The sequence below is a fragment of the Cherax quadricarinatus genome, chromosome 41, assembly GCF_038502225.1.
Source record: "Cherax quadricarinatus isolate ZL_2023a chromosome 41, ASM3850222v1, whole genome shotgun sequence".
In the NCBI taxonomy this organism is placed as follows: domain Eukaryota; kingdom Metazoa; phylum Arthropoda; class Malacostraca; order Decapoda; family Parastacidae; genus Cherax; species Cherax quadricarinatus.
The window spans coordinates 16,872,471-16,933,828 of record NC_091332.1 but is presented as its reverse complement, the minus strand read 5'-3'; the positions used below and the strand labels follow the sequence as shown (position 1 = coordinate 16,933,828).

The 61,358-nt window shown below is 40.5% G+C and overlaps 2 protein-coding genes across 5 annotated transcripts; both read right to left on the bottom strand.

Moving 5' to 3' along the window:
- Window positions 1–3,606: 3,606 nt before the first annotated feature.
- On the bottom strand, window positions 3,607–23,167 carry LOC128695913 (UNC93-like protein). Of its 4 annotated transcripts, none has more exons than XM_070093034.1 (9): window positions 23,139–23,167; window positions 20,571–20,652; window positions 18,227–18,407; window positions 10,022–10,265; window positions 9,347–9,470; window positions 9,011–9,233; window positions 8,439–8,598; window positions 4,974–5,241; window positions 3,607–4,524 (listed from the first exon to the last, which is right to left on the bottom strand). In XM_070093034.1, the coding sequence occupies exons 2-9, from the start codon at window positions 20,650–20,652 to the stop codon at window positions 4,262–4,264; spliced, it is 1,545 nt and encodes a 514-aa protein (XP_069949135.1). In that variant the 5' UTR covers window positions 23,139–23,167; the 3' UTR covers window positions 3,607–4,261. The 4 variants fall into 4 exon arrangements, with proteins under 4 accessions (XP_069949135.1, XP_069949137.1, XP_053642842.2 ...); XM_070093036.1 differs by having other exon boundaries at window positions 23,081–23,148; XM_053786867.2 differs by lacking the exon at window positions 23,139–23,167 and adding an exon at window positions 22,495–22,626.
- Window positions 23,168–34,226: 11,059 nt separating this feature from the next.
- Window positions 34,227–45,376, bottom strand: LOC128695915 (UNC93-like protein). The gene is made up of 8 exons (XM_070093037.1): window positions 45,273–45,376; window positions 43,878–44,058; window positions 42,529–42,772; window positions 41,813–41,936; window positions 41,382–41,604; window positions 40,809–40,968; window positions 35,559–35,826; window positions 34,227–35,111 (listed from the first exon to the last, which is right to left on the bottom strand). Exons 1-8 carry the CDS (start codon window positions 45,352–45,354, stop codon window positions 34,849–34,851), a joined length of 1,545 nt encoding a protein of 514 aa, XP_069949138.1. The 5' UTR covers window positions 45,355–45,376; the 3' UTR covers window positions 34,227–34,848.
- Window positions 45,377–61,358: the final 15,982 nt, after the last annotated feature.

Below are 61,358 nucleotides of genomic sequence, written 5' to 3'. Positions count from 1 at the left end.
AATAGCATTAATTATAAAAAAAAAGTTTCTCAAGATATTAACTAATAAATTCATTCCGCGTAAAGAAAAATAGATATACATTCTCTTTAATTCGTAATTTATACAGTTATGTAAAGAAAACATCTTTACTTCTGCATTTAAAACTATTTTGTTAACATCTAAAACAACTATATAAATTCGAATATTTGAGAAACTTTTACACAAGGTACAAAATATATACACTTAAAGACGTATGTCTCTCACCGTACATACGCTGAGAGTTTATTTTAATAAATATTTTAAGGGATTAAAGTAATATTGGGTGATGGTAAACAGGTGACATACAGCCTTAAGTAGTCGACAGAATTTAACTTCAACCAACACAGAGGGGACCGATATGCACACCAGGAGGTGTGACTCTCTTAGTAACAGTGAGAGTTATTCAGTCTCAATAGCACTTGAGAGTTGAATATTAAAATAGTAAACAATACCTGTCGGTATTGTATACCATTTTAATATTCATTCTGTCAGACACTGCAACACAAGGGAATCTTGGTACAGAAGAGAAAACACCTTGGACAACTTTTTTAAGTGAGAATTGTTGGATCTGAGAGGGACGTGACGTCTCAGCGACTACATTCTCTCTACTACCACCCTGCACGTCTCCTTCCGACAGTATATAAGTCTCCACACTGTCGCTTGTTCCTTCAGATTGTTTCAGACTATGGAACAGAACTCTTCTTCAGGCTGAGGGATTGACAACCTCAAATCTCCGAATATAAGGGTGATGGACTAATTACATCGTCTTCACATCTCTACTGCTCCTGCCTACTTTTGTACTCGACTGAAGCCTACTGTGTAGGCTACACGTTTCGGAATAAAGTTGCCTAACTGTTGCCCATGTGTATTACCTACCAGCACTGAGAGTTATTGAGAGTCTTAATAATTAATAACAAAGGGTTGGGTGACCTTGACTGGTGGTGTGTATATAACACACAGCTTTTAAGACACTAGTAGAGCCGATAAATTTTAAACCTCATAAACCAAACAACCTCATACACCTTGACGGATCGACTAATTGATCCGTCAAGGTGTATGCAACAGAGGTTCACCATGTGACTTGTGATACCTGTGGTTACAGCAGCAGAACTACACTCACCAGGTTCAAACTTCATAATATTTTATCACAGTTATCTTATAAACCTTGTATATAATTGTTGCATATACAATTTCTTCATGGAGCTCATTGTACTTGTCATCACTTAACAGTTTTTCTCTATGCTAATTACACGAGATTTCCCTGTGTGTGTGTGTGTGTGTGTGTGTGTGTGTGTGTGTGTGTGTGTGTGTGTGTGTGTGTGTGTGTGTGTGTGTGTGTGTGTGTGTGTGTGTGTGTGTATGTGTGTGTAATTCTATGTAGCTACCGGAGCTGGGCTATGTACATGGTACTCCTTTTAATCTATACTCTCTAATCAATTAATTGTTTGATTTCGAATGGTTGTAGCACTTACCACCTGCCCTTAAAACTCATTACATTATTGTACTAATCTGTCTGTGAAAAAAGTTTCATTATCCTTTGCGAAGCTTTGTTTTCTCCGTTTACAACTGTGTTCTTTAGTTTTTCGCTTTCGTACAATTTTATGAAATGATGCAAGACTCTCCTGTCTCTTTTTTTTCTCCTCTTAGCCTTCCATCGTAACTCGTAGTTTCGAGTACTGACAGCAATATATATATATATATATATATATATATATATATATATATATATATATATATATATATATATATATATATATATATAATAAATATATATATATATATATATATATATATATATATATATATATATATATATATATATATATATATATATATATATATATATATATGCAATAAGATCACAGTAAACAGGTGATTTCAGAATATGCAAAACAACCACTCTGAAAGAATAGAGAAATTCCAAGCGCTTTCGTGACTACTCACATTATCAAGGAACTATGCAAGTAAAGCATCCACGGAAGGTATATAAGGGGGTCTGGCCAACACCTCACTATCAGATCCCACAACGGTTAAACACCTGACGCGCGCCGGCCCAACTGGACAGGTCCTTTGCACAACCACCAACAAACTATTCTACCCAAGAAAATTTTTAAAATTATTATTTGTCCAGTGTATTATTAAATTCTTCCCAAATTCTATTAATTATAAATGGATCTAATTTATATAAACCAAAGGAAATATTCATATTATTGTCAAAACTGCTTTTTATGAAACAAGATTCAATTATATTCCTGTCGACCATGGACTTGCTTGATACTACTTTCTCAGCTTTTTGAAAATCAATTGGATGGTTAAAATCTCTTACATGAATAAATAGAGCATTGGAATCTTGTCCAGTTCTAATGCTATATTTATGTTGTTTTAATCTTAGTTCGAGATTTTTACCAGATTGACCGTAATAAACTTTATCGCAAATTTTACAAGGAATCTTATAGACACATCCATCAGCATTTTGGGGGGAATTCTTTTTCAAAAGTTTTTTTACTGTATCAAGATTTTTGAATACAACTTTAATATTAAAAGTCTTAAGAAGAGAAGGCATATCAACCAAGTTTTCATGGTAAGGGAGAACCAACATATTTTTAGTTGAATAAGGCTGGTTGTCCCTTTTTGGATGGTAAAAAGTATTTCTAGCAACTTAAAAGATTTATCAATTACATTTCTTGGGTATTTTAAATCATTACCTATTTCATAAATTTTGGATATTTCCTCATCTATGAACTCACGACTACAAATTCGTAAAGCTCTCAAAAACATTGATGAGAAAACAGACAGTTTGACTCTATCTTGATGCGAAGAATAATAGTGGACATAGGAACAGTTATTTGTAGGTTTTCTGTAAATTTTAAATTTGAATTCATTATTACCCTTAATAATTAAAACATCTAGAAAAGGCAATGAGTTATTTTCTTCAAACTCAACAGTAAAGTTTATAGAATGGGCTAAGCTATTTAATTTTCCAAGGAAATGGTGTATATCTACATTTTTGGGCATAAGACACAAAATATCATCAACATATCTGAACCATTTAGCTCTATTAGGGAGGATTGTGTTAAGCAACCTTGTTTCAAAAAATTTCAGAGTGGTTGTTTTGCATATATATATATATATATATATATATATATATATATATATATATATATATATATATATATATATATATATATATATATATATATATATATATATATATATATATATATATATATATATATATATATATATATATATATATATATATATATATATATATATATATATATATATATATATATATATATATATATATATAGGGAAGTACCACCTCTATAGCTGGAATGGGGACCCTCATCCTCAGAGAAGACAATAAACGTATCTCAGGGAAAACTCAAGGTTCTCCCCGGAGCTGTTTGAATATTTTCTTCTCCTACCACCCCCTATATTTATATTCTATGTGAACATTTATTAATATAATATATATATAATATAATATATATATAATATATATAATATATATATATAATATATATATATATATATATATATATATATATATATATATATATATATATAATATATATATATATATTATTGTAACCACGAACGAGTGGTATTGATCAATAACAACACTGCGCTAGCCAAGGATTCAAACCCATGTTGTACTGGCCTGCCTCATGGTAAGGAAGAACCACATGACGCTTTAACCACAGGACTACCCAACCCTACAAGAATGGCGCAGCCAGCACACAGCTAGCTGTTGGGTCGCCATCCGAGAGCATACGGAGGTGTGGGAGCTTGTAAGCTAATTTCATTCTCATCCCTGTTTGGTGTACTAACCTCACGCGCATCATTTACATATTATTTTAACCACGAACGAGTGGTATTGATCAATAACAACACTGCGTTAGCCAAGAATTCGGACCCATGTTGTACTGGCCTGCCTCATGGTAAGCGAGAACCACATGACGCTTTAAACCACAGGACCACCCAACCCTGTGTTAATAATATTCTAACAATGTTGAGGAATGATCAGTATTCGTCAATTAAGATGAATAAGGCACAATTATACAAATGTGCGGGATGACCCACGGTGTTGAATGATCGATATATATTCAATAGGATGAGCAAACCACCCTCCAGTGAGAGTGAGGAATAATCGGTACATGCTAACTAGAGTCAGCAAGACGCAATTCCCTTATTTTTACTGCCACAACCGACACCAACAAAAGCCTATAAGAATCACTTATAACTCTCTGACGATGAGTTGATCAAGTGGTATGACACTACCGTCCTTATCCTTCTTCGGGCCTCCCATCCTTTGTATGATCTCAATGGTGTAGTATCCTGTCATGCCTACCACGAGGAAAATGATGAGGATGGTGATCTTGACATCGACGCAGATGGCGGTGCTGCAGGCGTAGGAGATGAAGAAACCGATGGACTCCCACAAGCGGTAGTTACTGAAAGCTGCCTCACACTGCCCGGGGAAGATCACACCGTACAGTGCTGTAGGATGAAAGTTTGAATGAGCTTGATGTAAAGCACTAAATTTGTGAGCCTTGAGCCTCAGTTCACTAACTACGGCCGGATTTTTGACTCTTCAGGCTGCAGAAAGAATAGAGATTGTAATGTGATCAGCTCCATATATTGTAAAAAGTCATTGTATTCTAATATAAAAGACGATCCAAGTATTATATATGAATTTAAACATCAATATAAACTGGAATTAAACAAGACTTTATTAACTAGACAGTATAATAATCAGAATGGTACGTCAAGGAATTTGATTGATTAAATTAAAATACCAGACTTTTTGCAAAGAATCTAAATATGAGTCTCTTAAGGCTGCTTCTACTTTTCCTAACCAATATTGCTTTCCAAACATATTATTTACTTATTCGTTGAGGGTAAAACAAAAAGCTAGGAAATTGAATCTCCTCTTGCAGCGATCTCACCATTGATCTGCGTCTGCCAGATTGCATCACTCACTCCCCAAAAGCCGACAATGACGAAGAACCAAGCGACGTCATCCGGGAGTGGCCGCCAGTACACGAGTGCCACGATGAGGGCCACGTTGATGAGGAAGCCCAGGGTAAAAACAGGCACCCGCCCCAGCACCTTCACCACAGAACTGAGCCCCATGGAGCACAGAGCGTCACACACACCATAACACACGATCACGTATCCCACCATGTGAACCCCGAGACCACACGACACGTAACCCTGAAACAGTAGAATAATTGGCTGGCAACCAAAGGAACTTGGATTTGATTCCCAGGTGGGGAGACACGAATGAGTATATCCCCTTGCACCGGATGCCTCTATTTACCTAACAGTTAATAGGTACCTGGATATTAGCCGACTGATGTGGGTGACATCCAGGGCGGTAGTAGAGAGTCTAACATAGGAAAGCTTTGCAGTAGGCTGAGATATAACAACTTTTGGATGGCTCAGTATGTAGAGCCATTTAGGATTAGATTTTTTTTGATTTTGCCACCGAAGTGGCTAGTTTATTGTGCACCCCATATCCATCCTGTGGACGGTAGCGCGAGAGCATATGGATACACAGAAGGCCTAGCCATTTAGGGAAAAAAGGAGACACTAACTATTATATATTAGCATTTCTATGTGAAATGCTAAACTCGTCCGGGTCACTCAGGACATGGAGAGGTGAAGGCTCGATTCGCCGTCCTCTAACTACGAGGGAGGAAAACAACGCTACTCCCGTAGCCAGGCTTCTCAAATGGCGCTCGTCAATAGCGCATACATAAACACGCGGGTTATATGTGTTGTTTTATCTGCCTCACCTTGGGCAGGAAACGTATTTGTCTGGCGAAAATGAATAAGATGATGACCCACACAAGCTTAACGCTTCAGAAAAAAAAAACTTCAACTAACGTATACTAGACATTTTTCAACCTCATTTACAGCATCACAGCCACGCTCTAGTGAGGAGATTTCATGTGTAAACTTACTCGCAGATACAAAATACGCAGTATCATGCACTTATTAAAATGGTAAAATAATACTCAAAAGAGAATAAAACAAAGAAAAATCATACACATAATGAATTAAAGTATAAACCCCCAATAAAAAAAAATTAGTTGAATCTAATAAATATTTATAAACGTAATAAGAAAGAAAAATACAACAAAAAAGATAACAGAACAAAAGAACACAGGATATATACACCATGAAGTGTATGTTTTTCATTGTGTATACACTGACACCTTTAATTTCTACTTTATGGATTAAACTATCTGGCTGGTAGTAAACAGGTTACCGCATGACCCTGGGGCAGTCAGAGGCTCATCAACCAACCCACCATCAAAGAAAAAAAGAGAATAAAACAAATATAAGACATAAGCATAAACGACAATAACAGGTAAGTTGCAAGGAATGTTACTTCCTGAATACCAGTGAGAGAGAGGCTGCTGTCTCACTGGTGGCTTCTGTCTCACTAGACAAGTGAGACAGAGGCTGCTGTCTCACTTGTCAACTGGAAAAAAAAGAGAAATAAATATACACATATATGAGTAAAGATATTAAAGGTAAAAAAATATTTACACTAGTCATGACGACAATAAAAATATATTAGTTGAATTGGAAGGGGGAGGGAGGGAAGGAGGATGTAAACAATCAGTCGACATGCGGGGAAGCCTAGCGAAAGTAGGACAAGCATCTGGAAGCTTTAATAGTATACCATGCCGACAAGTTTATGACTGAACCCATGTGCAACACCTAGGTGTCTTTATTCCGAAGACGTTTCGCCCACCAGTAGCTTCGTTAATTCAATACAGAAGTATGTGAGGGGTGATGAAACTAGAGACGGTTGAAGACGAGGTAATCATTCCTTCAGCCTTGAAGGTGATCACTCTAGTATTGTATACCTTCATCGAGGCTAAGGGACTGATTACCTCGTCTTCTTCTGTCTCTAATTTCAACACCTTCACATATCTCAGTATTGAATTGATCAAGCCACTGACTGACGAATTGTTTTCAGAATAAAGATACCCAGGTGTCACCTATGTGTTTTATTCATGAACAATCTTTTACTAGGAAACTTTGGGCTCTGTGTAGAGCTTTCATCAAGTCATGAACCGATAAAGCAGTACGTTATCTGGATCTACCACGAGAGAAAGATGGATGAAATCATCGATTATAATAAACTTAAGACTAATGAAACTTGTTATAGAAGCATTTGAGGACCAGTTACAAAGAATGTTAGAGAATTCAGGAAATTGAAGAATGTATAAGCGTGTGGAACAATGGAGGCTTGATTATCAATCTTTGGAGGAGGAAAATAAGTTGTACTACGGCTTTCACTCTATATTTAGTTATCTCTGGTTAAGTCAAGGGAGACAAGTGCTCAAGTGCCAAGGACAAAGTGATCATGCAAATCCCTAGAGCTAGTTTTGCTACTACTACTGCTATTAGTTCCACTCCTACTACTACTATTACTACTACTTCTACTACTTCTAGTACTACTACTATTACTACTACCATTACTACTACTACTACTACTATTACTGCTGCTAATAACAGTAATAATAATTCATTTCCAAAACAATATTTACAGATGTATTTTATATTTTAAATGTTTGTAGGAGGCACAATCATTTTTTCTCTGGGTAGCACAAGGTCTGCCTCAGAGAGGTGTCAGGAACAGCTGTGTCACGCCTACAGTACGATGTCATGCTGATACCTTACTGTTTTATACTGTTTAATACTATAAGGAAGGATATCACTATAAATATAAACAAAAAGCCAGAACATGTAATAGTAAAAACTACAGTTTTTACTATAAGTTATACGAAAGCAAGTAGAACTAGAGGGAAAGATTTAAATATTTGAAGAATAAAATAAGACATGTGTTCAAATATGATATTCCACCTAAGGTTATTAAGTGAATCCAGAATCTGAAATTTGGATTTCTGTATTCACAAAATGGTGAATACATGGAAATAAACTCAGGCACGCACACACACACACACACACACACACACACACACACACACACACACACACACACACACACACACACACACACACACACACACACACACACACACGCACACACACACAGTGCATATGCCAGACGGGCACAGGAGCCAAAGTTCATCCTTCACAAGCTCAGCCCAGTAATTACATATATAATAATCCCACCTCTACTCCGAAAAAATTCACATACAAATACATAATATAGACAAACATTTGCGTAAATACACAAACGTACAACCAAATATCCAACTTAAGCCCAATTATACACATATGCAATATTCATTATACATAATGGATATAGCTTATGTGTACGCATAATGCACGCATAATGCCCTTAAAGACAAAACAAAAACTATTAGTCTGCTTTTGTAGTCCCAATAATTGAAGTGACATAAAAAACTTCCATATAGAGTACTCACTGCAGTATAGTCTGCGGTGAGAAAACCCTGTTCAAGACCTGACCAGATGGTGAGGGGCACAATGAGCAGCTGGTATGGATGACGCAGATGGTTGAAGGTGGCAACTAGCAGCTGTAAACTGCTTTTACCCTCTCCACCACCACCTACCACTTCCTTAAAGCTGGAAGAGAGCCAAAGTTATTATATATCGCCCCTATAATAATATTACAAGAATAGTTTTGAAAATTAAGCTTACAACAGGCACAGTTTACGTCTTTCAACTTCACGTCTGGTAAGTCTTCAGAAAATTGGAAAATTGATGCCCTAACCCCTTCACTTATTCAACCCAAACTGAAATACTAATAAAGCTAATGAACCCATAGAGGAATACCTTGTTGAATATACCTAGCTCTGGGTGGCAGAGTTCATCACCCGATATACAAAATCCATCCTTTGTGAAGGAAAATGACCAGGATACATAGCCTGGTCCTCACTATGCTAATATCACATAGAAGAGGGTAGCAGCCCAGTTGTAATATGTATAAATTTACCTAATAAATAAAATTTTATGACAAGTCACTAGATTAACTCACGAACTAATAGGATCGACGAAGATGATGACGACAACAGAGGAGAGTAGGGAGCAGAGGAGGAAGATAGAAGCTAAGGTGTAAATCTGCCAGAGAGGCGGACCTTCCCTCCCGCTGGAGTCGCTGCTGTTGAGCTCTCTGGTGGGCTCAGAGATGCAGAAGTTGTACCCACAGGACAGTATCTCCGCCTCCGTCCGGTTGACTTCCTCTACACCCACAGACAACACTGTTAGGAAAGAATTAATGAGTGAGAGAGAGAGAGAGAGAGAGAGAGAGAGAGGAGAACGATATTGACTATATTTTAATCATATATATAATATAAATAGAGTGGCTCTGTACCTGAGGAAGCAATGAGACTACCCCACACTTGGGTAAACTGGAAGAACATGAAGAAAATGCCGAAGAACTTTGTTATGATAACATCACTGTTCTCTCCCACAAGACTGGCGTATCTCAGCCCAACCTACAACAAGGAAGAGACAATGATGCATCTCCGCGATACTGGCGCATTTCAAGGCAGATCCAATGATATATATTAGAGCTTCATAATTATCAACGTTTCATTGAATTATTAAATACTATTGCCTAGATTGTATTTCACTGAAAAAAAAAATATAACATCAGATTATTACATAGAAAATACAGTATGTGTCATGAAAAGAAAAAAAAAAGAAAAGTAAACATTTAATGCAGCAGTCAGAACCCCATGTTTAGTGCTACATAAAACAGTAAATCATTTGTTACCGCAAAACAAAACAAAGCAAAAGAAAGAGGAAACTGCAAATATTTTAAATTGATATAGTTGAATATATAATGTCATTAATTCCAGGTGTAAATTTATCATTAAGAAAACCCACCTTTTGCATGTATTAAAATAATTCTGAAGGCAGAAACCATAAACTGTAGCCAACTGTAAAAATTATTGGTAAGGTGCAGAATTGATTGTATTAAAAAAAATCTGTAAACCACATACAATACATAATTTAAACCCAGAATTTGCCTGCCCTGGCACACCTTGGTTAAGTAAATGCACTTGGAGGCCCAGAGCGGTGCAGCTCCCAAGCCCAGGATGAAGGCTGTAGGTACGAGAGTGTAGATCTCTGGGTAGAACTGAGCTGCGATGTAGGAAGAGTAGCAGAGCATGGAGAGTGCTATCGTGTACTTCTCCTTTAACAACGACAGCAGCCACGACGGCAAGAAGCAGCAGGAGAAGACGAAAGCACCATAAAGAACAGTCAGTGATGCTGTTCCATCTACCCTGAAAATCAGAAGATAATGACAGTGTGTGTGTGTGTGTGTACTTACCGAGTTGTACTTACGAAGTTGTGTTTGAAGGGGCAGAGTCTAAGCTCCTGGCCCCACCTCTTAACTACAATTGCCGGCTTTGGTGGCTTCTAGCCTCATGGGCTCACACCTACTCTTGAACTGTGTATTGAGTTTGCTACTACCACTTCCTCATCTAGCTCATTCAACTGATACTGAAAAAGTATTTTCTGACATACCAATGGCTCATCTGTGTCTTTACCTACCGTCTGTCATTCCTCACTCGTATTCCTCATAATTCGAAAAAATTGTCCATATACTCTGTCAAATTATCTGAGTATGTTGTACGTCGTAATCATGTCCCCCCGAGGATCATCTTCTTTAGCCTCTGGGACAAGTCAGATTTCAAACTTCTCAATTTTTTCGAGATTTCTTACATGGGACCTCTATGATGGGGCTGCATACTCTATGTGTACTCCCAATATGTAGTTGCTGAGGTCGCGACTCAGCTCCTGGCCCTTCCTCTTCGCTGGCAGGACCTGGGTTCACTTTCTCTTGTTTTCAAGAGCCTTATTGTACCTCGTTTATAAAACTATGTATGGATCCTCCCTCTACTACTCAACTGTCACAGATCATTCCTCTTTCTGAGCACTCTAAGGCTGAAGAACTACTTCCTAACATCCCTGTGAATTATCTGTACTTTCAACTTCTAGTTGTTCCCTCGTGTACTTGTTTCCCGCGTGTGTGTGTGATTATGTGTGGTTAAGAAGTAATGAATAGATAGAAATAATCGATGCGCAGTCTGCGTAACCTGTGTGTGAGGGTGATAAGTTTGGCCAGCAATAAAAGTACAGTAGTTTGTGTTTCAGCTGAGAGTTTGTGCTTCAGCTGAAACAGTTTGTGCTTCAGTTAAGAGCCGTGTAAGTGTGGCTACCACAGTGACTCATTATACTACTTGGGTAGTATCTCAACTGGATCAAAATCTTAACTACCTATCTAACTACCAACCTGTACATTATATTTCAACTGAAGACTTGCGACATGGCTTAACCTTATTCCTACCTATCTACGTATCTCATATACTCTCTCTTTATTTTCCTCTCCCTTTTCTTCCCATCTCTCTCACTTTCATCCCCTCCCTTAACCCTCCCTCCCTCCCCCCCTCCCCCCCTCCACTTGCATCACAGGCCGGGAAGCCCCTCATAAGAAACCAAAGTTTTCCTATTGTTAAACCATGTTAAAACTGTGTAAGTAGTTATGTATTTGCAAATAAACTATTTGTAATTACAGGAGCAGAACTGTGCTCATGGTGTCCATTCTTCTGTATTTATTTCATCATATGGATATGTGTATATATACACATACACACAAATACTGTACATACATACATACATATATATGCAGGACAAGCCACGGGGGGGAGGGAGTGGAAATCTTTAGCTGAAGTACTTTCACACTTCTCAGTGCGTCATCAGGAGCTGTGCAATGTTGCAAGGGAGCAACCAAAAACAGGAAGAAAAGTCTCAGAGTAGCGTAGGTGTCACCGGCCACGGTTACCCTTAGACTGGGTTAGTGGTCGGTGCCAACCCCACCCTACCATCATCCCCCCCACTGCCCATGTGGGGTAGGAGGGTTTCTGAGATGTCAAGTAGGAAATTATAAGATATAAAAAGCCAGCCCTAAGCTTTTTCTAATCGTTTATAACAGGTCATGTGGTTTGAGAAAATAAGTTTCTCGTTAGATACTGTAGGCATGGATAGCTATTATTCTGTGTGACCTTTTCAAATAATGAAAGAAAAGAGTACAATGTGCTCTTTGTCCGTTTAAATGTCCTGCTCTGAGGTACTCGAATGTTCTACCCATGTACTCACCTGGAGTTTACCTGGAGAGAGTTCCGTGGGTCAACGCCCCCGCGGCCCGGTCTGTGACCAGGCCTCCTGGTGGATCAGAGCCTGATCAACCAGGCTGTTGCTGCTGGCTGCACGCAAACCAACGTACGAGCCACAGCCCGGCTGGTCAGGAACCGACTTTAGGTGCTTGTCCAGTGCCAGCTTGAAGACTGCCAGGGGTCTGTTGGTAATCCCCCTTATGTATGCTGGGAGGCAGTTGAACAGTCTCGGGCCCCTGACACTTATTGTGTGGTCTCTTAACGTGCTAGTGACACCCCTGCTTTTCATTGGGGGGATGGTGCATCGTCTGCCAAGTCTTTCGCTTTCGTAGTGAGTGATTTTCGTGTGCAAGTTCGGTACTAGTCCCTCTAGGATTTTCCAGGTGTATATAATCATGTATCTCTCCCGCCTGCGTTCCAGGGAATACAGGTTTAGGAACCTCAAGCGCTCCCAGTAATTGAGGTGTTTTATCTCCGTTATGCGCGCCGTGAAAGTTCTCTGTACATTTTCTAGGTCAGCAATTTCACCTGCCTTGAAAGGTGCTGTTAGTGTGCAGCAATATTCCAGCCTAGATAGGACAAGTGACCTGAAGAGTGTCATCATGGGCTTGGCATCCCTAGTTTTGAAGGTTCTCATTATCCATCCTGTCATTTTTCTACTATTTTCTACTATTTTGTCAGTGGCTGTTAATATGCCATACATGGGGACTTCTATGCCTATCCGATAATATTTATATGATTATACTAATACTCTTTAACCTTTCCTTGCGTTATCTTGTCACTGTATGGTCACCTGTAGCTGTTCTTGTACCATACAGTGACAAGAAAACGTAGGAAAGGTTAAAGAGTATTAGTATAATCATATAAATATTATCGGATAGGCATAGAAGTCCCCATGTATGGCATATTAACAGCCACTGACAAAATAGTAGACAATATGTAGGAAGAGATACTTCTGAGTACATGGGTAGAACATTCGAGTACCTCAGAGCAGGACATTTAAACGGACAAAGAGCACATTGTATTCTTTTCTTTCATTATTTGAAAAGGTCACACAGAATAATAGCTATCCATGCCTACAGTATCTAACGAGAAACTTATTTTCTCAAACCACATGACCTGTAATAAACGATTAGAAAAAGCTTAGGGCTGGCTTTTTATATCTTATAATTTCCTACTTGACATCTCAGAAACCCTCCTACCCCATATGGGTAGTGGGAGGATGATGGTAGGGTGGGGTTGGCATCGACCACTAACCCAGTCTAAGGGTAACCGTGGCCGGTGACACCTACGCTACTCTGAGACTTTTCTCCCTGCATTGGTTGCTCCCTTGCAACATTGCACAGCACCTGATGACGCACTGAAAAGTGTGAAAATATCTGAGCTAAAGATTCCCCCCCCCCCGTGGCTTGGCCTGCATAGTTAAGATCGCCCATCTGTGACTGTTTGCATATATATATATATATATATATATATATATATATATATATATATATATATATATATATATATATATATATATATATATATATATATATATATATATATGTCCATGGGGAAGTGGAAAAGAATCTTTCCTCTGTAAGCCATGCATGTCATATGAGGCGACTAAAATGCCGGGAACAATGGGCTAGTAACCCCTTCTCCTGTACACATTTACTAAAAAAGAGAAGAATGAAAACCTTAAAAAACTGGGATGCTTGAATGCGTGTGGATGTAGTGTGGATGACAAGAAACATGATTGCTGATGTTATGAATGAAAAGAACTTGGATGTCCTGACCCTAAGTGAAACAAAGCTGAAGGGGGTAGGGGAGTTTTGGTGGGGGGAAATAAATGGGATTAAATCTGGAGTATCTGAGAGAGTTAGAGCTAAGGAAGGGATAGCAATAATGTTGAAGGATCAGTTATGGAAGGAGAAAAGAGAATATGAATGTGTAAATTCAAGAATTATGTGGATTAAAGTAAAGGTTGGATGCGAAAAGTGGGTCATAATAAGCGTGTATGCACCTGGAGAAGAGAGGAATGTAGAGGAGAGAGAGAAATTTTGGGAGATGTTAAGTGAATGTATAGGAGCCTTTGAACCAAGTGAGAGAATAATTGTGGTAGGGGACCTGAATGCTAAAGTAGGAGAAACTTTTAGAGAGGGTGTGGTAGGTAAGTTTGGGGTGCCAGGTGTAAATGATAATGGGAGCCCTTTGATTGAACTTTGTAAAGAAAGGGGTTTAGTTATAGGAATACATATTTTAAGAAAAAGAGGATAAATAAGTATACAAGATATGATGTAGAGCGAAATGACAGCAGTTTGTTGGATCATGTATTGGTAGATAAAAGACTGTTGAGTAGACTTCAGGATGTACATGTTTATAGAGGGGCCACAGATATATCAGATCACTTTCTAGTTGTAGCTACACTGAGAGTAAAAGGTAGATTGGATACAAGGAGAATAGAAGCATCAGGGAAGAGAGAGGTGAAGGTTTATAAACTAAAAGAGGAGGCAGTTAGGGTAAGATATAAACAGCTATTGGAGGATAGATGGGCTAATGAGAGCATAGGCAATGGGGTCGAAGAGGTATGGGGTAGGTTTAAAAATGTAGTGTTAGAGTGTTCAGCAGAAGTTTGTGGTTACAGGAAAGTGGGTGCAGGAGGGAAGAGGAGCGATTGGTGGAATGATAATGTTAAGAGAGTAGTAAGGGAGAAAAAGTTAGCATATGAGAAGTTTTTACAAAGTAGAAGTGATGCAAGGAGGGAAGAGTATATGGAGAAAAAGAGAGAAGTTAAGAGAGTGGTTAAGCAATGTAAAAAGAGAGCAAATGAGAGAGTGGGTGAGATGTTATCAACAAATTTTGTTGAAAATAAGAAAAAGTTTTGGAGTGAGATTAACAAGTTAAGGAAGCCTAGAGAACAAATGGATTTGTTAGTTATAAATAGGATAGGAGAGTTATTAAATGGAGAGTTAGAGGTATTGGGAAGATGGAGGGAATATTATGAGGAATTGTTAAATGTTGATGAAGATAGGGAAGCTGTGATTTCATGTATAGGGCAAGGAGGAATAACATCTTGTAGGAGTGAGGAAGAGCCAGTTGTGAGTGTGGGGGGAAGTTCGTGAGGCAGTAGGTAAAATCAAAGGGGGTAAGGCAGCTGGGATTGATGGGATAAAGATAGAAATGTTAAAAGCAGGTGGGGATATAGTTTTGGAGTGGTTGGTGCTATTATTTAATAAATGTATAGAAGAGGGTAAGGTACCTAGGAATTTGCAGAGAGCATGCACAGTTCCTTTGTATAAAGGCAAAGGGAACAAAAGAGAGTGCAAAAATTATAGGAGAATAAGTCTGTTGAGTATACCTGGTAAAGTGTATGGTAGAGTTATTATTGAAAGAATTAAGAGTAAGAGAGAGAATAGGATAGCAGATGAACAAGGAGGCTTTAGGAAAGGTAGGGGGGGGGTGTGGACCAGGTGTTTACAGTGAAACATTTAAGTGAACAGTATTTAGATAAGGCTAAAGAGGTTTTTGTGGCATTTATGGATTTGGAAAAGGCGTATGACAGAGTGGGTAGGGGGGCAATGTGGCAGATGTTGCAGGTGTATGGTATAGGAGGTAGGTTACTGAAAGCAGTGAAGAGTTTTTACGAGGATAGTGAGGCTCAAGTTAGAGTATGTAGGAAAGAGGGAGATTATTTCCCTGTAAAAGTAGGCCTTAGACAAGGATGTGTGATGTCACCATGGTTGTTTAATATATTTATAGATGGGGTTGTAAGAGAAGTAAATGCGAGGGTCTTGGCAAGAGGCGTGGAGTTAAAAGATAAAGAATCACACATAAAGTGGGAGTTGTCACAGTTGCTCTTTGCTGATGACACTGCTCTTGGGAGATTCTGAAGAGAAGTTGCAGAGGTTGGTGGATGAATTTGGTAGCGTATGTAAAAGAAGAAAATTAAAAGTGAATACAGGGAAGAGTAAGGTTATGAGGATAACAAAAAGATTAGGTGATGAAAGATTGGATATCAGATTGGAGGGAGAGAGTATGGAGGAGGTGAATGTATTCAGATATTTGAGAGTGGACGTGTCAGCGGGTGGGTCTGTGAAAGATGAGGTGAATCATAGAACTGATGAGGGGAAAAGGGTGAGCGGTGCACTTAGGAGTCTGTGGAGACAAAGAACTTTGTCCTTGGAGGCAAAGATCGGAATGTATGAAAGCATAGTTTTACCAACGCTCTTATATGGGTGTGAAGCATGGGTGATGAATGTTGCAGCGAGGAGAAGGCTGGAGGCAGTGGAGATGTCATGTCTGAGGGCAATGTGTGGTGTGAATATAATGCAGAGAATTCGTAGTTTGGAAGTTAGGAGGAGGTGCGGGATTGCCAAAACTGTTGTCCAGAGGGTTGAGGAAGGGTTGTTGAGGTGGTTCGGACATGTAGAGAGAATGGAACAAAACAGAATGACTTCAAGAGTGTATCAGTCTGTAGTGGAAGGAAGGCGTGGTAGGGGTCGGCCTAGGAAAGGTTGGAGGGAGGGGATAAAGGAGGTTTTGTGTGCGAGGGGCTTGGACTTCCAGCGGGCATACGTGAGCGTGTTTGATAGGAGTGAATGGAGACAAATGGTTTTTAATACTTGACGCAGACCGATTCGGGTACCATGGTCTTGTGTGCCGTAAATCCGAGGGAAAGATTGCAAGACAGTGCTGTTGGAGTGTGAAGCCCCTAGCACACAAAACCTCCGTTACCCCCTCCCTCCAACTTTTCGTAGGCCGACCTCTTCCCCACCTTCCCTCCACTACAGATTTATGCACTCTCGAAGTTATTCTATTTTGTTTCATCTCTACATGTCCAAACCACCTCAAAAACCTCTTCTAGGCCCTCTGGATAATAGTTTTGGTAATCCTGCATCTCCTCCTAATTTCCAAACTACGAATTCTCTGCATTATATTCACACCACACATTACCCTCAGACATGACATCTCCACTGCCTCCAGCCTTCTCCTTGTTGCAACATTCACCACCCATTTATAAGAACGTTTGTATAACTATACTCTCATACATTCCCCTCTTTGCTTCCATGGACAAAGTTCTTTTCTGCACAGACTTCTCAGTCAGTGGCCCCACTCACCTTTTTTCCCCTCGTCAACTCTCTCTCTCTCTCTCTCTCTCTCTCTCTCTCTATATATATATATATATATATATATATATATATATATATATATATATATATATATATATATATATATATATATATATATATATATATATATATATATATATATATATATATATATATATATATATATATATATATATATATATATATATATAGATAGATAGATAGATAGATAGATAGATAGATAGATAGATAGATAGATATAGGTAGATATAGATGTGTGTGTGTGTGTGGATTCAGATAAAACAAAATCTTGTATTTGACTTTTAGAGTTATTATTATATCGTCAAAGTAACAGTACAGAAAATTATAAATAGTCATCTGCTCCCCGAGGTTCGGAAGAAACACTGCAAAACAAAAACTGACAGAAATATTTACATATACAGTAGACTAGCTGATTAAGGTCCAAAAGAAGGTTGTGTGTGAAGCAGCATTTGTGTAGTTTAAGAATAATTGTGATTAACAAAAACAATGGACACTTCGAACACAGTTCCACTCTTGTAACCACGAACTTGTAACTACAACTAGGTAATTAACACGTGATCCATTCGAGTACTGGATACAGGAAGCACGATGCCTGCATTTTGAAGGAGTCGTGAGGATGAAACATTTGGAAATCTTTCTTGATTCCCAAATATTGTACTAGTGTCTAATTTTTCAACTTGTCGGTTTTCTGGTCCATTTACATTACGAGCCGTGAGGATGATGTCCGCACACTTCTGGCAAGGTAGTTATGAAAGAATGATAGTCAATGTGTTTTCTTTTTGTCTGGGTGGAGGAGAGGGAGATATCAGCCTACCTTGGTAGATGAAGGCCATTGAAGCATAAAATATATATTTATAATAACACGTACTTTATCATTCTTTAAATAAATGCATGTCTGAATCTCGTGACGACGGATAACAATGCTTCACTCACTTATTAATGGAAGACTGGAGATTAGACATTGAATTGTAGCTGGTGAAGAGGAAGGTGAAAGCGATAGAGATAACGACTATGTTCTTCATGATCAAAAATTTCTCCTTTTTCTCCTCCGATGTGAGGTCCTTCCCAGAGGTCTTGCCAGCCTCCCCAGCTACCTCTTTCTTAACGCTGCCGTCTGTAGAAGAAAATTCTCTATTTAGACCGAAACATCGCCCAAATGAAGACTTGTTCTGCATACTCGTGTCTTTCTCCACATACCTATCAATGTTACTCCCCTCAGCCGAAACCTTAAGCCAGTTAGGTGGCATGAACGAAAGAACATATAATGCAACACCATAATTGCCTTCGATTACTAACTCCTCTATCACCTCGCTGGAAACTTCCCTCGCATGTAACATCAAATTTTATGATTAGCAGCTTCATTATATGTGCATGGAAAATTTTGGCATCTTCGTTTTGGATCCAGAAGATATATATGGCCGAGAAGAGTGAAGAAAAGACGAACACACAGAACGAGCTATTACTGAGGCAGCGTCCCGCTCAGTTCTGTCAAAAATAGTTAACAGAACACCTGTCGGCAGAGCTTTACCAAACCATAATAAAATGCTACTCAGAGCGAAATGCTTTTGCAATAAAAAAATCTACAGCATGTCTTTTCTCTGGCTTCCTAAAAAAGTGAATTTTGTATGTGTCATTGACTTCAAAAATAGCAGTGTTGGGGCAGAGCTCCACCAGTGTACTGCAGAACTACGCACTAACCCATATACAATGTTGTTCCTGCATTGTCTGGTCCATATCAATGTTTACTAATCTGGACCACGTCTACGGCCACTCCTCTGACTTGCATGCAGTGCTCACCTCTAAAATGCGCCAAACCTTGGTGGCAACAGACTTACAGTATTATTATTATTATTATTATTATTATTATTATTATTATTATTATTATTATTATTATTATTATTATTGTTATTATGTTTATTGTTATTATGCACGAGAAACGCTAAACATTATGGATCATTTAGCAAGAATTAATTATGAGTCTGCAAACATAAAATAAAACAAATAGACCAGGGGCCACCGACCTTATCGTTCAAACTATCCACATTAAAGCTTTTTTTAAATATAAAATCGACAAAGTGAAACGCAAATGTAAATATTACCACCTGACACTTAAGCGAAAAACAAAGGGATAATGAGCCACATTGCACCGCCGGTGTGTACACTACTCTGTGTAGTCATTGCGACAAGTACGTAGGAGAAACACGGAAGAAGTTTGCCCTCTAGCATCTACAAAACCAAATATGCTTTCAACAAGGATGACCTGAATAACGCGTGCGTTGTTCACGGGAACAGAGGGAGACGTTATAAATTGGGCCGACGTATAGATAATTATTATTAAGCCAAATATCAGTAGACGCCATTACTTGCAAGCCTCTTTGAATGCTTTAACAAACACAGCTAAGCAAAAAGGGATGTTACAGTGTTGTCACCAAGGAGGCACACAATCATGGAACATAATACGTCACCCTGCTCACCACCAGATATGGCCGTCAGGTGATATGTCACTGAACATGTTGGTTTAGAAAGACACGTAAGCAAACACTATAACATATTTATTAGAAAACGTTTCGGTCCTGGGACCTTGATCACTTCTAACATACAGAGGTAGAAAGACATTATATATATAGGCGGAGAGTGAGATGTGACGCACGTGACCTGAGGAATGTCATAAGAACATAAGAAAAAAATTTCAAAAACATTGGCATACATGATACTTAAGCAGCACCAACCCAACAACACAGGAGTCACGTGATTTCATCGTCTACCCTTCCTCATCATAGGTAGAGGTTGTTTTGATAAGGACCTGCCTCGCATGGGCCAGTAGGCCTTCTACAGTGTTCCTCCATTCTTATGTTCTTATGACATTCCTCAGGTCACGTGCGTCACATCTCACTCTCCGCCTATATATAATGTCTTTCTACCTCTGTATGTTAGAAGTGATCAAGGTCCCAGGACCGAAACGTTTTCTAATAAATATGTTATAATGTTTGCTTACGTGTCTTTCTGAACCAACTTGTCGGTATTTATTACCAAAGTTTATACCGTCACTGAACATAAACCTCACTGCCACTCTGAGGTACTCCTAATCATATAAGAATTTGTTTCTTGCTCTTATTTACATAAGGAAAGGACCATGGTCCTGGGACAAAATCATTTATTATAAAAAAAGCCCTAGTGTTTGCATTTTTTTTTCTTCTTTTTTTGCCGTTTTACTACTTGGTATCACATGTTGTTATTGCCTGCTCGAAATTTTACGAATAATTATGGATTTTCTTACTGTGTTGGTCATCCTCCTCACCACTGAAGGCTGGGTTATCCACCCCTGGCCTCTCATTCTTGGCCATCCCGCACGCTTCCATCTGCAATAAACAACTCTTTTAGAAAATGAATTGTTTGGTGACCTGAATTAATTCACTTCTAATGAGCAGACGAGATGCGGCCCATGAGCGGAGACCCCAAACCCCAAACCCCAAACCCCTGTTTTCTTACTTTAGTTCAGTGCCCTTCCTAATGTACAATATACTGCCCTCCTTTTCCTATTAGAATGTTGTTATTCAACTTCAGCTCATTACTAAATCCAGCCCTATCATAGACATATTACAACCACTAGGAAGTTGTTATCCTACTTCAGCTCTTTTTAAAGCCCATTCGAAATATAAGTATGCTACCATCAAGCCAACGATTACAATAAGTTCAGAAGCTGTGAGAGCATTCAAGTTCTCGTAGCCACTGTTCCCATAGTGGATTACTTGACGATTTCCTCATCGTCCCACTAAAATATCCTAGCTATGACCAACACATTCACTTCATAAATATGAAAACCCATTCTATGTGATAGACTGTCACTTAAATTTAAACACAGCTAGCGTTAGTTTCCATGATGTGATTATGATACAGAATATAGTTGTCACACACTGAGACTATGTTCAATGCATAAATGACAGTTAACTGAACGCCAGGAATACATTTGCTGCTAGAAGGGGTAATAAGATTTGTCCACACGTTGCGTCTAGCCTAGAATCGATTCTAGGTCCTTTCCGCTGTGAGTCGAACTTTTTTGCCACCTGAGCTTCTGTTCATATATGTCGTACCTGAGAGCCAGAAGGCTGGTCCAGCCTTCTGGCTGGACCATATCTCGAGATATGTCTCGAGGCGAGACATATCTCGTCTCACCTCAATTAGTTCTATTATTTTTTATTATCTTCCTAGGTAATCATTGAACCCATGGAGGTTATGCAGTGCCTGAAGATTGGTAGGCAAATAGTGTGATCAAAGTAAGAGGAGGGTAGTTACATTTCCTTGTGTCAAGAGCCCATCGCCGGCCTTGAGGTACTTTCCTTCTCCCATGAAGGAATCACATGACGTCATCACTCAAGACTGTTTAGAATGCGTCTTATACCTAAAGACTACAAAGAAATATTTTTAATTGATTTGCTGAATTTTAACGGAAGACAAGGCTTTGGCTTCCCTAATAGGTGGTAGTGTACTAATTTTACCGACTCTGTTGCTACGTATGCTGTAGAGGGTGATGTAAATAACTAGTTGTAAATGGTATGATGTTACAGTTAAACTGTGAAAAAAAGGCACCTGTGTCCAGTGGTAACGTTTCATCACTGATGAAACCACTGGTGGCGAGACCTTTCTTTTATCAAAATTAATGTCATGAAATGTACAGAAGTGCCCTTTTCCACACAATATAAATAACTGAAGACCGTAGTCACTGTAAACTACAGCCACAGCAGACTGCATCACTATAGAATAGTCACTGTAGCACACTGTCACTGTAGCTCAATAACTGTGAACTGGCATTACTGGGAGGAGATTAAAACTAATCCTGTAGCTTACCGTCCCCTGAATGCTGCCTGGGCTAAGGAAAACATGGCTGGTGGTCCCAGTAGCTGCCAAGCGTTATGTGCCTTGTAGGTGTGGCAGTCTAAGGCAATAGTGGTCTAACTTGCTTCTCTCCAGTCTGGCGAGAGTCCTGGGTTTGATCCCTGGCTGGTCGAAGTATGTTCTTTGTTTTTCTATATTTGGGAGAACTTTGAAAAAAAACTAGATACCGTCTCAATAAAGTCTGCCCAATGCCAGTTGTAGATCATAGTCACGGTTGATAACAGTTAATGTAGATAATAATCACTAGATGGAAGTCACTGCCAACTAAAGGCACCATAGATTAGTCATTGTAGACAACCTATACTTACTACAGTCACTGCAGATCCGAGCCTCCGAAGACCATAATCTCTGCAGACCTCAAACACTACAAACCAGACAATACACAAATAACCCGCACATAAAAGAGAGAAGCTAACGACGACGTTTCGGTCCGACTTGGACCATTGACTTTGTCAATGGTCCAAGTCGGACCGAAACGTCGTCGTTAGCTTCTCTCTTTATGTGCGGGTTATTTGTGTATTGTTCCAGTCACGGTATTGTGCCTTTTTGTTTAACTACAAACCAGACACTGCAGACTAGTCACTGTAGGCCTCAGTCACTGCAAACCAGTCACTGCACATCACATTCGATTCCAATACTATGCCACTATTCTTTCAACATATACGCAATACAATACTGTCCTTGAGCAGACTATGCAATAACACTGACGAGATAAACTTTAGGAACTCAAGCTTCCGGCCCACTGGACATGGACGTAATCAAATTTTCAATATCTTAAATCTGGATACCAAACCTATTCCCGGTAAGCCTCGTGTCTAAGAGTTTTGTCCGGTTTCCTGAAGAACAAATCACTACCAGACACATAAACACAATGTGAAAGATTCCATAAGCTACTGGATCCTATTATGGAGATGACATATGAGGGGCTTGTGGAAGAGCACCCGAGCATCACCCTCACGGACTGCTATCCAAGAGAGGACTGAGGCCTCACCTGTGACCGATGTGGAGTGAAAGTAATTGAGGAGAGAAGCGCTTGTTGCCAGAGTTGCAAGCCGGGTTATCATGGTATGGCTGGAAAACAGTGTTGACAAAGAGGGATATTTCGAAAGGTACTTTGAGCAGAGCAAACAGTTATGATGTTTCGCTCAAGAAGAGTATCAAAGAGAGTTTGAAATTGCGAAACTGTCTAATAAATGCTTCCTCTTCTCTGTCTTTGTACAACCTATGTCCAATGTATTGTTAGCTTTACAATACGTGTTGATATGTTGTGAGAATTATCTACCACCAACAAGTTAAAATGCTTTTACTTTTAAGAAAAATACTTTCTCTGGTTAGAGCTATAGCAAATAAGTCAATACAAACAAAACAAGGAAAGGATATGATTGAGCGATGAAGGAAAAAGAATAGTTATATTTTTATTTAAACTTTACCATATATAATAATTTCTAATACAAATTATCAATTGATAGTCTTAAGATCTCAAATATAAGCTTCTCATATCATGTTAAGCCAAGTGGAAACTTGGATTTAATGAAGTATGTGTGCTTAATAATTTTTTGTTGGTCATCAAACAAGTAAAATGTATCCATTCCAGCTTTGTCCAATGTGACTTAAAAATAAGTATTCAGAAATGTGGAACACAAAGATTCATAGGCTTCAGTTTCTAATGCCTCATTGTCGGCAGTATTGATGCAGCTGGACCGAAACCAGGCAATTGCATATTTATTTTATATCATTAAGTATCTTTGGTTGTTCGGCAACCCAATTCTATACGAGTTACATGGTTGTAACGGAGGCGAACTATATTTTCCGGTGAAATGTCATCACGCAAGATGACTTGTTTGATCAGAAAAACGATGAGAATATCGTTAAGCATTCCACTGAAAGTTAACTAGCTATACAAATTTTAATGGCCTCGTTCCAGCAGGACTTGATGCGCTCTTATGATGGCCAACCACTCAAAGTAAGAACTGATTATTATTAGTGCAATAGTTATTGCACCGCATGAAATATCTCTTATTTTGTTTACCATTTCGTTACCACTATTACCACTGCCAGATGACTGTGAAACAGAAACCTGTAACTGTTTTGCATGATGGTAGGATTGCTGGTTTCTTTTTCTGTCTCATAAACACGCTAGATAACAGGGATATCTTGCTACTCCTACTTACACTTTGGTCACACTTCACAGACACGCACATGCATATATATATACATACATCTAGGTTTTTCTCCTTTTTCTAAATAGCTCTTGTTCTTCTTTATTTCTTCTATTGTCCATGGGGAAGTGGAAAAGAATCTTTCCTCCGTAAGCCATGCGTGTCGTATGAGGCGACTAAAATGCCGGGAGCAATGGGCTAGTAACCCCTTCTCCTGTAGACACTTACTAAAAAAGAGAAGAAAAACTTTATAAAACTGGGATGCTTAAATGTGCGTGGATGTAGTGCAGATGACAAGAAACAGATGATTGCTGATGTTATGAATGAAAAGAAGTTGGATGTCCTGGCCCTAAGCGAAACAAAGCTGAAGGGGGTAGGAGAGTTTCAGTGGGGGGAAATAAATGGGATTAAATCTGGAGTATCTGAGAGAGTTAGAGCAAAGGAAGGGGTAGCAGTAATGTTAAATGATCAGTTATGGAAGGAGAAAAGAGAATATGAATGTGTAAATTCAAGAATTATGTGGATTAAAGTAAAGGTTGGATGCGAGAAGTGGGTCATAATAAGCGTGTATGCACCTGGAGAAGAGAGGAATGCAGAGGAGAGAGAGAGATTTTGGGAGATGTTAAGTGAATGTATAGGAGCCTTTGAACCAAGTGAGAGAGTAATTGTGGTAGGGGACCTGAATGCTAAAGTAGGAGAAACTTTTAGAGAGGGTGTGGTAGGTAAGTTTGGGGTGCCAGGTGTAAATGATAATGGGAGCCCTTTGATTGAACTTTGTATAGAAAGGGGTTTAGTTATAGGTAATACATATTTTATGAAAAAGAGGATAAATAAGTATACAAGATATGATGTAGGGCGAAATGACAGTAGTTTGTTGGATTATGTATTGGTAGATAAAAGACTGTTGAGTAGACTTCAGGATGTACATGTTTATAGAGGGGCCACAGATATATCAGATCACTTTCTAGTTGTAGCTACACTGAGAGTAAAAGGTAGATGGGATACAAGGAGAATAGAAGCATCAGGGAAGAGAGAGGTGAAGGTTTATAAACTAAAAGAGGAGGCAGTTAGGGAAAGATATAAACAGCTATTGGAGGATAGATGGGCTAATGAGAGCATAGGCAATGGGGTCGAAGAGGTATGGGGTAGGTTTAAAAATGTAGTGTTAGAGTGTTCAGCAGAAGTTTGTGGTTACAGGAAAGTGGGTGCGGGAGGGAAGAGGAGCGATTGGTGGAATGATGATGTAAAGAGAGTAGTAAGGGAGAAAAAGTTAGCATATGAGAAGTTTTTACAAAGTAGAAGTGATGCAAGGAGGGAAGAGTATATGGAGAAAAAGAGAGAGGTTAAGAGAGTGGTGAAGCAATGTAAAAAGAGAGCAAATGAGAGAGTGGGTGAGATGTTATCAACAAATTTTGTTGAAAATAAGAAAAAGTTTTGGAGTGAGATTAACAAGTTAAGAAAGCCTAGAGAACAAATGGATTTGTCAGTTAAAAATAGGAGAGGAGAGTTATTAAATGAGAGTTAGAGGTATTGGGAAGATGGAGGGAATATTTTGAGGAATTGTTAAATGTTGATGAAGATAGGGAAGCTGTGATTTCGTGTATAGGACAAGGAGGAATAACATCTTGTAGGAGTGAGGAAGAGCCAGTTGTGAGTGTGGGGGAAGTTCGTGAGGCAGTAGGTAAAATGAAAGGGGGTAAGGCAGCCGGGATTGATGGGATAAAGGTAGAAATGTTAAAAGCAGGTGGGGATATAGTTTTGGAGTGGTTGGTGCAATTATTTAATAAATGTATGGAAGAGGGTAAGGTACCTAGGGATTGGCAGAGAGCATGCATAGTTCCTTTGTATAAAGGCAAAGGGGATAAAAGAGAGTGCAAAAATTATAGAGGGATAAGTCTGCTGAGTATACCTGGTAAAGTGTATGGTAGAGTTATTATTGAAAGAATTAAGAGTAAGACGGAGAATAGGATAGCAGATGAACAAGGAGGCTTTAGGAAAGGTAGGGGGTGTGTGGACCAGGTGTTTACAGTGAAACATATAAGTGAACAGTATTTAGATAAGGCTAAAGAGGTCTTTGTGGCATTTATGGATTTGGAAAAGGCGTATGACAGGGTGGATAGGGGGGCAATGTGGCAGATGTTGCAAGTGTATGGTGTAGGAGGTAGGTTACTGAAAGCAGTGAAGAGTTTTTACGAGGATAGTGAGGCTCAAGTTAGAGTATGTAGGAAAGAGGGAAATTATTTCCCAGTAAAAGTAGGCCTTAGACAAGGATGTGTGATGTCACCGTGGTTGTTTAATATATTTATAGATGGGGTTGTAAGAGAAGTAAATGCGAGGGTCTTGACAAGAGGCGTGGAGTTAAAAGATGAAGAATCACACACAAAGTGGGAGTTGTCACAGCTGCTCTTTGCTGATGACACTGTGCTCTTGGGAGATTCTGAAGAGAAGCTGCAGAGATTGGTAGATGAATTTGGTAGGGTGTGCAAAAGAAGAAAATTAAAGGTGAATACAGGAAAGAGTAAGGTTATGAGGATAACAAAAAGATTAGGTGATGAAAGATTGAATATCAGATTGGAGGGAGAGTGTATGGAGGAGGTGAATGTATTCAGATATTTGGGAGTGGACGTGTCAGCGGATGGGTCTATGAAAGATGAGGTGAATCATAGAATTGATGAGGGAAAAAGAGTGAGTTGTGCACTTAGGAGTCTGTGGAGACAAAGAACTTTGTCCTTGGAGGCAAAGAGGGGAATGTATGAGAGTATAGTTTTACCAACGCTCTTATATGGGTGTGAAGCATGGGTGATGAATGTTGCAGCGAGGAGAAGGCTGGAGGCAGTGGAGATGTCATGTCTGAGGGCAATGTGTGGTGTGAATATTATGCAGAGAATTCGTAGTTTGGAAGTTAGGAGGAGGTGCGGGATTACCAAAACTGTTGTCCAGAGGGCTGAGGAAGGGTTGTTGAGGTGGTTCGGACATGTAGAGAGAATGGAGCGAAACAGAATGACTTCAAGAGTGTATCAGTCTGTAGTGGAAGGAAGGCGGGGTAGGGGTCGGCCTAGGAAAGGTTGGAGAGAGGGGGTAAAGGAGGTTTTGTGTGCGAGGGGCTTGGACTTCCAGCAGGTATGCGTGAGCGTGTTTGATAGGAGTGAATGGAGACAAATGGTTTTTAATACTTGACGTGCTGTTGGAGTGTGAGCAAAGTAACATTTATGAAGGGGTTCAGGGAAACCGGCAGGCCGGACTTGAGTCCTGGAGATGGGAAGTACAGTGCCTGCACTCTGAAGGAGGGGTGTTAATGTTGCAGTTTAAAAACTGTAGTGTAAAGCACCCTTCTGGCAAGACAGTGATGGAGTGAATGATGGTGAAAGTTTTTCTTTTTCGGGCCACCCTGCCTTGGTGGGAATCGGCCAGTGTGATAATAAAAAAAAATAATAAAAATATTGCTTCTCTACTTTGAGTTACTGAGGTTAACTTCTAGACACAATTTTTTGAGCTCTTGAATACGGTGCATCTTTGTGCCATGAAAAATAAGAACCGGTAAATCAGGTTCAGCGCTGTTGGTAACATTCTCGTTGCCAAAGAAGTCTGAAATATTCACGCACAAGCTATAGGCTTGCTTCGACCAAACAAACTTGACTTTGGGATTTCGCAAGGCTGTGAAGCAGCGGCTTATGCAGTAAGGGCTCATTTCATGGACTTTCCTAATATACGGCAATATTTAAATTAGATTTCAGGAATGTATTTAACCTAGTTAAAGGAGATGAGGCTTTGAATTGTTCTATTCTTTTGCCATTCGTTTCAGCTAGTTCCAGCAACTCTGTCATTCGGCGATCATGAAATCATGAAACCCCACTCGTCCCATTCATCTTCTGCATAACTGTAAGAGAACTCAGAGCTATACTGATCAGTAAACACAATATCCGGAGCCGAGATGATGGCACACTGGCAGATATAGAAGAATCATCTTAGCAGATATTCGAGAGGTGAAATCACGAGGAAAATCCTTGTACTCGTCTTCAACTCTTCCAAATGGGAAATCATGTCGACCAACTAATCATTACTGCTGTTAGATTCATCTTACCAGAAGTCTCAACTGTCATATGCGTTTCCTGAAAGCATCCTACTGCTAACAGAAGTCAGAAAACATGCCAGTAGCTTGACCATTGTACCATGAGGATCTAACTACGACCTTTGATTAGATACAAGTTTTTTTCAGATCTCATCTCATCCGTGTGACAGTGACGGAACACAACTAATGTCCCCTTTTTGTCAATGACTGGTACAGCTGAATTTAGGGAAAGTGGAAATGGTTATCACCCATGTAAGGCCCAATTGTGACAGACGTCGATGTGATGCGATAAGTTTTAATTAGCAGGGTTGTATGTCCTTGGGTTTATAGGTATCACAAACCTTGAGAGGCTAGAAGTGAGAGGAAGGGAGAGGAGAAAAGTGGTCGCCCAGAAATATTTTGTGGGTTCGTTCAGATAGAAGATTCCCTATGACGATGATGTACATTACGTTCATCCATAATCAGAGAGGGTTGGTAAAAATGAATGAAGTAACAAGCAAATTCATCCTCTGTACATCAAGGTAAGTGTTATATATTATAAGGAATGTGCACCATACACAACTAATTTCTATTCGTACACTCCGAGGATTCCAACAACCCTCCTGGTTATCAATTGAGGGGTGGGGGATGCCAGCAAGGAAAGTCTGATAGCATAAGCATTGCGAGGGATACTCTCTAGCCACCCGCTCTGCCCTGTGAACTATATAACCATAGACATCAAGGAAGAGACGAGGACGAAATCACCTCTCACAGCTCCTACTGTTTTTGGGTTTATATCCGAGAGCAACACGTGGACATTTTGGTAAGAGAGAACGAGCTTTCAGGGATATCAACATGAACAGGTAAAACAGAGGGTAGAGTAGTACTTACAGTAAGTAAAGAAATCACCCCAGAAGTAGCAAAGCAATTCTTCAGAAAACGGGGTCAGAACCTGAGAAATGAATGCACTCTATACCTGCCATAAATTCACATCTGTAAGGAGGAGATACTATAGTTATTGTCTGAACAGAGGAGGAAACAAGGTGTAGCCTGGGCAGGCTGAGGAGAAGGTGCAACCTGGACGAGGAAAGGTGTTGGTAAAGAGATAAGTAGACACGGGATGGCTCTTGCCATCTCATAGACCCCGTCAGTGAGAGATACATTCATTCCATGAGAAGGTCTTCCCAAATCGCCTAGAAGTGGGTGATCTCATCTTATGAGAAAGCGTCTCATGGCGTTGTCTGAGCGATTGAAGCATCAAAACCGTTGTTTCAGAAGTGGATCGAACAGAGATAGTGTGTATTTGATAATGGAAATATGTATGCTCCTCGGTATGAGCCGAGAGAACATCTATTAGTTAGTGCTGCATAACGTGTCTTCATCACAACCTGATGGGCTGGAGGCCATTGATTCCAGTGTAAGGAAATTTTAGGTGCAGGACGTTGCAGAGGCTGCCGGCGCTGCGTCTACCAAAGAGAGGGTTGAGAGCTTGTAGTTGAGGATCACATAATCCCCTGGGGCAGGTTGACTTGCTGCCTATTCAGCAATGCGAGAGGCTTCCGTCTGTACCTGACAGTCTCTAAGTTAGCTTATCCTCAGCGTTTGAAAAAATAACAGGAAGAAGCAATAGTGAAGTCATATGTCTCTGGTATGGGGAAAATACACATTAATTTACACAGTGTACTTTGTTATAGCATAACAAGAAGCAAGTCATTACCAAAAGCGGTATTATCATCTAAGAATTGGACTTGGTATTTAGTGCAACCAAGAGTTACACGCTCGGGCTGAGGCCCATCTTAGTTCAGGAATACCGAACAGGTTTTTGATTCTCGATTGAGAAGGTTAGAAGTCTTAACAAGCATTGATTCACAGTCTTGTCATGTGCGCAGTTTTATGATGTTTACATTAGAATAATCAGAAGAAATTGAGCCAGTCTCATCGTACCTACGAGTTGGGTTACTCCATGGACACTGTGCTTCCTTGCAGATTGCCTGACAGTCTCCTAGACGTGTAATAAAGGAGGGATCCACGTGTTGCTGCTTGTAGAGCATAATGATTGTCCAACGAATTTCAGCTCCATGGCCAAGAAGAATGACTTACCCTTCGAGACAGCATTCTTCTAAGAATGGCTTCTAGAAGCTCACTGGTCTGACCAAACGCACAAGATCCACCCGCAGTGCGGATGATCCATATAATTTTTCCCTGAGTAGATGACCTCGTGGATGAATTGTCTGGCTGAATTTATTTTTAAATTTCAGCATTGATACGGCTGTGGCTTTAGCAGGAATGAGAACCTTCTAGCGGTTTCTTCACATGCCTTGCTTCAAATAATGAGCGTCCTCTTCCTCTGTCAGTTTCTCGAAGATCACAAATCTGTTGCATGGAGAGGGCAATGCAGATTTGACTAGTCGATAAGCTTTAAACCCCTATTGGGCAACCAAGCAACCAGGACCACTAGCGCTCACTTGCGAGGTGGTATTGTGTATGATCTGGCATTTGGTGAAGTGATATATTTTCGTGTGGCGTAATCTACATTCGTGTGACATTATCTATTTAATTGTGACTTCATCTATATTTGTGTGACTTCATCTATATTTGTGTGACTTCATTTATATTTGTGTGACGTAATCTATATTCGTCTGAAGCTATCTATTATGTGAAAAAACATAATGCTCCAGCAGGATGAGATTACATATTATTAATAGTTGACTTACATGGAGAAGAATACGATATTGTTGACTAATATCGATCTCTCACAGCAGCCTTCAGGATATTCTTCACAGAATATCCTTGTTAAGAGCAAATGTATATTCCTAGTGTATAGCAAAACCTTGATGCAGATAGCAAAGCCTTGATGCAGATAGTAGAGCCATGATGCAGATAGTAGAGCCATGATCCAGATAGGATAAAGCACACAGATTATGCATATGTCGTGTAAATAATGAATATATTATATTACTGTAAATTTATGTTTGACGCTGGGAAATACAATATGATTCAGAGAAATACACTTTCGTAATTGGAAATAAAGCTTGAAGGTAGTAATACAGTGTGGTCTGAAATATAGCTTGAAGGTAGTAATACAGTGTGGTCTGAAATATAGCTTGAAGGTAGTAATACAGTGTGGTCTGAAATATAGCTTGAAGGTAGTAATACAGTGTGGTCTGAAATATAGCTTGAAGGTAGTAATACAGTGTGGTCTGAAATATAGCTTGAAGGTAGTAATACAGTGTGGTCTGAAATATAGCTTGAAGGTAGTAATACAGTGTGGTCTGAAATATAGCTTGAAGATGGGAAATACACCTTGATGGTGAAGAAATACAGTATGATGGTGGGAAATAAAGCTGAATGGAGGGAAAAAAAGTTTGATGGTGAGAAATATACCTTTATGGTGGGAAATACAGCTTTATGGTAGAAATACAGCTTGATGGTGGGAAATAAAGCGTGATGGTGGGAAATAAAGCTTGATGGTGGCAAATATAGCTTGATGGTGGAAAATAAAACTTGGCGGGGATATATAGCTTGGTAGTATGAAATATAGCTTGATGGGAAATATAGCTTGATGGGGAAATTTAGCTTGATGGTGGCGAAATATAGCTTAATGGTGGGGAATATAGTTTTGCGGGGGAAGTATACCTTGATGGTATGAAATATACCTCGATGGTATGAAATATACCTCGATGGGAAATATCCCTTGATTGTGGAAAAATATCTTGGTGGTAGAAAATACAACTTGATAGTGGGGAAATATAGCCTAACGGTGGGAAATATAGCTTGGTGGGAAAAACACCTTGGTGGGGAAATATAGCTTGATGGAGAAATATAGTTTGATGGTGGGAAATACAACTTGGTGGGAAATATACCTTGATGGTGGGAAATATAGGTTAAAGGTAGGAAAATATACACTGATGGTGGGAAATACACCTTGAAGGTCTTTGTTTTGAGTAATTGTACTTATGTGCATCTGTACCTAAATAAAAAAAAATACATCTGCTTAATACTGATTACTTTCGCGTAACACTGAGTACCTCTGAGTAAGGAGTGCTGGAATATGTTTGGTGATGTCTCCAGAATCTGCATGTTTCCCCAGAATATTCTGGGGAAATTCATATTAATCTCGTCCAAGAAGGAAGAAAAAGAAAATTGTTTTGCAAAAGAGGTAAAGAAAATGGAATTTAAAGATAAACTCGGCTGAAAATCTTGTACAGAAATCTGCTTTGAAAAATTATTGCATTGTTTTCTCAGTTGCACAAAATAAATATTTTACCAGATACAGAGACTGTCTGAGAATAGTGAATAAGTGCAAATTGGATAGTACGCAATAGCATTTGGCTGATATAATGACAAGGAAATTAAAAAAAATAATTGCCGGAATAGACCAGTAGATTTCCTCCTGCGCTACCGGAGTTCTGCATTAAAAAAAAAAAAAGTATAGTTAACAAGAAATACTAAGACTTTAACACAGTTACAATAACTTTTTTGACTTCGAGTTTTAGGACTAGCTTGTCATGGGTTCCAACTCCACTCGTTCTGTAATTCATCTTGTCAAGTTTAAACGTTTCCATCAGTTGGAGGTGCGAGTTATTACCTGTAAGTACAGTTTTCTTGTCTTCCTCTAAATTCCTCCAAAGGCTTTACATTTTTTATATTTCTGCTATGTATGATAATCTTTGTTACTGTATTGTGTATACGTGAATAAATTTACTTACTAACCACAGTTAGCTATAACTAGGAAAAAGTTCATGGAGCATGTGGCACGTACATCTGTCTGTTCAATTGTTTATGAGCTATTCCCGGTTTTGGTTTCTAAAAGTCTCTTCTGGTCGACATCAAACGTTAATCATTCATATATCCTACTCAGGAGAATGTTGGCAGTGTCAGTGGAGTGTGTAAGCGCCATTTTGCCATTTTAAATTTTGAAATGGTACAGAAGTATTTTTCATTAATCATCTGGATCATACTTCTCCTGAATGACTTTTTTAATGGTTGAATTATGCTATGAATTGGATGAAACTGTTGTATATATATAAATTTTTGTAGATAATTTTTTTTTTAACTTTCTAATCTAGTTAATAAACCTGAAATTGTAGAAAAAGATATTTATGTAAAGCTCAGGACATTTATTAGGTTTAACGTTCCGCCACGAGTTACTTCTTCAGTCCTAACGTTTTCTCTTAAAAAAATCTCCAAAACTGTGCGTAAGTGTCTTTTTCCATGTCTTGTCGGTATTACTGTATCATCTATCAAAATTGAAATTGTTGGATTCTTTGAATTAGCTGAAGAATTTGTCAGCTTTAAGCTTAGAGTGCTGATGTGTTTCTCTCAAAGGAAGCCTAATCTTTATTAAACAGATTGTGTTCGACGGAGGATAGAGCCTGCATCCTCCATTGCCTTCCATCGTAACTCGTAGTTTCGAGTACGGAGAAAGCTCGATAGCTATCTAGTAGAGTTTATTGTGCACAACCTTAAACAACAATGCTACACAGAATCACAGGTCTGCTCATTATGCCAGGTGGTCTCATGATGGATTGATGACACCAGTTGTCTACGCACCAGAACACCATGCAACGCCAGTAGATGTATGGTTATATAACGCGTTTAGCTGTTATTGCACCATACATTGACAAGATTACCTGATTACATAGATAGTGGGTTAAAGGATATTAGAAGTAAAAATCTGGATCATAGAAATATTATTGGAATGGTACAGAAGAATCCAAAATAAGACATAATAATCGATATTGAGAAGAATAGGACAGTATAGAGGATACGTCTCAGTACCCCTAAGAACATTTGGAACAGGACATTTAAACGGACAAAGAGCACATTCATTTCCTTTCTTTTATTAATTAAATAGGTTACACAGATTAACAGCAATCCATATATATAATATCCACTGAGAAACGTATTTTCTCAAGTCACAGGACCTGTTCTAAACGGTTAGAAAAAGCTTAGGACGGACTATTATACCTTCTAATTTCATAATTCTTGACTTTTCAAAACTCTCTTACATAGGGGATGGTGGCAGTGGTGGGTGTGATGCTGACCGCTGGCCACATTCTAAGAGAGCCAAGAGGAGGCGACAGATCCAATCTGCGCTATTCTGAGAGAAAAACTTCCCCTCACTCCTTCAGTTGCAACCTTGCAACATTGTATAGCTCCTGATGACACACTGAGAAGTGCGAAAGTATTTGAGCTAAAGATTTCCACCCCCTGTGGCTTGTCTTGAGTTGATGAATGATCAGTATTCGTTAACTCAGATGAACAGGGCACAATTATATAAATGTGCGGGATGACCCATGGTGTGGAATGATCGGTATACGTTAAATAGGATGAGCAAACCACTCTTCCGTGAGAGTGAGGAATAATCGGTACATGCTAACTAGAGTCAGCAAGACGCAATTCCCTTATTTTTACTGCCACAACCGACACCAACAAAAGCATCTAAGAATCACTTATAACTCTCTGACGATGAGTTGATCGAGTGGTATGACACTACCGTCCTTGTCCTTCTTCGGGCCTCCCATCTTTTGTATGATCTCAATGGTGTAGTATCCAGTCATGCCTACCACGAGGAAGATGATGAGAATGGTGATCTTGACATCAACGCAGATGGCGGTGCTGCAAGCGTAGGAGATGAAGAAGCCGGCAGACGCCCACAAGTTATGGTTACTGAAAGCTGCCTCACACTGCCCGGGGAAGATCACACCATACAGTGCTGTTGGATGCAAGTTTGAAGGAGTTTTATGTAAAAAGCTAAATTTGTGAGCCTCGAGCCTCAGTTCACTAAGGCCGGATTTTTGACTCTTCAGGCTGTAGAAAGAATGGAGGTTGTAATGTGATAAGCTCCATATATTGTAATAAGTCATTTTATTTTAATATACAAGACATTCCAAGTATTATACATGAATTTAAACATCAACATTAACTGGAATTAAACAAGACGTTATTAACTAGACAGTATAATAATCAGAATGGTATGTCAAGGAATTTGATAGATTAAATTAAAATACCAGACTTTTTTGCAAAGAATCTAAATGTGAGTCTCTTAAGGCTGCTTCTACTTTTCTTAATCAATATTACTTTCCAACCGTATTGTTTGTTTATTCGTTGAGGGTAAAACAAGAAGCTAGGAAGTTTGAATCTCTTCTTGCAGCGATCTCACCATTGATCTGCGTCTGCCAGATTGCGTCACTCACTCCCCAAAAGCCGACAATGACGAAGAACCAAGCGACGTCATCCGGGAGTGGCCGCCAGTACACGAGTGCCACGATGAGGGCCATTTTGATGAGGAAGCCCAGGGTAAAAACAGGCACCCGCCCCAGCACCTTCACCACAGAACTGAGTCCCATGGAGCACAGAGCGTCACACACACCAAAACACATGATCACGTATCCCACCATGTGCACCCCTAGACCACACGATACGTAACCCTGAAACAGTAGAATACTTGGCTGGCAACCAAAGGAGCTTGGATTCGATTCCCAGGTGAGTAGAGACGAATGGGTATATCCCCTCTCACCGGATGCCTCTATTTACCTAGCAGTTAATAGGTACCTGGATACACAAATAACTCGACAAATGGTCCGACTTGGACCATTTACAAAGTCACGGACCGAAACGTCGTCGTAAGCTTCTCTCTTTTATGTGCGGGTTATTTGTGTATCGTTCCAGTCACGGTATTGTGCCTTTTTTTTTTTGTTATTTATAGGTACCTGGATATTAGCCGACTGATGTGGGTGACATCCAGGGCGGTAGTAGCGAGTCTTAGATAGGTATGAGCTTTGCAGCGAGCTGAGATACAATTTTTTTTTGGAATGCTCAGTATTTGGATATTAACATATCTGTATGAAATGCTAAACCCGTCGATCATTCAGGACAAGGTGAAGGCTCGATTCGCCGCCCTCTAACAGCAAGAGGAAAAACGCTACTCCGGTAGCCAGGATTCTCAAAAAGACACTCGTCAACAGCGCATACCTAAACAAGTAAGCTACATATACGTACATTGTTTTATCTGTCTCACCCTGGGTAGGCAGCGTATTTGTCTGGCAAAATGGAATAAGACGAGTGCCTGCCAATCATTTCCCTGGATGAGCCACACAGGCTTAACGCTTAAGAAAAAATCTACTTACGTGCTGCTAGACGTCATTCACCTTCATTTACAGCATCAAAACCACTCTCTAGTGAGGAGACTGCAAAGTATCAGTCTACCGGTGACCCGGTGGTCTGGTGGCTAAAGCTCCCGCTTCACACACGGAGGGCCCGGGTTCGATTCCCGGCGGGTGGAAACATTTGACACGTTTCCTTACACCTGTTGTCCTGTTCACCTAGCAGCAAATAGGTACCTGGGTGTTAGTCGACTGGTGTGGGTCGCATCCTGGGGGACAAGATTAAGGACCCCAATGGAAATAAGTTAGACAGTCCTCGATGACGCACTGACTTTCTTGGGTTATCCTGGGTGGCTAACCCTCCGGGGTTAAAAATCCGAACGAAATCTTATCTTATCTTATCTTACCTCATTTGCAGCATCACAACCACTCTCTAGTGAGGAGACTGCAAAGTATCAGTCTACCTCATTTACAGCATCACAGCCATGCTCTAGCCAGGAGACTGCAAAGTATCAGTCTACCTCATTTACAGCATCACAGCCATGCTCTAGCCAGGAGACTGCAAAGTATCAGTCTACCTCATTTACAGCATCACAGCCATGCTCTAGCCAGGAGACTGCAAAGTATCAGTCTACCTCATTTACAGCATCACAGCCATGCTCTAGCCAGGAGACTGCAAAGTATCAGTCTACCTCATTTACAGCATCACAGCCATGCTCTAGCCAGGAGACTGCAAAGTATCAGTCTACCTCATTTACAGCATCACAGCCATGCTCTAGCCAGGAGACTGCAAAGTATCAGTCTACCTCATTTACAGCATCACAGCCATGCTCTAGCCAGGAGACTGCAAAGTATCAGTCTACCTCATTTACAGCATCACAGCCACTCTCTAGTGAGGAGACTGGAGACTGCAAAGTATCAATCTACCTCATTTACAGCATCACAACCACTCTCTAGTGAGGAGACTGCAAAGTATCAGTCTACCTCATTTACAGCATCACAGCCATGCTCTAGCCAGGAGACTGCAAAGTATCAATCTACCTCATTTACAGCATCACAACCACTCTCTAGTGAGGAGACTGCAAAGTATCAGTCTACCTCATTTACAGCATCACAGCCATGCTCTAGCCAGGAGACTGCAAAGTATCAATCTACCTCATTTACAGCATCACAGCCACTCTCTAGTGAGGAGACTGCAAAGTATCAATCTACCTCATTTACAGCATCACAACCACTCTCTAGTGAGGAGACTGCAAAGTATCAGTCTACCTCATTTACAGCATCACAACCACTCTCTAGTGAGGAGACTGCTAAGTATCATTCTACCTCATTTACAGCATCACAGCCATGCTCTAGCCAGGAGACTGCAAAGTATCAATCTACCTCATTTACAGCATCACAGCCACTCTCTAGTGAGGAGACTGCAAAGTATCAATCTACCTCATTTACAGCATCACAACCACTCTCTAGTGAGGAGACTGCAAAGTATCAGTCTACCTCATTTACAGCATCACAACCACTCTCTAGTGAGGAGACTGCTAAGTATCATTCTACCTCATTTACAGCATCACAGCCATGCTCTAGCCAGGAAACTTCATGTGTAAATTTACCCGCAGATACGAAATGCTTATTGTCTTGCACTTATTACAATGGTGAAATAATGCACAAAACAGAATAAAGTAAAGAAAAACATACAAATAATGAATTTAAGTAAAAGTCTCAATAAAATAAAGAAATAAAGAAAATTATTTGAATCTAATAAAGGTTTATAAATGTAAGAAGGAAAAAAAAAAAGATAATAGTACAAAAGAACGCAGGATATATATACACAATGAAGTATATGTCTTTCATTGTGTATACACTGGGTGTTACTTTTAATCTTTATTTTATGGATTAAGGTATTTGACTTGTAATGGCCAGGTTACCGCATGGCCCATAAAAAAACAGAAAGAGAATAAAACAAAGATAAGGCATAAGCATAAACGACAATAACAGGTAAGTTGCAAGGAATGTCATGTACAGACCACCAGTGAGATAGAGGCTGCTGTCTCACTGGTGGCTTCTGTCTCACTCGACAAGTGAGACAAAGGCTGCTGTCTCACTGGTAAAATTGAAAAAAAAATGAAGTGGAAAAAAGTAATAAATGTACACTTATATGAGTAAAGATATTAAAGTTTAAAAAACATTTACGCAAGTAATGCCAGCAATAAAAATATATTAGTTGAATTGGATGGGGGAAAGAGAGAGGATGTAAACAATCAGCCAACATGCGGGGAAGCCTCACGAAAGTAGGACAAGCATCTGGTAACTGTAATGGTATAATACTATGTCGACAGGTTGATGCATGCAACACCTAGGTGTCTTTATTCTGAAGACGTTCCGCTGACCAGTAGCTTCATTAATTCAGTTCAGAAGTATGCGAGGGAAAATGAAACTGAAAACAGTAGAAGACAGGGTAATCAGTCCTTCAACCTTGATGAGGGTGTTCACCACCGTAGTTTTGTACACCGTCATCTAGGCTAAAGGACTGATTACTTTTTCTTCTACTGTCTCTAATTTCAACACCTTAACATACCTTAGTATTGAATTGATAAAAGACACTGGTTGACGAAATGTTTTCGGAATAAAGATTCCCCAGGTGTTTCATTCATCAACAAGCTTTTACTAGGAAACTTTTGACTCTGTGGAACTTAATCAAGTTATTAACTGATAAAGCAGTAAGTTATTTGGATCTACCACGCGAGGAATAGAGAAGAAATCATAATTTATAATGAACTTCAGGTCAATATTATACAAGCATTTGAGAACAGACGAGTTATAAGGAATGTTAGAGAATTCAGGACACAAAAGAATGTATTAGCGTGTACAACAATAGATGCTTGATTCTCTATCTTTGTAGGAGGAAAATAAGTTGTACTACGACTTTCACTCCATATTTATCTATCTCTTGTTAAGTCAAGGGAGACAAGTGCTCAAGTGCCAAGGACGGAGTGATCATGCAAGTAACTAAGGCTAGTTTTACTACTCCTGCTGCTACTGTTATTACTACTACTGCTACTACTACTACTACTACTACTATTACTACTACTACTACTACTACTACTACTACTACTACTACTACTACTACTACTAATAATAATAATAATAATAATAATAATAATAATAATAATTAATTCATTTCTAAAAAATTTTTACAGAAGAACTTTATAGAATGCACAATCATTTTTTTTCTCTGGGTAGCACAAGGTCTGCCTCAGACAGGTGTCAGGAACAGCTGTGTCACGCCTACAGTACGATGTCATGCTGATACCTTACTGTTTTATACTGTTTAATACTATAAGGAAGGATATCACCACAAATATAAACAAAAGCCAGAACATGTAATAGTAAAAACGACAGTGTACACACTCAACAACTAACTAGAAGTTAGACGAAAGCTAGCAAAATAAGACGAAAACGTTTAAATATTTGATGAATACAGTTAGACATTTGTTCAAATATGATATTCCATCGAAGGTTATGAAGTGAATCCAAAATCTGAAATTTGGAGTTCTGTACTCACAAAATGGTGAATACATGGAAATAAACTCAGGCACGCACGCGCGCACACACACACACACACACATGGGGCCAGGAGCTGTGAATCGACCCCTGCAACCACAAACAGGTGAGCACACACACGCGAGGCGGAGCCAGGAGCTATGAATCAACCCCTGCAACCACAACTAGGTGAGTACACACACAGTGTACATTATTATTATTATTAAAGATTAGTCGGTATTCTCCCGGCCCGGGCCTTTTCCAAGTGGTGGCCCGGCCTTGGCTCCCTCTTTAGGGAGTGTCTGAGACCTAAGTCTCCCATGAGAGGAGGCACAAGGACCTCCTCATCTTTGGGACAAACTGTCCCCAGGCCTAGCCACAAGCTAGGCCGCTCTGGTCTGCCACCCCCGCCCCAAGGGGGCAAATGGGAATGACAGTCTTATGAGCTAAAGGCTCGGGCTCAGGCACCTACCCTACCCTAGAAGCGCTGGGCATGGTGTCGATCCAGCGTACATGGCAGAAGGGCATAGAAGCCAGAGTTCATCCTCCACAAACTCAACTCAGCAATTACATATATAACAATCCCACCTCTATCCCCATTTGCGTAAATACACAAACGTACAACCAGATATCCAATTTAATCCTAATTATACACATAAGCAATATCCATTATACATGCGCAAGCACGGATAATGCCTTAAAGACAAAACAAAAACAATTAGTCTGCTTTTGTAATCCCAGAAATGGAAGTCACATAGAGTACTCACTGCAGTGTAATCTGCGGTGAGAAAACTGTATTCAAAACCTGACCAGATGCTGAGGGGCACAATGAGCAGCTGGTATGGATGACGCAGATGGTTGAAGGTGGCAACTAGCAGCTGTAAACTGCTTTTACCCTCTCCACCGCCACCTACCACTTCCTTAAAGCTGGAAGAGAGCCAAAGTTATTATATATCGCCCCTATAATAATATTGCAAGAATTAGTTTTGAAAATGAAGCCTACAACAGGCACTGTTTACGTCTTTCAACTTCACGTCCGGTAAGTCTTCAGAAAATTGGAAAATTGATGCCCTAACCCCTTCACTTATTCAACCCAAACTGAAATACTAATAAAGCTACTGAACCCATAGAGGAATACCTTGTTGAATATACCTAGCTCTGGGTGGCAGAGTTCATCACCCGATGAACAAAATCCATCCTCTGTGAAGGAAAATGACCGGGATACATAGCCTGGTCCTCACTATTCTAATATCACATAGAAGAGGGTAGCAGCCCAGTTGTAATATGTATAAATTTACCTAATAAATAAAATTTTATGACAAGTCACTAGATTAACTCACGAACTAATAGGATCGACGAAGATGATGACGACAACAGAGGAGAGGAGGGAGCAGAGGAGGAAGATAGAAGCTAAGGTGTAAATCTGCCAGAGAGGCGGGCCTTCCCTCCCGCTGGAGTCGCTGCTGTTGAGCTCTCTGGTGGGCTCAGAGATGCAGAAGTTGTACCCACAGGACAGTAGCTCCGCCTCCGTCCGGTTGACTTCCTCTACACCCACAGACAACACTGTTAGGTAAGAAATAATGAGAGAGAGAGAGAGAGAGAGAGAGAGAGAGAGAGAGAGAGAGAGAGAGAGAGAGAGAGAGAGAGAGAGAGAGAGAGAGAGAGAGAGAGAGAGAGAGAGAGAGAGAGAGAGAGAGAATATTGACTATATTGTTATCATATATAAAATATAAATATGTGCTGGTTATGTATAAATAGAGTGGCTCTGTACCTGAGGAAGCAATGAGACTACCCCACACGTGGTTAAATTGGAAGAACATGGAGAAAATGCCGAAGAACTTTGTTATGATAACATCACTGTTCTCTCCCACAAGACTGGCGTATCTCAGCCCAACCTACAACAAGGAAGAGACAATGATGCATCACCGCGATACTGGCGCATTTCAAGGCAGATCCAATGATATGTCTAAATCAAACTTTGATTATTCTTCAAGCAGTAATAAAGCTCCATGTTTATCACTGTTTCGGAGAAAAATTAAAGACTATTGTCTAGATTGTATTTCACTAGAAAAAAAAAACATAAAATCAGATTATTACAAATATAGAAAATACAATCTTCGTCTTTAAAAGGAAAAAAAAGAAAAGTAAACATTTAATGCAGCAGTCAGGACCCCATGTTTAGTGCTACATAAAACAGTAAATCATTTGTTACCGCAAAACAAAACAAAGCAAAAGAAAGAGGAAACTGCAAATATTTTAAATTGATATAGTTGAATATATAATGTCATTAATTCCAGGTGTAAATTTATCATTAAGAAAACCCACCTTTTGCATGTATTAAAATAATTCTGAAGACAGCAACCATAAACTGTAGCCAAATAATGTAAAATTTATAGATGGGGAGCAGAATTGATTGTATTTGAAAAAAAATCTATAAGGCATATACAATAGAAAATTTAAACCCAGAATTTGCCTGCCCTGGCACACCTTGGTTAAGTAAATGGATCTGGAGGCCCAGAGCGGTGCAGCTCCCAAGCCCAGGATGACGGCTGTAGGTACGAGAGTGTAGATCTCTGGGTAGAACTGAGCTGCGATGTAGGAAGAGTAGCAGAACATGGAGAGTGCTATTGTGTACTTCTCCTTTAACAACGACAGCAGCCACGACGGCAAGAAGCAGCAGGAGAAGACGAAAGCACCATAAAGAACAGTCAGTGATGCTGTTCCATCTATCCTGAAAAATCAGCAGATTATGACAGGGTGTGCGTGTGTGTGTACTTACCTAGTTGTAACCACCAGGTGAAGGGGTAGAATCTCAGCTCCTGGCCCTACCTCTTAAACTACAATTGCCAGCTCTGTTGGTTCCTGGCCTCGTGAGCCCTATCATACCTATTCTTGAAACTGTGTATCGAGTTTGTATCTACCACTTCTTATTGTAATTCGTTAAGCTTATTTGACGCCCTCATACTGAAAAAGTATTTCCTAACATACCAGTGGCTCATCCGTGTCTTTACCTTCCATCTGTCAAATACTCCTAGTATATTGTATGTCGTAATCATGTCTCCCCGAGGATCATCTTTAGCCTTTCCTCGTAAGTCACCTCAGCTCTGGGACAAGTCAGATTTCAAACCTCTGGATTTTTTCGTGATTTCTTACATGGGACGTCCATGATGGGGCTGCATACTCTATGTGTACTCGTAATATGTAGTTGCAGAGGTCGAGACTCAGCTCCTGGCCCTTCCTCTTCGCTGGCAGGTACTGGGTTCACTTTCTCCTGTTTTCAAGAGCCTTATTGTACCTCGTTTATAAAACTATGTATGAATCCTCCCTCTACTACTCAACTGTCCAGGTTATTCCTCTTTCTGAGCACTCTAAGGCTGAAGAACTACTTCCTAACATCCCTGTAAACTATCTGTGCTTTCATCTTCTAGCTGTGCCCTCGTGTACCCGTTTCCCGTCTCTCGAACAATCTGCCCTTGTTAGTACTATGTGTCTGTGTTTTAGTTACCGTTTGCCAAAGAAACTTATCAATAAACACTAAACCCTTCGCGCGAAAGTTTTATTGTCTAATTTTTCAACTTATCGGTGTTCTGAACCATTTACATCACGAACCGTGATGACAATATCCGCACACTTCTGGCAAGGTAGTTACTCAAAGAATGATGGTCAATGTGTTTTCTTTTTCTTGGGGGGGGGAGAGGGAGGGATCACCCTACCTTGGTAGATAAAGGCCAGTGTGGCAAAAAAAAAAATATACATTTACAATAAGACGTACTTATCATTCTTCAAATAAAAGCATGTCTGAAGCTCGTGATGATGGATAACAATGCTTCACTCACTTATTAATGGATGACTGGAGATTAGACATTGAATTAAAGCTGGTAAAGAGCAAGCTGAAGGCGATGGAGATGACTACTATGTTCTTCATGATCAAAAACTTCTCTTGTTTCTCCGCCGATGTGAGGTCCTTCCCAGAGGTCTTGTCAGCCTCCCCGACTGTCTCTTTTTTAACGTTTCTGCCTGAAGAAAATTGACTGTTTAGTTTTAGAACTGAGGAAGATGAGACAGTTACAGAGATATTACGTATGACTTACCACTTGACCTCAAAAAAAAAAAACCTGAACTACGACTATTACTGCGACATTTTTCAAGTCATCTTGACTTGAAGAGGCTCTATTTAGACCGAAATATCGCCCAAGTAAAGACTTATTCTGTATACTCGTGTCTTTGTCCACATACCCATCGATATTTACTAATCAATGTTTACTAATCTGGACCACGTCTATAGTCACTCCTCTGACTCTATAAAGCGCCAATGAGTAGTGTGGCTTTATGGAGGTTAATATTCCATTAGTCCATTACATTATTATTATTATTATTATTATTATTATTATTATTATTATTATTATTATTATTATTATTATTATTATTATTATTATGTACGAGAATCGCTAACCATTATGGATCATTTAGCAATAATTAACTATTAGTTTGCATACATAAGATAAAATAATTAAAGCAAGTTCCACCAACCTTAATGTTCAAACTAGACACATTAAAACTTAATTTCTTTTAAAGAGACCACACTTATAAAAAGCAACAAAGTGAAACGTAAATATAAATATTTATCACCCGACATATTCAGCGAAAAACAAAGGGACAATGAGCCACATTCCACCTCCGGGGAATAAACGATTCTGTGTAGTACGTAGGAGAAAAAAATTGGTAGAAGTTTGTCCGCAGACATTAACAAACACAAATATGTTTTCAACAAGAACTACCTGAATAATGCATGCGTTGTTGACGGGAATACAGAGGGACACGTTATAGGTTGAGCCGACGTGGAGATATTTATCACGGAGCCAAATCTCAGTACACGCCAATATTACTTTAACAAACACAGTTACTCAAAAAATAAGAAATTACAATGTCGTCACCGTGGAAGTGCACACAATCATGGAACATACGTCGCCCTGCTCACCACCAGATATGGTCGTCAGGTGATGTGCCACTGAACATAAAACTCACTGCCACCCTGAGGCACTCCTGATCATATAAGAATATGTTTCTTACCCTTATTTACATTAGAGAAGTATCATGGTCCTGGGACCAAACCGTTTCCTGTAAAAAGAATATCCTAATGTTTACATTTTGTGTTTTTTGCCTTTAAGACTCGGTATCGCTTGTCGTTCTTGCCTACCCGAAATTTTGCGAATAATTATGGGTTGTCTTACTGTGCTGGTCATCCTCCTTATCAGTAAAGGCTGGATTGTCCACCCCTGACTTCTCATCCTTGGCCATGCCGCACGCTTCCATCTGCAATTAAAAAGCCTTTTAGAAAATGAATTGTGTGGTGACATAAATTAATTCATAAGCAGACGAGATGCGGCCCATGAGCCAAGACCCCAAACCCCGAGCTCTTGTTTTCTTACTTCACTTCAATGCCCTACCTATGTACGGCATACTGCCCTCCTTCCCAGATTAGAATGTTGTTATCAGACGAAAGTCACTGTAGAGTAAAAGCACTATAGTTCATAGTCACTGCAGACTACAGTCACTGCAGACCACAGCTTCTGCAGACCACAATCACTGCAGATCTCAAACACTACAGACCAGACACGGTAGACCAGTCACCACAATTAGGTGAGTACTGTAGGCCGTAGTCACTGCAGACCAGTCACTGTAGGCCGCAGTCACTGCAGACCAGTCACTGTAGGCTGCAGTCACTGCAGACCAGTCACTGTAGGCTGCAGTCACTGCGGACCAGTAACTGTAGGCCACAGTCACTGCAAACCAGTCACTACACATCACAGACTCACGATTCCAATACTATGACACTATTTTTTTAACATATGCTCAATACAATACTGTCCTTGAGCAGACTATGCAATAACACTGATGAGACAGACTTTATGGGAACTCAAGCTCCCGGCCCACTGGATGTGGCGCAGGCACACACGTTATCAAACTTTCAGTATCTTAAACTGGGATGCGAAACTTATTCCCGGTAAGCCTTGCATCATTAGAGTCTTGTCCTGTTTCCTGAAGAACAAACCACTACCAGACACACAAATACAATGTAAATGATTCCTATTATGGAGATGACATATGAGGGGCTTATGGAAGGGCACCTGAGCATCACCTCACGGACTGGTATCCAGGAGAGGACTGAAGACTAACCTGTGACCTATGTGGAGTGAAAGTAGCTGAGGAGAGAAGCACTTGTTGCTAGAGTTGCAAGCCCGGTTATTATGGTATGGCTGTAAAACAGTATTGACAAAGATGGATATTTCAAAAGACATTTTGAACAGAGCGAACAGTTATGATGCTTCGCTGCGCTCTATTAAAGAGTTTCTGACCTTGCCTTCTCTTCTTTAAGAGAAGAGAAGGCTAGGGCAGTAACCTATATCCAATGTATTGTTAACTTTACAAGTCGCACTGACGAGTATGCTATGAACAAGCTAACAAACTTTGTCTTTTAGATTAATATTTTCTTTGATTAGAGCTCTAACAAATTAGCCAGCATAAACAAAAGGAAATGATCTAACTGGGAGATGAAAGTGAAAGATCAGATATACCGAGCAGTAACTTAAGTAATTTTTATTAAATCTTTACCATATATAATAATAATTTTTAAAATAATCAACTGATCGTCTTAAGATCGCAAATGTAAGCTTCTCATGTTATGTAAGTCACATGGAAGCTTGGTTTTAATTAAACATTTGTGCCTAATAATTTTGTGTTGGTCATCAAACAAGTGAAATATGTCCACTCCAGCGTTTCCCAATGTATCTTCAGTTTGTAATGCCTCATTGTCGGCAGTATTTTGATGCAGCTGGACCGCAATCAGGCAATTCCTTATTTTTTTATATCATTAATTAACTTTGGTTGTACGGCAACACAATTCTATACGATTTACATGGTTGTAACAGAAGCGAACTATATTTTCCTGTGAAATTACATCATGCAAGATGGCTTGTTTGATCAGAAAGACGATGAGAACATCGTTAAGCATTCCACTGTAAGTTAAGCGCTCTTATGATGGCTAACAACTCAAAGTAGGTACTGATTATTTGTTAGTGCAATAGTTATTGCACCACATGAAATGTCTCTTATTTTGTTTATCATTTTCTTACCACTATTGTTTCTCTACTTTGAGTTACTGAGGTTAACTCCTAGACGTAATTTTTTACGCTCTTGATTACGGTGCATCTTTATCTGCCATGAAAAAGTACCGGGAAATCAGGTTCAGCGCTGTTGGTAACATTCTCTGTGGACTCGTTGTCAAACAAGAAGTCAGAAACATTCAAACACAACCTACCAGTTTGCTTCGATCAAACAAACTTGGCTTTGGGATCTCGCAAGGCTATGAAGCAGCGGCTTATGCAGTAAGGGCTCATTTCATGGACTTTCCGAATATACGGCAGTATTTAAATTAGATTTCCGGAATGTATTTAACCTAGTTTAAGGAGACGTGGGTTTGGAAGCTGTTAGAGAGAATTTCTCTTTTATTTTGCCATTCGTTTCAGCTATTAAACCCAAGTTTCAACTCTGTTATTCGGCGGGCATGAAATCATTGCGTCAGACAAGCATGAAAATCCATTCCTCATATTCATCTTTTGCATAACGGTAAGAGAACTCACAGTCATATTGATCAGTAAACTCAATATTCTTTACCGGGATGATGGTACACTGGCAGATATAAAAGAATCCCTCTTAGTAGATCTTCGAGAGGTGAAGTCACGAAGAATCCTTGGACTTGTCCTCAACTCTTTTACTGCTGTTAGATTAATCTTACCAGAAGTCTCAACTACCATCCCCGCTTCCTGACAGTATCCTACGGGGAGCACCTTTCGGCTGACTTAAATATGATAAACCAAAACGCATGTTAGTAGCTTAGCTCGACCATTATACCATAAGGATTTCAAGTGATGAGAGCATCCAAAATACGATATACTGTAGACTTTGGAATGTTTGATTAGATGCAGGATTTTCCAGAGATCACATCTCGTCCCTGTGACAGTGACGGAGCGCTGTTCATGTCCCCTTGTATTCAATGAATCTGGCGTACCTGAATTTAGAGACGTGGAAGCGCCCAACACCCATGTGTGGCCTAATTGCGACAGACGTCGATGTGAAGCGACCATCCAAAACACAAGTTAAATGTAGCAGGGTTGCATGTCGTTGGGTTTATAGGTGTCACAAACCTGGAGGAGTTAGAAGTGAGAGGAAAGCAGAGAAAAGTAATCGCCCAGAAGTGTTTTGTAGGTTCGTTCCCAATGATCATGAGCATTAAGTTCATCTATAATCAGAGATGGTTTTTAAAGTTGAGGGAAGTAACAAGCAAATTGATTTTCTGTGCATCAAGGAAAGTTTTATATATTATAAGGAGTGTGCACCATGCGCTACTAATTTTTATTTGTACACAGCGAGTATTCCAGTAGCCCTCCTGGATATCAATTGAGAGGAAGGTGCCAAGAAAAAAAGTCTGACAGAATAAGCATGGCGAGGGGCTCTCTCTCTATCCATACACTTTCCTTATAAACTATGTATCCCTAGACAGCAAAGAAGAGACGAGGACGAAATCAACCGTCACTACTTATGCTATTATTGGATTGATATCTGAGAGCAGCACCTGGACATTCTGGTAAGAGAGAACGAGCTTTGAGGGGAATGGGCATGAAAAGGGACAACAGGAGGTAGAGTATTACTTATAGTGGGTACGGAGATCACCCCAGGGTCAGAACCTGAGGAATGATGTGCCCTATACCGGCCATAAATTCGCAGTTGTTGATGCTATAGTTATAGTATGAACAGAAGAGGGAACGAGAAGAAAGTGCAGTTTGGACAGGCTGAGGACAAGGAAAGGTGTAAGTAAAGAGGCGAATAAATAGACACGGGCTGTTTTTTCCCATCTCAAAAACTCCGTCAATGCAAGCTACACTCCATACGAAGGTCTTTCAAAATCGCATAGAAGTGGGTGATCCCGTCTGATGAGAACGAGTCTCATTGGCGTTATTTGAACAAGTGAAGCACCTAAACCGTTGCTTCACAAGTGGATCGAACAGAGACAGTGTGTATTTAGTTAGTGCTGCATAAATTGTCTCCAGCACAACTTAATGGGCTGTTGCCCATTGATTCCAGTATGAGGAAATTTTAGAAGTAGGAGGTAGCAGAGACTGCCGGCCCTACGTTTACTGGAATGGGGATCGAGAGCTCGTAGCTGTGCATCATATGAATCTTCCTTTGTATCGGACAAAGTCTTGATGTTAGCTTATCCTCAACGTTGTAAAAATAAAGGGAAGGAGCACGAGTGTATGCATATTTCTCTGGTATGGGTGAAATACACATTAATTTCCCTTCTGTACCTTGTTATAGCGTGACAAGCAGCAATACCAAAAGCATTAATATCATCTAAGAATTGGACGAATGTATAGAAGAAATTGGGCCAGTCTTATCGTGCCTAAGGGTTGGGTTACTCCATGAGTTCTGTGCTTCCTTGGAGACTACCTGACAGTCTCCTACACGGGTAATAGTGGAGGGACCCGCGTGTTGGTTCTTGTAGAGCACTGTAATCATTGTCCAACGAATTTCAGTTTCATGGCCAAGAAGAATGACATCCCCTTCGAAGCAGCATTCTTCTAGGAATGCGCTTCTGATGGCTTCCAGGAGTTCCCTTGAGTGAGCAAAGGCACAGTTCTATCAGCAGTGAGGATGATTAAGATAATTTCTTAAATTTCAGCATCGGTATGACTGCGGCTGCAGCAGGAATGGTTGTTACTGACGTGGAAGAATGGGAACCTTCTAATGTCTTCTTCACACGCCTTGCTTCATATGATCAACATCCTCTTCCTCTGAACTATGGCTCAGCTGTTTTCTTCTGATTATCATTTAATCATTCCCGCAGTATCACCAGGAAAAGTAGCACAAGCTGCAGCCCTAACACAAAACGGTTACTACAGCACTTGACGGCTATATTCAAAAGCACATTCTATGTCTAAACGATATATACCTATACAGTATTTATGTTTATAGGATCAAATTTGAGTTCATATATATGTCGTGCGGAATAGGTAAAACTGGTCAATTAGAAAGAACTCATTTAAAATTAAGTCCTTTCTAAACAAATTTCTTATACTTTGAAAGATACATTTTTCCATTTATGTTAATGTAAAAAATAATAATTTTGTACCAAAAGAACCTTAGAAAACTTACCTAACCTTATTATAACAAGCGCAATTTAATTTAGCCTAATCCAAGTAAATATATTTTAGATAAGTTTACAATAATTTAATAATAAACAAATACATTTAAAATATATTTAGTTGGATTAGGCCAAATTAAATTGTGCTTCTTATAATAAGGTTAGGTAAGTTTTCTAAGGTTATTTTGGTACAAAATTAATTTTTACATCAACATAAATTAAAAAATATATCTTTAAACATATAAAATTTTAGGATTAAATTTTAAACGAGTTCTTGCTAACTGACCAATTTTACCTATTCGGCACGACACACACACACACACACACACACACACACACACACACACACACACACACACACACACACACACACACACACACACACACACACACACACACACACACACACACACATATATATATATATATATATATATATATATATATATATATATATATATATATATATATAGTAGGTTGGTAGACAGCAACCGCCCAGGGAGGTACTACCGTCCTGCCAAGTGAGTGTAAAATGAAAACCTGTAATTGTTTTACATGACGGTAGGATTGTTGGCGTCCTTTTTTCTGTCTCATGAAGATGCAAGATTTCAGGTACGTCTTGCTACTTCTACTTACACTTAGGTCACACTACACATACATGTACAAGCATATATATATACACACGCCTCTGGGTTTTCTTCTATTTTCTTTCTAATTCTTATTCTTGTTTATTTCCTCTTATCTCCATGGGGAAGTGGAACAGAATTCTTCCTCCGTAAGCCATGCGTGTTGTAAGAAGCGACTAAAATGCCGGGAGCAAGGGACTAGTAACCTCTTCTCCTGTATATATTACTAAATGTAAAAGGAGAAACTTTCGTTTTTCCTTTTGGGCCACCCCGCCTCGGTGGGATACGGCCGGTGTGTTGAAAGAAGAAGAATATACAATGTGTCGTGGGGTCGAACCCTGGCCTGCCACAGTTTGGTAAATGATTCAATACCACTTATTATATATATATATATATATATATATATATATATATATATATATATATATATATATATATATATATATATATATATATATATATATATATATATATATATAACAAAATAAAGAAACTACGTGTTGGAGCGTCCCAAAATTAGTAAGTAACACATGTTTTTAAACGTTATCTAATTATTATTATTATTATTATTATTATTATTATTATTATAATCAAAAAGAAGCGCTAAACCACAAACGTGAACTAAAATCTTGGTTGGCCAGTGTATGAACGAAAGTTATACTCACTTTTTAAGAATAGAATTCAGACACAGTGAAATTTTTGTCGCTGTGTGGCTCATCCCCAGGACGGGTGATTCCGAAGCCTCAAGTCTCAACACTGCTTCGTTCACACTACCGCAGCCGTATTAATATTGCGTCTATCAAAGGACACATATATGCACGGAGAGATGTATATCTCTAGTATATATACACCGAGAGATTACTTTAATCCCTAAATTAGGGGTGACTGGTGGTGACCAGGTTACATGCAGATTTGAAAGTCGATAAGCTTTAAACCCCTATCGGGCAACCATGCAACCAAGACCATTAGCGCTTAGTTACGAGGTGGTCATTTTTTTTCGCTGCCTGACCACGGTGGAGTGCGGTTGTGTCTCGGCACCCCTCTGCTGTCTTCAGGCGAGCTACCTTAGTTCAGCAACAACCATTGAGTAGTGAGGACGTGCGCTGCTCATTGGGATATCAACATGGCGGAACATACAGTACGGAGAGTGAATACTATCTGCATAGAGCTGGTTTGTGGTACGTTAAGTGGAGATACGATGAACGTCCTTCTCCCTAACATCATCAGGGATACATATGGTATTCCCAACGAGGAATTGTATGGCGTCGCCCTTAATGGTTTAACAAGAATCTTTGTGAAATTTCTACGAGTCGATTTCTACACAAGAATTGTCGAGCATTACCAGGAACAACGCATGAGTGTGAATTCAACGATGGATGTTGTGTTACATGACGTCTCTAAGTACTTCACATGGGTGAAGGTACGGAATGTACCCTTCGAGGCTACGGCTTATGGCCTGCAGGAGTTTTTTCGAAGTTATGGGACAGTGCATTCTGCAACAATGGGGGTGTGGAGGGATGGTCCATATGAAGGAATGCCGGAAGGTTCTTACACCCTTAAAATGACTTTAACAAGGCCTATACCATCCTATGTTACGATGATCGGTTGTAGAACACAGGTTTATGTGTACTATGCTGGGCAACGGAAAACATGTCGTCTATGTAGCTCTTATGAGCACATGGCAGCCCAGTGTCCTAGGAGGCGGGCTTCTCGAATTCTCGACACTCCAATTGTGATTCAACAGTCGTGTAATTTGGTGCCTGGCTCTGATGCCTCGGGAGGCCGGAGGAATGACCTCTGGAGCGAAGAGGTCGACCGGGAGGTGGCGGCGGCGGAGACATGTGTCACTCTCCCAGGGGCGTCGGGGGAGTTGAAGGTGACATCTGAGGAGACTTTCGTCCAGGAAGCTTCAACCCAGGATGGGTTATTGGCAGATGTGATCAAGGATTTTTTGGATGAGGAGGAACCCTGTGCAAAAGGTGTCCTCAGTTCATGTGAAGCTGGAACTTTGGAGGGACAACAAATTGTTGAGGAAGACTTGAGTAAGATTGGGCGAGAGCATGTGGTGGCCGTGGAGGTACACCAGGAGGATTTGTCTGAGGGTGATATGTGTGTAAGTGTGAGTTCTAGGAAACGAACTGCGGCATCAGAGATAGATGAGGTCATTACCCCGGGGCAGAGGCCGGGGAAGAAGTCATGGGCAGCGGTTGTGGAGCCGAGGACACATAGTGGTAGAGGTGTGCCTGAGTTGCAAATTGGGAAAGGGAGGGGGGAGGTGACTGCACAGGAAAACTCGAGTGGCAAAGGAACACGTAATATGAAAAGTGCAGTGGGTAAATCCCAGAGGCATAGGGGAAAGCCGCCCCTTCTGTAATTTTCAGATGTGTCATGCTTAATGTTAATGGACTTAAGACTGAGGTCAAGAAAGTTTGGTTGGAGTGGTTTTTAAGGAGGTTTGATGTTGGCATATGCTTTTTGCAAGAGCATAATCACAGGGCTGGTAGTGTGTTGAGGGTGAAAGGATATCAGATGTATGTAACCAGTGGTTTGCAATTGAAAGGTGGGGTAGCAGTTGCGGTAAAGGAGACCAGCCCCTTGCGTGTCATTGGTTGGGAAGAGGGGGGGGGGTGGGAGGATCGTGAGGGTGGATGGCGTCTGGGGTGAGAGTCGAGTTAGTTTCGTGGGAGTTTACATGCCAGCAACTAGTAATATCAGGGTAAAAGTAGATTTTGTCAGAGAGGTATTGCTGTATCACTTGAGAGGTTTGCCTGCTATAACAGTAATAGGAGGTGATTGGAATTGTGTGATTAGGAGTGGTGATGTCGAACCGAGAGGGGCGGGTTGTGTGCTGAGTGTGCTGAGGGATGTATTGCGAGATATTGGGGTTGTTGATGTGGTGGGGAGGGGGGGTTACCTAGTGGAGCATACGTTCGTCCGTAGGGGATATGAAGCGCGATTAGACAGAATTTATATTAAGCAGGGTATAGATGTTGTGAGGGTGCAAACCTTCGATGTGGGGTTTTCTGATCACAGAGCGGTAATAGCAGATTTGATGTGGGATGGAGTGGTGCGTATTTATTCTGGGTACTGGAAATTAAATGTAAGGCTTCTTAAGGAGGAGGGGGAGGGGCCTTTTTTCAGTGATTGGTGGTTGCCTTTTTGGGAGGCTAGGAACAGGGAGATAGATCTGTTAGATTGGTGGGAAATGCAGGCAAAACCTGGAATAGCGAATTTTTTTAAGGCTAGGGGACGAGAGGAGGCGAGGTGGCGTTTTGGGTTGCAAAATTATCTGGAGGGACAGTTGCAAGATTGTTATGTTGGGGGAGGTGGTAGGAGGGATGATATGGACAGACTGCGGAGTAGAATAGCTGAATTACACAATGACAGGTTTGATGCAATTAGGGTTAGGGTGGGGTTAGAGGATGTTTTGTGGGGTGATAAGCCGTCTGGGTATGTTTTACGTAAATTTCGGGACCGACAGAGTGTAACCACCATTCTACAATTGGAGACAAGCCCTGGGGTGGGAGGGTATCCAGTTGGTCGAGTCCTATCCAATACGGAAAGTATGAGTCTCTATGCTGATAGTTGGTTTAGAGAGAAATGGAGTTGGAGGGAGGGGGGTTCCTGGGAGGGTATTTTTGAAGGGGGGTTCCATAGCGTTTTAAGTGAGCAGGATAGAGTGGGGTTGGAGGTTGGTATAAGTGAGGTTGAGGTGGAAGAGGCAGTTTTCGGGATGAGTACCGGGAAAACACCAGGGATAGACAGTATACCAAATGATTTTTATAGAGCACATTGGGGGTGTATTAGGCAGTGTTTTGTTAGGCTATTGGACCATATGTTAACTAGTGGGAAGTTGGGCATATCGCAAAGTACGGGTGTCATAGTTTTGGTGCCAAAGAAGGGGGGGGGGGTAGAGAGTTGAGTGCTTACCGTGCAATATCTTTGATGTGCGCTGATTACAAGGTTTTTGCGAAAATTTTGGGTAATAGACTGAAGAAGGTCATGGGGTCGGTGATACATGGGGGACAGTTTGGTATCCCGGGGAGGAGTATGCGGGTAGGTCATGGTCGTATTCGGGATTTCCTTGAGGGTAGTAACAAGGGAGGTATTCTAGGTCTGGATTGGGAGAAAGCTTATGATTATGTGGATAGGGAATTTTTGATTGAGAGTATGGTGAGAATGGGTTTTGGAGGGAGGGTGGTTGGATGGGTGAGGACTTTGTATGAGAATGCATCAATGAGAGTACAGGTAAATGGTAGGTTGGGTAGTTCAGTAAGCATGGGAAGGGGTTTAAGGCAGGGGTGTCCACTCTCCCAAATACTCTTTGCATGTATGCAGAATCCTTTCTATGTTCTGGTTGATGGTGGGATGGGAAGGTTGGGGGAGAGTGGAGGATATTGTGGGAATATTGTTGGTTATGTAGATGATACAACTGTTTTACTTAATGAGATTGAAGATTTAAGAAAAGTGGGAAGGGTAATTGAGATTTTTGGGAATGCTACTGGGATGAGAGTTAATAAGCAGAAATCACGGTTGCTGGAGGTAGGGGCTTGGGTAGGAGGGACCTTGGGGGAGGAGTTTGGTTGGATAACTGTAGATAGGCTAAAGATTTGTGGGATTTTGTTTTTGGCAGATGCACAGGAGAGCAGGAGGGTTAATTCAGAAATGGTAATGGACAGAGCTTTGAGTAGGCTGAGGAGTCTAAGGGCCGGGGATGTAACCTTGCATCAAAGGGTTGTGGTGGTAAATACGCTGATTTATAGTAAGGTGTGGGGAGTGGCGGAAATTTACCCATTACAAAGTCAGGATATTATGGAAATGCAAAGAAGGGTCTTAAGGTATGTGTGGGGCTATGGGAGGGCGTGGTTGGGCAAAGATGTAGTAATGACTGCGGTAAGGCAGGGAGGACTGGGATTGATTGCATTAGGGTCTAGGGTGAAGGCGCTATATGTGAAGCAGAGGTATATTCGGGCAGCGGGGGAAAGGGGTCTTCGGGTGGGGGAGGTGATGGGGGATATCCGCAAATGGTGGGGTGGCAGGGACTTAGTGGAGTGTGAAGACATGTTGCGGTTTATGTTAAAGGTATGCAATGTTAAAAAACTCAAGGTAAAACGGTTAGTGGGTGTGGGCCGTCGTCAGGAATTAATGCAAGGGATGGCAGTGTATCCCACATATGATTGGAGAGTGATATGGGTGGAATTTAGTAAATTAAGAATACCGGCAAGAGCGAGGGAATTAGTATATAGATTTCTTATGGGGACGTTAGCATCGAAAGAGGTGCTAAGACGAATGGGTTTTGTGAGAGAGGCGTCATGCGCTTTTTGTGGGGAAGTTGAAACGGCTTTTCATGTAGTATATTTTTGTTCTGCATTGAAGGTGGTAAGATTGTGGTTGAAGAGGGTTTTCTTTTTATTGGGGGGGGGAAAGATATCACCCCTTAGGGCTTTAATGTTAGATATGGGAGGGGTACCCAAAGAGGTGGGAAGGGCTATCAGATATGTAATAGTTGATTACTTGTATGTTTCTTGGGGGATGAGGGAGGTGGAGGGGAACATTAGGATAAAAGCGTTGGCGGCGAGTTTTTATAGGACAGCATGTAGGAACAAACAATTATATGGGGGAAGGTGGGTAATTAGTTTTCCGGAGGGATATCGTGGACTTACTGTTGAACGTTTACTCTGTTTGAGTATGGGGTGAGAGGCAAGGGGTTGGTCTCTTCAGTGGTGCGCCCTCTTGGTGTGTTTGGAAGCCTGGTGAGGTATGGTTGATTGGTTTGCACGGTGGTTGATGTGGGTAAAGTTTATTGTAGGGAGCCGTTGGGGGCTCCGGGGTATGTAGATCTTATGATTTTTTGTAAAATCACAGAGTCAAAAGTTGTATGTGATTTTCGGTTTTTTCCCTTATTGTTATAAGAATCATTATATAGGAGGTTTATATTTATATGTATAATGTGAGGTTATGTCTTATATATTTTTAATCTGAAGATAGATTCAGCCTTGTCATACACCTCTTTTTTTTTTATTGTATTGAATATGTACATTATGCACTATGTACGAAAATATATAAGTATTTGATGGGGTTTATATATACCCTTATTTTGTATGGAAGGTCCTATTATATATTGAGTGTTAATCAGTAACATTAACTTTGTATATGTGTAGGGTGTTTGGGGGAACCAATGTCTTTGGTATAGTTCTATCATAGATTGTAATATTTAGTTTATTTGCAGACAAGTCATTTAGCGATTTATTTCTATGTATGATTTAGTTTGTTCTTATGAATAAGTGCACATACACGTATGTGTATATGCATACGTATATGTATACATATATGATTGCAGGACTCGTTCCTACATGTCTTATAATGACCCTGACTGTTTTTGTTTGGAAGTCAGCTGGGTTGGGTTATTTTAGTAGAAATTGTTTTCAATGACCATTCATTAGGGAAATTAATGTATGTTATTTAGAATGGGGACTGTACATACGGGGGGGGGGGTAGAAGTGTCAGCTGTGTCGGCACTGGCAATAATGAGTATTGTAAAGGAGGGTTTGAAGATTATGTGGATTAATAATATATAAATAACAAAGTGGAAAAAATAATGCAGATTGTAGGTTTGGGTTTTCCTTGGTTATAATAATAATGATGAATATTGTTATGATTATCTTGTGTAATCTTACTTAACATAGTTACATTGGATGTAATGTATATGGGATGAGGGACAGGTGTGACAACACAACGTTAATCGTCTGTGTTCATTTAGACAATGAGATTTATAATTTTGAGTAAGAACTGATACTGTGTTCTTTTATCTATTTAATGTATTGTGTTGTTTTAAATAAAAATATAAAAAAAAAAGTTACGAGGTGGTGTTGTGTGTTATCGGGTGTTTAGTCAAGCGATATAATTTCGCGTGTCGTAATTTATATTCGTGTGACATTATCAATTTTTTTGTGACTTGATCTATATTTTGTGTGATATGTGTGAAATTATCAATATCATGAAAAATAGTTATTAATACAGTCGGATAAGATGACCAAAGCTACGTAAGTATTCGAATATTCTTCACATAATATCCTTGTTCAGAGTTAATGTGTATTCCTAGTGTATAGCAGAACCTTGATGTAGATAGCAGAACCTTGATGTAGATAGCAGAACCTTGATGCAGATAGGATGAAGCATACAGATTATGTTTAATAACCTGTGTAAACACTAAATATATTATTATTAATTTTAAGCCAGCCCGTAATGCTATGCATATAAGTCCTCTTCAAGGGGGGCTCCTTGGCGTGGTGAAGAGGCTCTTGGTCTGAGGAATTAGACCTATCGGTCTTCTTCCTCAGACCGAACCTAATTACCCCCCAATCTCCCCTCCCCTATCCCATCCTCCCCATCCTCCCCTTTTTCCTTTCCTCCTCCCCCTCCCCACCCCTCCCTTTTGCCCTTCCTCTTTTTGTCCTTTGGGATTTCTCCCACAGGCGCGCTAGTTCCTAGGTGGAGGAAAGGATACCGGGGTCCATCCCATTCCGTTGAGGTTCTTAGCGGTGGCGTAGTTTGCCGTGGAATCTGGATCGCCTGGGGATGTCCCGATCCCTCTCCGGTATCCCGGAGTAGCTTTGGGTGTCTTTCGGGCGACGAGTGTATCTCTGGAAGCCACCTTTCGGATTCCGGGGGTGGTGGCCGAAGGAGGTATGCTTTGTGGCGGATATCCGGCCGCCCTCTCTTTTGTCCACCGAGGTAGCTCGGCAGATGTGAGGTTGCTATCCCGGATTGTTAGTTTACTAGCATGATGGGTAGGGTATGGCACGGGTTCCATGCTGCATCTGCGCTACTTGCGGTGCTGAGGTCCTCTTGGGCGCGGAGGGAGATTTCTGGCCCTTTCATTCCTCCTAGGACCTATCCCTCCCCGGTCCCCCCTTTTTTTTTCTTTTTTTTATTTTTATTTTCTTTTCTTCTTTCTTTTTTTTTCTTAAAAACAAAAAGAAAGAAGTAACCTAACCATGGCAGCCCTAGTCCATGAACCTGGTACCCCCGGGCCCCTTCTTGATACCGCACCCCGTTCTGACCCTGCCTCGTCTTTGGACCACTCTTCAGACATTCCTCATGCCTCTGTACCTATTGCCGGTGCTGTTTCCTCACCCGCTTCAGGTGCTGAGGCCTCGACTGACTCCTTCGATTTATCGGACCTTCGCTCTCCTCTGACTATGCTTCCGGCCTCTCCCTCTACGGTGCGGCAATTTTCAAATCGCCGACCCGTTCCACGTCGGACCAACTCTGGTCCCACGCCTGAACGCCAACGACAATTACCTGCTGATGATACTTCTCCACCTTCTCGTTCTTCTCAGAAACGATCGACACGTCCTTCACTACCTTTCCACGCTCAGTTTCAGACTGAACAGTGGACTAAATTCTTCACTTTACGACCAACTTCCTCTACTGCCTATCTTTCTGACCATAGTATTGGCAAGGCACTCCTACGCCATGTTGGTAAAGATATTTCTTTTCATGCTCTTAAGAGTGGTACGCGCATCATTACCGTACAGAATGCTACCCAGGCTCATGAGCTCTCTCGTCTTTCCCATATCGATACTGTTCCTGTCACTCTTGAAAAACATCATTCCCTCAATTCTTGTAGTGGTACCGTCATTCTGCCCCATACCATAGTTCAACGAAATTTCCAGACATGTGGCACTGACATTCTAGAACAGCTGGAACTCCAAGATCTCCCAATCCTCAAGGTAGACACTTATGTTCTTCCTGCCCGTGGGCGGAGACGATACCCTAGCAATGTGGCTCGTTTAACTTTTGACAGCCGAGAACTCCCATCCTCAGTTTATATAGCAGGACACCGGTTACAAGTTCGAAAGGTGATCCCTACACCACAACAGTGTAGAAATTGCTGGCGATTTGGCCATCCAGCGAAATATTGCAGATCTATCGCCGAATGCCCAGTCTGTGGTGCCGATGACCATTCTAATACGTCTTGCAATCGATCTCCCTCTTGCCTTAACTGTCATGAGGCTCACCCTTCGTACTCTCGCCGTTGTCAGGTCTATTTAAACGAGCGGGAAATCCGTTACCTCAAAGAGACAGAAGGTCTCCCTTATGCCATGGCAGTTTCTCATCTCCGCCTCCAAGGGAGACTCCCACGTGTTTCTTATTCCCGTGTTTCAAAACGTCCCCCCACTTCTGGTATCCCATCTTCTACACCCACCTCTGTGGTTACCTCTCCCATAATCACTCCTGTATCTAATCCTTTTGCTGTCCTCGGCTCAGACGTCCCTACTTCAACGCCTCAGTCTAATCTCGCTTCTTCGAGTTCTCTCTCACAAGCCTCAGTATCGACGAGACCTCGTACGACACCTCCTCCCAATCGTCCCTCTACTTCTCAAAAGTCAAAAAAAGGTCCGGTAACACCTCCTACCCATCTTCCACCTCCTCATTTTACCCTCCCTGTCTCTGTCCCTAGTTCTTCCCCTCTCACTGGCTCAGTTACAAGTGCAGAGGTTCACCCTCCTCCTCGTAATGTACCTTCCTCCCCTGTTCCCTCCCAAGTTTCTTCCTCTTCTGCCACCTCCCAGGTTCCTGCCTCCTCTGTCCCCTGCCACGCTTCTCCAGTTCCCTCCACCCTTTCGCCCCCCCCTACCTTGGTACAGTCCAATACAGTTCCAATCTTTACTCATCCTCCCCCTACCATTCCCAATATTGTCTCCCATACGACATCTCTGAATTCCGAAACACTTGAAGCAATCTCTGAATATATTGCAGAGACCAAACCATCAATGGACACTGATCCACCTTCCGCTCTTTCTCTCTCCTCTGCTCCATCTGCGCAACTCCTTTCTTCACAGCGCACCGTTCCTTCGCTGCTTGAACATTTTCCACTGCCTCCGCATGTGGACTTTTCTAACCCTTCTAGTCCGTAGGAACCCTTACCTGCGGATTTCAAGTATCTTTATCATTGCCAATCATGGCCTATTTACAGTGGAATATACGCGGCCTCAGGGGTAATCGGGGTGAGCTTCAGATGTTACTCTCCCAGTTTGCCCCTGTTGGTGTTTGCTTACAGGAACCAAAATTACACTCTGCTGTTATTTCTCACATCTCAGGCTATAATTTATTGTATTCTTCAGATCCTTTTCCTGATGGGACCTTTAATGAAAGTGCCCTTCTTCTCCGCACTGATATTCCGTACCATCAGCTATTTGTTCATACTTCGCTGCATTACACAGCAGCCCGTATCCACTTACATAGGTGGTATACGCTCTGTTCTTTATATCTCTCTCCTTCTCGGGCATTATCTATTCCGGATTTTGCCTTCCTTGTTTCGTCATTACCGCCACCGATTCTGTTACTTGGTGATTTTAATGCCCACCATTTCCTCTGGGGGGGGTCTCACTGTGATTCCCGTGGAATTCAGTTAGAGGCTTTTCTTGCCACCCACCCCCTCCATGTTTTAAATACAGGTACTCACACCCATTTTGATCCTCGGA

What these genes read in the sequence shown, in the direction of transcription:
- LOC128695915 (XM_070093037.1), bottom strand. Translation starts at nt 45,354, where the DNA reads ATGGAAGCGTGCGGCATGGCCAAGGATGAGAAGTCAGGGGTGGACAAT. An exon ending in TAAGGAGGATGACCAGCACA is followed by an intron (nt 44,059 to 45,272) that starts GTAAGACAACCC and finishes AATTTTCTTCAG; the next exon opens with GCAGAAACGTTAAAAAAGAG. An exon ending in GATCCATTTACTTAACCAAG is followed by an intron (nt 41,937 to 42,528) that starts GTGTGCCAGGGC and finishes TCCTTGTTGTAG; the next exon opens with GTTGGGCTGAGATACGCCAG.
- LOC128695913 (XM_070093034.1), bottom strand. Translation starts at nt 20,652, where the DNA reads ATGGAAGCGTGCGGGATGGCCAAGAATGAGAGGCCAGGGGTGGATAAC. An exon ending in CTCCAGTCTTCCATTAATAA is followed by an intron (nt 10,266 to 18,226) that starts GTGAGTGAAGCA and finishes TCTGATTTTCAG; the next exon opens with GGTAGATGGAACAGCATCAC. An exon ending in CTGGCAGACGCAGATCAATG is followed by an intron (nt 4,525 to 4,973) that starts GTGAGATCGCTG and finishes TTCATCCTACAG; the next exon opens with CACTGTACGGTGTGATCTTC.